A 72,089-nucleotide genomic window follows, 5' to 3' on the forward strand; every position below is an offset into this window, starting at 1 on the left:
TTTGGTGTAAGTCCACCCCAACAAAAATCCAAAAAAAAACTAGTTTTATTTATGTGTATATTTTTTCACTATTATGATTTTTCCCTTCCTACATCTATTTTGTTTTTTTTCTAAAAAAATAGAACACCAAAAATATTTATCTTTTTATGGTAGCCTCATAATGAGAGAGATTTCTTTTGACCCCTTTATATTTTCTCCACTTATATTATTTATATTTGACATGTACATATTCTTTAGACCCCTCAATATTTGATTTTCTTAGTTATACTATTCACTTATATCATGATCTCAACAATATCTTCAATTATAGACCTACCAAATAAGGTCAAGGGTAGGTGGCATGCATACATGCACTATGGAGGGTTCACTCTTGGAGGTATTCAAAAGAATCATCCAAAGAAGGACTCCACAAGGACCTTGTGCAGCGGAAAAAAACGGTCGGTTTTGCTGAATTTTTAAAGTTCACTTGCTCTCTGAATTTGAAAAGGTGATACAAACAAAAGTTGTATCTCGTGGGCTGAACTTTTGCCTCAAAAATTTTCATATTTTTTTGAGCTACGAGCTGTGAGCTATGATTTTATTAGTGGACCCCAGTTTTCCCATGCTATGCAGCCACACTCTCTCTTCCACTTTATCATTTTCCTCTTTCACACACACTTCTCCACTCATCATCCCCACATCTCTCACCACTCCTCTCTGCACCCTACTCACCTTCTCCTCAACCTTGAAGAATAAGAGAAACCATGGTGAACTCATACCTCCCACACACAATTCCATTCCAAAATTGACCACCTAGTCTCATTTTTCCTCCTCCAAATTACCCATATCTATCAAAAAAACCACAAAATTCAGCCTCTTCTCTTAAAAGACAGCATCATGGTGGTTGATTACTCAGCTTCAATTACCTTGTCTCTCAAGGAAGGTCAAGAGTGGAGAAAAAATGTACCGTCAAAGCTAGTGGACCGTCAACAAGCGTCAAAATTGGCCCTACTCAAGACACTTGGAGCATCAACCTTGTAAGAAATCCACCTTTTCTTACCTCTTAAGAGTTTTTCTTCCTTATTTGTATCCTACATGGATACTCCCATTGTAAATATCCAATTCCATTTGTAAATTAATACTAACTCTACTAACACTAACCCACTATGAAAAGTCCTATCACCTCCATTTCTCTCCTCTCTCTTTCCCCACCAACTTCTTGATAATTCCAAGAAAAAGAAATTAGATAAATTGCTGAAAATCTAACCCAACCATGGTTAGAGGAGTAACCCTAGCCTTCAAAATTGCTATAAAAGGAGGGTGTAGCTAGCACAAAAAGGGGGGAGAAGAAAGAGCACTATGCTATAGCTTGAGAAGCCAAGCTCAACCTCTTGAGAAGGAGCTCTTGAGTGGAATCTCATTGGCATTAGGCATATGTATGTGTTGTATTAGGGGTGATTAGCAAGGGAACTCTATGCCATTGTAAGAGAGAGTGATCATTAAATTGAGAGTAGGAAATCTATCATTTCTCCTACTAGTGTAAGCCCAACATTTGCTGAATCAAGGAGGGTGAATTTGGACTAAGCATGGATACCTTGTCTCCCTTCCAACGTGAAGTCATGGACAATAATGATGTGTAAGTGTCTTGGTGTTTTATTTAAGTTCTTGATAGCTTGTCTCCGGGTATTGTTATCAATTTAGCCATAAATCCCACATGTTGTAAGAGGGCGACAGGGTGGAGAGGACTCCCCTGGCCTTAAGACAGTGATTGGGGTGGATTTTTTCTTGTGATGTGTTGTGGTGTAATTTACTCAGGCTATGTTGAACAAATACTAATCTCACTTTGATTGGTCATGACAGATTTGTAAGAAGGCATTAGTGCAACAAGCACCCCCTTCCCCCTTCTCTCTCTTTCTTACATATATATATTTATGTTTGCTTGATCATTAACGATACACTCCAAAGCAGCCCGAGCACCATCTCTCTCTCTCTCTCTCTCTCTCTCTCTCTCTCTCTCTCTCTCTCTCTCTCTCTCTCTCTCTCTCTCTCTCTCTCTCTCTCGTGTTTTAGTGTGTGAGAGTGTTCCATTGGTGTTAGGGTTAGTGTAAATTCCTTGCTTGTTTGTGGGTTGCTCTAACAATTCTCCTCTCTTGCGTCCTAGTTCGCTCTTAAACTAGGTGGTGCCCCTTGTGTAGTTGGGATTTGGCTGTGGGTTTGTTGTTTTGGTTTGTGTTGTGTTGTGCCCCAGCCTCATTGAGCAGCACGGGAGCCTTGAAGGGTGTCTAGAGGTTGCTCTTCTTGTTGCCCGCCCCGGACCGCTTCAACAGAAAACGGTACCCAATTTAGGAAAACAAACTGCTATTTTTGGAAAAATCCCTAATAAGACCACGGTTCACACCTTAAAGCCCTCTTTTTAGGAGCCAAAGGTGAGAACGCCTAGAGAGAGAGAGTGGAAGAGAGACCTCCTAGGCCACCTAAGCTTTGATACCAGTGTAAGAACTAGGGAAACTAGACTAGAGATCCTCCTCCCAACCTCCCATTATATAGGCGGGCTCCTAGCCCCTTGCCCTAGACGGATCCCCTGTCCACACTGTCTAGTCCAGCCCTTGTCTGTAGTCCATGACCATCCTAGTCCTTAGGTTACAGGACCCTTGTCCTGACAACTAAAGTAGAAAACCTATTGAGTGTCTGCTTTCCTGATCAGTTTCCCCAATTCAAGGAAATTCTTGCACAGCAGGATTGTGTAAGAGATGCTAGAATCAAGATAACTGGTGGAAAGCCTGTATTTTACAAGAAGCTAAGTGAATTCTGGGAGAAAAGAGGTCAATACATTGCTACGTCCACAATTCTAGTGGATGACACACAGTACAAGCATCTGTGGAATCCTCCAGGCACTTTCTGCATTGTGAAGAATATGGAAAATTAGAATCCCACTGAGATTCAAGGATATCTTACAACAACTGTAAGATCTTGGCTCACGGATTGTCTTTGTGCAGAAGATCGCCTCAAGTATGCCGAGGATTGTGCACTACCAAGACCGATTGATAACCTGAGCATTAGGATCTCAAAGCAGTGGCGTCTAGAGTATTACGGCTAGATATATTATCCTGACATGTAACCATGATAAGCGATGTAAATAGTCAACCATTTACTGACTTATGGAGTATTTTGCTCACTTGTAATGATGACACAATGTAGTAAAGCAGCTTCCAATGCTCAATGTAGTAAAAAAACAGCTTTTGTTAACTTGTACACTTGTTTACGTTTTCGCATTGTTCATCACTGCACCTCCACAGTTGCACAATAACAAGTACTTAACACAGCTTTTGATACCAGGAAATGTTAAGGGCAGCTACCAGCATGCATAGTAGCCACCCTTGCAGCTACTTAGCTACACTTGTTTAATTTTTCTATGTCTGTTGTGGAGATGATTTATTTCTTATGGCTTAATGTACACGCGGGAGTACTAGTGGGCACTTGGTTGGTTCTAGTGGTCATGATCATTCATGCATTAGATGTATTCAGCATTTACCAGAGTCACCTGTCCATTGTCTCTTAGGACTTTCTCATGCAGCCTTGAACGTTCGAAAAGTGCCGCCACGTTTGCACGTCCCTGCGCTTATTTTGAATGGCTCCTTATTGCCCCCAACGTGATGACCCCCCCTCCAAGACGTTCAGCTATAACGGTGCCGATGGCGAAGGCGGGAGAGAAGCAGGAGCCTGCAAAAGCTGACCTTATCCTCTGTCAACACAACCGTTGAGCAACTGCCTGCTGTGCATGTGCGAGATCCGTCATCAGTTGGTTGTCCGATCAGGGGCATCAAACCCTTGAATGGCCGACTGCATGTGCGAGTCTCATCTAGAGTTTCCCTCATCTCCTTTTTTAAGGAAAGGCTTTTGACAGAGTGTTCATGCTATCTGTCTCAAGATATCACATAGGCATTTTAGACACGATTCAAGCAATTGCAAAATAGGGTGATGCTCAGCACAGAGATTACGGAGATTCCCCCAAAGGAAAAAAAAAAAAAAAGATGTTGAAGGGCCATCAAAAGCAGCACTAGGAATGTTATACATCAAAAGGAGTGCTATTGTAAATAGCCTCATATTGATAGCCGTTTTTCGGATTTCCATAATTGCCATAGTAAGCTACCTCACCCTATCAAATCACTCAAACATTTTGGTTATCCCTACCATTTCACTATACATAGGCGTGTGTGACTTAGGGGACTTTTCCCATATCTTCTTAAAAACCCTCAATTAGCTAGTCACTAGGCTAGTTGAGCCAAAAAAATAAAAAATATAAGTATATTATGGCCCATTTGTGTGTAAATATTTCATTGTATATAGGGCCTAAATATAAGTATTTTTCATAATTATTTTGGTATTTATTTAGATATTTATACTTAGGCGTGTGTTATTTATGCTATGTACATTGACTCATTATTACCATATTTTTTCTTACCATTTTGCATACTCTTTATTTCATATAAAAATAATTTCACGCAAGCTTCTCTTATTTTTGGTGTAACTCCATTCCAACAAAAATCCAAAAAAACTAGTTCTATTTATGTGTATATTTTTTCACTATTGTGATTTTTTCCTTCCTACATCTATTCTCTATTACTCTCATAAATTATACCACAAAAAATATTCATCTTTTTATGGTAGACTTATAATGAGAGAGATTTATTTTGACCCCTTTATATTTTTTCCACCTATATTATTTATATTTGACATGTACATATTTTTTTAGACCCCTCAATATTTGATTTTCTTAGTTGTACTATTCATTTATATCATGATCTCAACAATAACTTCAATTATAGTCCTACCAAATAAGGTCAAGGGTATGTGGAATGCATGCATGCACCATGGGGAGCTCACTCTTGGAGGTATTCAAAGGAATCATCCAAAGAAAGACCTCACAAGGACCTTGTGCAGTGGAAAAAACAGTCAGTTTTGCTAAATTTTTAAAGATCACATGCTCCCCGAATTTAAAAAGGTGATACAAACAAAAGTTGTAGCTCGTGAGCTGAACTTTTATCTCAAATTTTTTCATATTTTTTTGAGCTACGAGCTGTGAGCTATGATTTTATTGGTGGACCCCAATTTGCCCATGCTATGCAGCCACACTCCCTCTTCCACTTTATCATTTTCCTCTTTCACACACACTCCTCCCTCTCCTTCCCACTCCCAAACCTGCAACTCCCATGTCCTAATTCACCCTCTTCACCATTGCCACATCTCTCACACCTCCATAGCCTTCATCCTCCATTTCTACACCCTATGTGTCACCCTTTCTCTCTACATATATGTCCATATTACCATACTCTCTTCAGCTTTGTAAAGAACTTCAAAAAATGAGCAAAAATCCAAGGATAACCTCTGCAAATGAAGGCTTTTATCATGAATTTTCGAAGGTTTGAAGATAACATAGCTTCAACGACACGCGCTACCTCACCATGCTGACTGCTTCTTCTTCCGGTGTTGTAAAGAGGTGAATGTCAACTTCTCCAAAACTTCAACCTCTCTTTACAAGCTCATCCCTTCTCTAACTTTTCTCATCATATATCTCACCATTTGGTGAATGATTTTGTAAATAATTTTTAGTGATAATTACTAACTACTAACCACTAACCTTATTGTAAAATGCACCCTCTACTAGAGTAGGCACTCCCAAATTATTCACTCAATCCTCTCTCCTTTCATCCTCAATAATTCTCTTCCCTTGAGCCCACATCCATGTGACTCAAAGGACAAGAGAGACCCACCCTCATTAAAAAAAAATAAAAATATGTATAATCTTTTATTCCTTCAAATAAACTTGATTAGGCCTAATCCAAATCGGGGCTTCTAAAACCTATAAATAGAGCCCTTCTCTCCCTTGTAAATTATCACATGATCACACTACACCACACCATTCTCAACACATAACACACCACTCTTCAAGCCTAGTTGTGTAGAGTGTGTGCATTGTGAGTGTTCTATTCCATCACTACACATAGGTGCATGGAGAAGCTTGAAGTTAGTTATGCCATCTAGAGGAGTGGAGTGATACTATACTCTGCAATCACACTTGTAGCCTACTCTTGTCCATAAATAAGATTCATAGTTTTGGGTGCAATTGTATGCTGCAACTACGACTCTTCTCTCCAAATTGATTTGATAAGTTGGCTCATCAGGTGGTTGAAGGTATATTGTCCTTGAAGTTTGTTGTGCCATTTCATGCTTGGTGGTTTGAGGGATTGTTGAATTGTTTGCCAAAACTTTCAATTGTAAGAGGGTGCTCGGTGAGAGGGCTCCCGTGACCCTAAGACAATTTTTGTATTGGCAACAAGGTCAAGTTTTCTGTTGTCTCTCTATTTCTCATCAAGCTTTGTGTGCATCTAGTCTTTAAGGCTAAGACTGAGTTGCTCAAGTTGATTTGTGCGCTTTACCTCTCTCTGGCGTGGTGAATGTTTGTGTTTGGTGTGTGTGGCTATCTTGCATTCTCCTCTCTTTGTTCGTTTGAGTACAAGGAGATATCACGTGCGTCCTAGTTCGCATCTACAACTAGGTGGTGCCCCTTTTCTTGTTTGGTTTCTGGCTGTGGGTTGTTGTTGTCTCTGATTGTGCTTGCCCCAGCCCCATTTGAGCAGCACGGGAGCCTCGAAGGGTGTTTAGAGGCCGCTCTTCTTGTTGCCCGCCCCGGACCGCCTCAATATGTTTCTGAGGAAAGTAAGAATTTTCTTGTATGTCCCACTTTCTGCATTGGGAACTTAATAGCTCGTACGAGGTGGGATTGCAAGGTGGCTTCAGGCTCAGAATTTAATAGCTTGAACTGATAGGGATTTTCTTTTGCTTGTTCATACCAAACTCCTTTGACAACAAATGAGCCGGCATTGCAAACATTCCCCAATGCATCTCTTAGCAAAGCTTTATTTTGAGTATTTTCTATTGTACATTTCAAGACATAGTAATCCACAAGCTCCTTATCGTCATGAGGAGCTATAACAGCAAAATTGTCACCAACATGAAGTGCATCACTCAATACATCATGATGTCCTTCATATGCAAACTCTTCAATTTCATCATCATCTTCCACATCATCTGTAGGTTCAAGGTTAACATAATTCCATGCAGAAATGTGTGATTTGTTCGAACACCTCCTACAAGCTGCCTTGCAAACAAGCACTACAAAAGCATGAGAATTGCCAATACCTAAGAAGTTTTCCATTTGTTAAGGAGTAGCCGCTGACACAATGTAACCCACGTGCATTAGGCACAGATTTACAATCCCGACGTTGGTTTCTATCCACATCACCTACTTTGACCTCCCAGAACAGTCGAGTAACTGGTCGTACCTGCGAAGAATACGTGGCTGTAGCACCATTGGACATGGTTTCTCTCAAAAATGGCACCACATATGCTGCACATTGTAATTTCACACGATCTGGCTTTAGGTGCTCCTGAGTGAGATGCCTCTTAATAACAGCACCTGCACCATCATGTCCGCCCTTCCCATGACCTGAACCTGAAAAGTGATGTGTCATTTTCAAACTTGTTAGAGTTCCATATCGAGCAACAAAATAAAAAGGCCTCTTTGCTTTGAACTGCGAGGCTGCTCCATCTGACCAGACCCAATGTTCTTTGAGCGATATGCCTAGCTCTTTCAACCAACCATAATGGAGCATAAAGCAATGCTGAACAAAAAGAGTATCATGGCTTTTATCATCAGATATATAGAAATGATAGTATTTTTGGACACTACCTGCAATCCTCATGTATGTACTATGAACCAAGATTGTCACATGGCTAGAAAGCCAATGCATCGATTGGATCTCGTTCTGTTCTTTGAAAGTGTAATTTTTAGCGAAATCCACCACTGACACTACCACATCTTCAGGGAAGATACGTAGATAATCTTTAAACTGCTTGGCCTGCCATCTGTAAACAAAATTGTGCTTTATAAACTTACTCAGATGATCCTTGAACAGTATGAAAAGCTGCCCGCACTGCATCTCCTTGCGAGAAAGAACTTTTCTTTTTTTCTTTTTCCCTGAATCTGTTTTGCCAACTTCAAGGTCTTCAAAAATCTTAACCGTTACCATGCGTGCACCATTTAACTCTTCAATCGGGCAAACTGGAAGCTTGTTTGAAGGCCCACATTAAGAGCATTCGCCAATCAAACACTTTAGTGCAAAAAAAATTGACCCGCTAGCCTTCGAGCATAAAACTGACTCCCAAAGCTTTGTAAGGCTAGGGCACTGATTTGTCTGAGCACTACATTTCAAATCTGCACCACAAATATCAGATTGACAATGACGGGAGCAAAGCGAACCCCGAACCCCGACGGCCTCTAAATCACCGGGGACCCAATATCGCGCCTCGAGCCTGTCATGGTAAAGCAAACAGGGGGCACCACCTAGCTTCAGCGGCTAGGACGCAAACAACACACCACCATAACAAAGTTTTCATCCAAGAGAGATGGATGCTTGGGAGTAATGATGAAAAGGAAAGGGAATGAGATCAAGTGAGAGAGAGAGAGAGAGAGAGAGAGAGAGAGAGTGAGGGAGGGGGTATAGCGGCTTAGTACTTAGGCATCACAAAAGGATGGCGAATCCGCACACCCTTCACACATACACAAGCTCACTCCAAAACACAAGACTAGGTGGCGATTCCTCACACCTCACATGGGCAAAACATTGCAAGAAAACATACTCACAAAACCTAAAGCTTTATTTAGAGAATTAGGCGATGAAATGGGGAGCATAGGGTAGGGGAATGAGAAGGGAGAGAGTGGTAGAGCACATGGCGGATAGGTGGGAGTTGATGGCGAAGACTCGCACGAGGATTATGGCCATCATCCTTCATTTAGTTGCCCTTCATCTTCCATAGCCATGGGTGTAGAGGTCATGCTCAAGACAAGCATGGTGATTGCGGTGATGGTGATGGTGTGGGTGTGTGTGTGTGTGCACTAGGCACACACAGTGCATAGTGTGTTCTTTGGTGATGTTGTGTGTTTTTGTGTGATGGTGACCCCTCTTTATATAGGGGAGGAGGGGGGGGAGAAATTCTAGAATTTAGAAATGAAGAAATCATTATCTACATAGGCCATGTGACTGTGGGCTCCACTTGTCTTGCTGTGTGTATATGTGCCAGAACAGCAGTCTCATGAGAGAGAGACTAAGAGAGAGAGATGGGTTGATGAAAAAAAGTGAGAGGTGACATGGAGAATAAAGTAATTACAAGAGGGGAGAGAGAGGAGTGTGTTCAGAGGTGAATCTGTGTGCAGATGTGTGTGAACACAAGAAAAATCAAGTAACCACCGGGTGGGGATGGGTCTGTGGGCACCTTTTTTAGTGAAACTGAGTGTGTGTGAGTGTGGGGGAGGTTATTTAGCTACAAGACAAAAGACATGGCGCCCTTTAGAGAGAGGGAGGGGTATTTGTGTCATGGGATAGGATAGGAGAGAGAAAGGAGGGGTGGGGTATACTATTTTGGAAGATAGGGTAAGTTGCATGTGAGTTAGGGTGCATTATTGGTGAGTTAGAATGCATTATTGGTGAGAGGTGGGGTAGCTTGAGGGGAGAGAGAAAGGAGAAAGGACAAGGGGAAGAGAAAGGGGGTTGACCTTTTGAGTGGAGGAGAGGAAAAGGGACACACGGCGGGGCAACAGTGAAGAAAAAGGAGGCAAGGTGGGGATGGGCTACCCCGCAGGCATGAGGTGGCCTATTTTACCTTTCTTATATATTTACATAATCATACTTTATTTTTTTCTTACTTTTTCCAATGCTTTTTATCACTCCCTCCCTAAGAGGGGGTTTTCATGGGGTGGGGACGAGAGAAGAGGGGTATGGGAGCTTGGCTTGTGAAAAGCCCCCATCATTAGCCCTCCCCTTTTGGCTAGAGGCATTCATGTCTCTAGCTCATCTGTTTGATCATTATCGTCGGAGGTGGTGGCTGATGGTGTGTTCTCATCTGGAATGTCAATTGGTGGAGCCTAGTCAAATTGAAGAAAATAAGGTTTAAGTCGCCAACCATTTACCCTCGTTTTATGAAGTTTTCCATCAGCCTCCATAAGCTGGTAGCTTCCATTGGCATACTTTTTCCTGATGATGAAAGAGCCTTCCCATCGGAGTAGGAGTTTCTTATCCTTGCGCGTGTCGAAGCGATTGTCGTAGCGGAGCACCAACATTCCTTTCTTCAATTCTTTTTTTCAGAGATGCTCGTTAAAGCTAAGCCGTCTATGCTCTGCTTGTGCTGCATAATAATTTATTGCTTCTTCTCTGTCTAGCTGCAGTCTTTCCAAGTTGATGATGTGATCTCTCAAATGCATGTTGGGCCGTTGAAGCTGGCTTGCCATTACTCTGAGACTTTGTAGTTGCACTTCAATGGGCAAGATTGCTTCCTTACCAAATACTAGATGATACGGTGTGAATCCCAAGGATATACGAAATGAAGTTCTATAGGCCCATAAAGCTGGTAGTAGATACTTATCCCAGTCTCCAGGATGATTGTTTACCTGCTTGGTAATAATTTTAGAAACCATTCCATTTACCTTTTCAACTAGGCCATTACATTGAGGGTAATATGGTGAAGAGTGCCTCCTTGTAATGCCCAGTTTCTGCATTAATTCTCCTACCAAGTCTGCTCTGAAACCTGGCCCTCTATCAGAGATGATCTCTAAAGGTGTGCCAAACCTACAGCATATGTGCTCGTAGATAAATTTAGCTACCTCTACCGCTGTGATTCTAGAGGTGGCTGTAGCCTCTGCCCATCTAGTCATGTAGTCGACCCCCATGATAATGTAGAATTTTCCTGAGTTGGCCCTAGGTAATGGCCCAATGGCATCGATACCCCATTTTTCAAATGGGCCATATGAGAGAATAGGTGTCTGTGGTTCAGGCATAAGTGACCTAGTGCCGGCCTTTTGACACAACTTACACGTTTTGCACCAATGGTGTACATCACAGTTGAGGCTAGGCCATATGAAGCCTGCCTGCAAGATTTTCCTACTTGTTATGTCTAGGGCAAAGTGACCACAACAAACCCTGTCGTGACAACTAGCAATTACTCCCGTGATTTCCTGAGAGAGAGGGACCTTCCTGAGTATTTGGTCCTTACCCTTACAGTACAAACCGTCATTGATGAGTCGATACCTTGTGGCCTTCCGTGTCAGCCATTGCTTCTGTCCCTTTGTTAAATCTGATGGGCATTCCCCTGTTTCCAAAAAATGCATGATGTCAGGCAAGGCATCACTTCCTTGAAATAGAGGGAGCTTTAGTTTTATTGCTCCAACCACCACTTCCTGTAGTCTTTCACTTGCTAGGGCATCTGCTTCTTGGTTTTGAGCCCTTGGGATATGGTGTATTTGAACTTCTTCAAACTTACCCAACAAGGTTTTTACACCACTTAAGTGAGTCCTTAAACTAGGATTCTTGCATGTCCATGCTCCATTTACTTGCCTTACCAGAAGTAGAGCATCCCCAAATACATTAAGGCGTTGTACACCTTGCGAGACCCACCATTGTAGACCCTTGGTTAGTGCTCCATACTCAGCTTCATTGTTAGAATGTGAATCTAACAATTGGCCCAACAAAAATACCTTTGTCCCTTTGTCATCAAAGACCACTATGCCTGCAGCTGCTTTGTCGGACACTCGCTTGTAGGCTCCATCAAAGTAGAGAGAGTATGCTCCTTCTACCATCGGTGGTACTGGAGGTAATCGGACTTCTCCTTCCTTAGATTGCTTCTCCTTACTTTCAAAGACTTCGTAGGTCATGAGTCCCCCCAAACTTGCCCTTGTCGTGCTTTCTACCTGTACCGTGTAGTCAAACTCTTGCAGACGAACTAGCCATTTAGTAATTCTAGCAGACACATCCATGTGTTGTACAACATAGGGAAATATTTCATCCGTGGTTAGAATCACAAATTGCTTAGGCAGCAAATATGACCTAAACTTTGTAGTTGCAAATCTAAGATCTAGGACTAAGTGTTCCACATGGGTGAAACCTTTCTCTCCTGCTGTCATCATTCGACTAGAGAAGTAGATTGGCCTCATGAAAGATGTCTTCGTATTCTTTTGGAGTAGCACAGCCCCCAATGAGTCATCACCAACACTTGAGGTGACATAGAATTTTTCATCCCACTTAGGTGGTGAGATAGTTAGCAGAGTGGCTAAGACCTCCTTTACCTTGTTGTAGTGATGTTCGCTTTCCTCGTCCCAAGTGAAAGTTGATCTTTGAGTGAGTTGTTGCAGTGGTAGAACAAGTTGTGATAGTAGATGTATGAATCTACTTAAGTACCTCACCTTCTGTAGAAAAGAGACCAGTTGACGTGCGGTCGTTGGTGAAGGTAGGGCTATGAGTGCGGACACCTTACTTGGGTCGGCGTTGATACCTTTTGCTGAAATTTCATGGCCTAGTAGAATGACTTTACTCTCCCCAATGTGGCATTTATCCACATTTAATTGCCCACCTAGGCTCTGCAACGTGGCCAAACCTTCAGTTACCTTTTCTAAATGTGAAATACGGGAGCTATATATACAAAAACCATCAATGAACACTCTTATGGATGTTCCAAAGAACGGTTGAAAAACATATGTGACATATCTTTGGAATGTGGCAGGTGCATTTGTGAGACCAAATGGCATAACCCTGTATGCAAAACAACCCCATGGCGTGATAAAAGTGGTTTTTAGCTGATCTTCCAAGGCTATGCGTATTTGAAAGTATCCAGAATAACCATCACAGACGGTATAGCATTCAAAACCCGCTACTTCATTCAGAATTTCATCCAAGAAAGGGAGAGGAAAGTGGTCTCTCTTTGTAGCTGCATTTAGTGGTTTGTAGTCAACACAGACCCTCCACTTACCATTCTTTTTAGGCATCACCACTACGAGAGACACACATTCTGAGTTTTCTACAGGATAGATGAATCCCGCCTCCAGCAGTTTCCTTACCTCGTCCAAGAGTGCCTTTTCTTGTATGACCCCCAGTCGTCGTAGCTTTTGCACAACTGGTTTTACCCCTTCCTTCAGCTTAATATGATGTTCCACCACTGTAATGCCTGTGATTCTTTCATAGTTGTCAATGAACAGGTTAGGAAATCCCATCAACATTTGCAAAAAACTATCTTTCTCCTCAAGTGTTAATTCCGTAGACAACATACCCTTCAACCTACTTCCTCCTAGGCCAGGTGATTTGCTCTCCTCTTCATTGGGTTGGCCTTTTGGTGATGGATCACCAGTTATGCTTACCCTTTGTGGATCCTTCATAATGATACCCATCACATCAATGGAACTGTCACTTTCGTCGGTGGATGTGGTCTCCTCCTCAGAACTGGAAGATTTGCTAGTGGTTTCATCTGCCGATGTTTCCAGATTCATTTGCTTCTGCTTGCCAATCCTCATGTCGTAGTAGATTGTCTCCCCTTTCTTATCGGTCATGCATAGAAGGCCAGTACCCCAGTCTTGTTTTGCCTTCATGGCCATCAACCATGGCCTTCCCAAAATTAGTGGATAGCCCTCCCCCTTAGTAGGCATTACAAAAACATCTACCTCTACCTCAGTGTTGAAAGCTTTTATTTTCACGGCACATACCACACCCACACACTTTACTTTTGCGTTGTTTGCCATCTTTGCCTTGCATGGAGAAGGCCTGTCAACCTCGAGCCCTAATCGAAGCATCATAGCTTCACTTATTACACAGATTTGTGCACCTCCATCAATGTAGGTGTTTCCTTACTTTTGGTGCAAGATGTAGCAGCTGTGGCCATGTAATATTCGGTCCTTGCTCTGTCACATCCAATGTTAGATCATAGGGCTTAGAACTTTCCCCTAGCTGGAAGTCGGTGATGCCCAATTTCCGTCGTGGCCTGGCTGGCCTCTTGCTAGTTTCTCCTCTCATGCTTCTCTCATCATCTGATTGTGTAGCTTTCTCCCTCCTAGCTCTTTTCACAGTCATGGCTTCAGGTGGTTCTAAAAAGGTTACCTTCTCCTTACCCTTGTCCCTCTCCTTTGCTCTGGGTGGATCCACTACTATGGCTTTTCCTTTCTCTTCTAGCCTTATGATGTTTACAGGGCGATCAGGTGGTGGGCCTGGTGGAAGAGGTGGGATGGATGCTTGTAGTGGTGTCTGGGGTGGACGTAGAATTTGTGTTGGTGGGGGTGGTGCTCGGGGTGGGGGTGTTCTTTCTCTAGGGGGTGACAATTGATTCCTCCTACCTCCTCTATTATAGTTTTGTCATGGTTTGGGACAGTAGTACATACCCTGACCGTCTTCTCCGCAGTTGTAGCAATGATACTACCTGTTTTGTCGTCGTGCTCTTCCAGGGTCTTGATCTCTTTCTTGACTCCTCCCTTGTTGTATTAAGTGGACACACAAATTCTGCAGTTGGTCAGTAATATGGGCCAACATATCTTGTTGGTCATCTCTTACCCCAAGAGCCGGTGGTGATGGTGGAAATGTGGTTGTCGTAGTTGCTGGTCGACGCGATGTTCCTGATTCTGTTGACTCGGTTTCTTTGGCTTTCATTCGCAGCTTCTTGTCTTTAAGGCGAGCAATCTCAACGGCTAACTCGTACGTAGCCGGGAATCTACCTTTCACCTTCTCCTTGAGAAGCGGCCATAAGCCATGCGTGAACCGATCTTTTTTTAGGAAATCGGGTGCAGCTTCCCCCCTAGCCAGTGACTCAACCCACCATTCCCACAAATCCACAAATTTGGACTCATAGGTGGCATATTCTAAAAGACCCTCCTGCTTCAAGTCTCTCAACTTGTCCCACAACTTTTCTGAAGTGGTACCTCCCCCAAAGCGCCTCTTAAAAGCGGCTTTTAAGGGTTCCCAGTCATCCTTGGTTGCTTGTGGAAGTGCATTGTACCATGATCTAGCTTCTAGCTTCATGAGATGCTTAAAGATTCTAACACGGGATTCATCCGTATCTTTGTTGCTCACTACACATGCTACTTCAAAGTCATCTAGAAAGTCTGTTACCAAATCCTCCCCCTTCTTTCCTTTAAATGTTGGAAATGCTACACTTGCCATGATTACTGAGAGAGAGCTAGAAAGACACACTTCTTAACTTGCAAAGGTTTTTTCTTCTTTACAAGGAGGCGTGTATACCCTCTTATACTAGGACATAGATTAAAACTTCAAACGGTACATTGCCTTGTACCAAAGGTAAGACAAATGGTTGATCTGATGCCAGAACCTCCAAAAACCGCTCCCCACCCAGCATGGTGTCAATGACGTGCTGGTAGTGAGCCTTCAAATCCAGTATTACCTTGATTGAGCGTACACGTGTTGGTATGTGTGATCTGTCTTGAGGTAGGTTGTACTGATTCATGTGAAGCTTAGAGGTGCTTAGTCACTGTCGAAGCTTGTGGGAGAGGGTGGTGTTCTTTCCTGAAACAAACTCAGAAGATCCCTAGTTTCTCTAGTGAGAGTGTGAGCCAATGATTCCCTTATCTGTGCTGCAGCATCAGGTGCGACTTGAAAACTGACTGTGATAATTACCTCGGTGACTTGAGTTACCCGATTCTCAAAGTAGAATAGTGTTGATTCTCTATTGTGTAGAGCTCCTTCCATTTTGTTGTTGTGGGTTGGTTGTAGGTTGCGGACATGGTTTCGACCTTCTCCTTCTTCTTATTGGCACTTGGCCTATGTATATCCATTGGGTTTGGCATGTTGGTTGACTCTCCCACTGCAAATCGATTACCGTTACGCCTGGCACTCGAGCTTCGATGGAGATGCGGAGTTCGTCTAGTTGTGCTTGGAGCTCTTCTTCTTCTGTCGTCCAATTAGCAAATCCTGCTAGCCATTCATCCATTCACAACAGTTTAAGGGTTTCAGTCTTGTAAACTGAAGGGTTTCATGAAAAGATCCTCCGTGGGGGCACCAAATGACGGGAGCAAAGCGAACCCCGAACCCCGACGGCCTCTAAATCACCGGGGACCCAATATCGCGCCTCGAGCCTGTCATGGTAAAGCAAACAGGGGGCACCACCTAGCTTCAGCGGCTAGGACGCAAACAACACACCACCATAACAAAGTTTTCATCCAAGAGAGATGGATGCTTGGGAGTAATGATGAAAAGGAAAGGGAATGAGATCAAGTGAGAGAGAGAGAGAGAGAGAGAGAGAGAGTGAGGGAGGGGGTATAGCGGCTTAGTAGTTAGGCATCACAAAAGGATGGCGAATCCGCACACCCTTCACACATACACAAGCTCACTCCAAAACACAAGACTAGGTGGCGATTCCCCACACCTCACATGGGCAAAACATTGCAAGAAAACATACTCACAAAACCTAAAGCTTTATTTAGAGAATTAGGCGATGAAATGGGGAGCATAGGGTAGGGGAATGAGAAGGGAGAGAGTGGTAGAGCACATGGCGGATAGGTGGGAGTTGATGGCGAAGACTCGCACGAGGATTATGGCCATCATCCTTCATTTAGTTGCCCTTCATCTTCCATAGCCAAGGGTGTAGAGGTCATGCTCAAGACAAGCATGGTGATTGCGGTGATGGTGATGGTGTGGGTGTGTGTGTGTGTGCACTAGGCACACATAGTGCATAGTGTGTTCTTTGGTGATGTTGTGTGTTTTTGTGTGATGGTGACCCTCTTTATATAGGGGAGGAGGGGGGGGAGAAATTCTAGAATTTAGAAATGAAGAAATCATTATCTACATAGGCCATGTGACTGTGGGCTCCACTTGTCTGGCTGTGTGTATATGTGCCAGAACAGCAGTCTCATGAGAGAGAGACTAAGAGAGAGAGATGGGTTGATGAAAAAAAGTGAGAGGTGACATGGAGAATAAAGTAATTACAAGAGGGGAGAGAGAGGAGTGTGTTCAGAGGTGAATCTGTGTGCAGATGTGTGTGAACACAAGAAAAATCAAGTAACCACCGGGTGGGGATGGGTCTGTGGGCACCTTTTTTAGTGAAACTGAGTGTGTGTGAGTGTGGGGGAGGTTATTTAGCTACAAGACAAAAGACATGGCGCCCTTTAGAGAGAGGGGGGGGTATTTGGGTCATGGGATAGGATAGGAGAGAGAAAGGAGGGGTGGGGTATACTATTTTGGAAGATAGGGTAAGTTGCATGTGAGTTAGGGTGCATTATTGGTGAGTTAGAATGCATTATTGGTGAGAGGTGGGGTAGCTTGAGGGGAGAGAGAAAGGAGAAAGGACAAGGGGAAGAGAAAGGGGGTTGACCTTTTGAGTGGAGGAGAGGAAAAGGGACACACGGCGGGGCAACAGTGAAGAAAAAGGAGGCAAGGTGGGGATGGGCTACCCCGCAGGCATGAGGTGGCCTATTTTACCTTTCTTATATATTGACATAATCATACTTTTTTTTCTTACTTTTTCCAATGCTTTTTATCACTCCCTCCCTAAGAGGGGGTTTTCATGGGGTGGGGACGAGAGAAGAGGGGTATGGGAGCTTGGCTTGTGAAAAGCCCCCATCAACAACTACACTCTTTTCCATGCACACCATAAGAAATCTGGCTTATATGGTTTACAGCATCCCTCAAGAATGACATTTGAATATGAGTGATGCAACAGCAGCTGTAGCGATCTCGAAGCTTTCATACAAAATAAGGTTTCAACTTTTCAAATGTACTTTGGTTGATTTGTACCTCTGGGTGACTCTATTTGAAGGGAAGAAAGAATTCTACCTGCATTAAATAATGATATTCAGTACACTTATTGGCGAAATCATAACTTATTGTTGACATGCAAAACTGAGATCAATCTGGTGGGAGCTAGTATAAGAATTGTAACTAATACTTTTGTGATTCGTGGAAGGAGAAAAGTTACAAGAGCTTGAGTCTAATAGTAGAAATCACTCTAAGACCTGGTTGTTATGAGACTACCTAAGGGTAGCTAACAGGTTAACAGTGGTAGCTACCAGGTTGACAGTGACAGCTACCAGGTTGACAAAGATAGCTAGCAATCCACCAGTATTGCCATGGAAAACTAGTAGCTTCCACCAAGGTTGCCATGGCAAACTAGTAGCTTTCACCAGGATTGCATGGCAGAGTGGAAGCTATTACTCTCAGAATGGTAACTAATATTTTGTGATGAGTGGAAGGAGAAAAGTTACAAGAGCCTGAGTCTAATAGTAGGAAGCACTCTAAGACTTGTGGCTACCTTTACCATGAGTAGCACTGTAAGGCTGATTGTTATCAGACTACCTAAGGGTAGCTACCAGGTTAACATTGATAGCTACCATGTTGATAGAGCTACCAATCCACCAAGATTTCCATGGAAAACTGGTAACTTCCACCAAGATTTCCATGACAGACTGGTAGCTTCCACCAGGATGGCATGGCAGAATGGAAGCTATTACTCTCAAAGTGATAGCTCCAGCTAGGACTAGGATACTGATAGCTACCAAGTTGACAATAATAGCTACCAGTACACCAATACTACCATGGAAATCTGGTAGAAAGCACTATCAGACTGGTGGCTACCTTATCATGACTATGAGACTGTAAACTAGCAGGTTGAACGTGGTAGCCAGTAAATTTACCAAGAACACCATGGCAGATTGGTAGCAACTCCTATCAGACTAGTAGCTACCTTTACCGAGGACAACATGGACGCTACCAAGCTACCAGTCATGTATAGTAAGCTACCTATTTGGAAGTGGTAGTTACTAGGTCTAAAGCAATGTGCGACAATAAGAAAACTGTACAACAATCAATTTAAGTACAACCAAACCAGTGCCATAATTGTCAATGAAAATAAGCTTGTAGTTACTCAAGAAGTTAAAACAAACCTGGGGTTGCTTAAGAAGATGCACTGGGTGTTAATCAAATACTTTGTGTGCAATACGCTTTCGACACACATCCTTTTTGTTGGGTGATACGTGAGTATTGTGAGTCCAGAAGCTCACCATTGTGGCCTTCACTTCCTCTGTAATTACACTATTTGTGTATGGTTGTCGCCCACACAAATGCAATGGCAGTTCTATATGATTATGTTTCAATCAAGATCTAACTGCATAGAAGTTCCTTCGATGGATACCAAGAAGCCTTGATGCAACTGCTATATTTGGTTTTATGCTTGTGGAATTCATAACCATCATGATACTCGCCCATTTAATAAAAAACTCTGCCAAGCTTTTTGGTCTCTTGATTACCTTGAGAGTGTTGTGCATTCCATTAATCAATACCCTCTGCTCATCATTCGAAACCTCACCTCCCGTAGATTGAATTTTCAGCTCTCTCAATGCTCGATGCTTGAGAATACACCTCACTCATGATTTCCTCCTTTGCCTTGTTGTCAAGACCCTCTGTGCACTTCTTGAAAAACTTGATCACCTCTGCAGTAATTTTGCAGTGCTAAAATTCATTAATATCGACCTATTCAAGTCTAGCTTCCCTTTCTTTGATTCTCTCGCGATATGCGCGCTTTCAGTTTGCTTCATGATCCTTGATTACACTCTGTTTGCATGAGCTGCACTTGACTGAGTCACAACAAAGGCATGTATTACTTGTTAAACTCACAACATCCTCAATTGGAATGATTTCCACCATCTTGTGAGTCTTTGAGAGGTGGAAAGAGGATGCCAAAGTGGGTACCCTGTCCAAAGCTAAGCCCTAAACACCAGCTAGGGATTCACATGCAATGTGTGTGTGTGTGTGTGTGTGTGTGTGTGTGTGTGTGTGTGTGTGTGTGTGTGTGTGTGTGTGTGTGTGTGTGTGTGTGTGTGTGTGTTAAACTAGATAAATGACACACCAATTGAACAAGATTTTCAAAAAGACAACTGGCTAAAGATGTCAAGGCAAAGATCTGTACAGAAACAATTCAGTCTTTGAATCAAAATTGTACAATATAATAAGAATGAAGTATCATTCAAAGGAATTTGTACAAAGGTATCAAAAATTATCCCAATTGTAGCATCAAATGCTTCCAAAGTCGGACTGCAGCAAGCTAAACTTCTTTAAGCCAAGATAGAATTCTCACCTGCATCCATATAGTCAAGACAACAGATATGTTAGACTTGGCTACGTATGGCAGGCTTCAAAGAATCTATCAGTTGTTATCCATGTCGAATTAAAAAAATTTTAACTAGCTATTGTCCTGCACATTTAAAATCTCAAAGATTTTGCATCCTCATTTTTTTGCTAGAGTTATTCCTATATTTCAATGTACGCTATTCCTCACAATAGCCCCGGACTTCAGAAGATGAAGTATCCTCCAAATAGTAAAAAGGAGATCACAGTATGTAAAATTTGCAACACATCCAAGTACCATTAGCGAGAGCATCAGTATTAAAGTGGTGAACACAACCTGAAGATCAGGCCTCATAAAGGTTAGATTTCTAACGTTTTTATTAGAAGTGTTCCAGGCCAATCCACTTCTAATTATCTACACTCAACACAAGCTGTTAGTAGGATGGCCAAACCTCACGTCGATTAAGCGAGTCCTACCCAAACGAACCTATTCATGAATGTAGAAAGTAATCTTAAAATCATGTAGAAAAGACCAGCAGGTACATAGCATCAGATATTCTGCCGACCATTATCTGAGTATCAAGTTAGTTAGCATGAATGCCTTCCTCAACCAACCAGATGGAGAATCAAAAAATCAGGGCCAGATAGTGACTAGCCATACCATGCATCGAATTCAATGAAACCTAACCCCGGAAAGTCAAATTCAAGTCTTCGTACATTTTAAGGTAGTATCTCTAAGAGCCAGATGAGTATGCATGAAAATGACCAGATCCTTAGCCACATAGCCAATGCCAACAATCATACCATAGAGAAAATCTTATTTTGTGCTTCTAATCACAAGTGAGCAAATAGTTTACCAAGCCGTACTGCAATGCGAGCAAAATATCAGTAGCAAAAATATATTATTTCTTTGCCTTTAGCAACCAAAAAGGGCATAGAGCATTCCCCTTTGCAATCAAATTTCCAAGGTAAAATCAAGAAGAAATCTGTGTAGAACCAGCTCGACCATGCCAGATCCTCAACTAAAAACTCCCTCCTTTTTTTGGTGAATGTATCATAACCAATTGCAACCATCAGAATATGGCAGCATAACCAGAACTTGCATGTGTATCCAGCATCCCCGCTAGGCATTCAACCATTATACTTAGCATTAGTGTCAAAAACCAGAATAATAACCATATGCATGAAATATTTGACGTCAGCATGCAATTCAACATCAGTCAAGAAGCCAACCAAAAAAAAATCCCTTATTAATGTGAACAGCCAGTATCCAGTTTCTCAAAAGAATCCCAAAAAGACCAGTATCCGAATATGGCAGTATTCTAGTAATCAGAGATTTTTTTGCATAGTCAGCACCATCACCAGGTTTTTAGCAGAGGATCAGTCAATACCATATAAAGAAGCCCAAACCAGTACCATCACCAGAGTTAATGCATAACCAGCAACATTACCATCTTTACTGTCATTTTTTATGCATTCAGTTCCAGTCAAGCAGCCAAAAAAGAGATCTTTTGCTAATGTGAAAAGACAAAAGAATCCCAAAAAATCATTTCTTCAAAAAAGGTTTTTTTTACAACCTGTTTTATAGTCAGAGATCAGAGCATGAGATTAACGAAAACTTGTGAGCAGTCACCATGCCAAGCAATTTTCCAAGCAGCTAAGGAAGATCAAGCCTAAGTGAGGGGAAAACACCCTCACCTTTAATAGTGGAGGAAGCAGGGATGCAATCCAACCGATATTCATTAGTGGTGGTGCGCTGTCGTGCTGTGACATGTACATAGTGGGAACACATGCTACAAGAGTGATCTTGTAACTTTTTAGATACATAATTATATTTCCTATAATGTACATATGCATATGTAAGTAAAAAAATAAGCTTTCTATCTCATCTTATTATTTATCTCAAGGGTAATGTATTCTTACTTTACCATCAAAAAATACTATGGGAAAAGTGTCAATAGCTCCGCCTCTTTAACTTGGGGCAAAAAGCATTGATTTTTTATTTCTACTATTTCATTATTATCTCACACCCTATCTAGATCCTATATCTAGGGTAATTTCCGATCTATATATATTCTATGTATTTTTCATATTTTTCTTATATTTCTTTTTAAATAGCTACTAGGAGGGAATCAAATCCTAGTGGGACACTAGGTGGCATGATTTCAAAGATACACTTATTTTAATGCATTATTGCAAGCATGGTTACAAAACTTTGTCAAGGAGAAATGTCATGCTTTCATATGGCATGAGGTGTCCTTGGGAATTAAATGAAAGTCAAGGCTAAGGAGACCACATGAAGACTTTTGCTGCCATAAATGGACCCTATTTTGATGAATTTTTTACACAAGGTTCCAATCCGAATTGGAGAATGATTTTAAAATGAAAATCGTAGCCAATGAGCTGAAGTTTTTGCCCATATTTTTACTTTTTTATTTGGAGCTACGGTTGAGGAGATATGATTAAAATACTGGACCCCAGTCTGCCCACATCATGCAGGGACAGCTCATTTCCAACTTTTCCAATTCCTGTTCACACTGGCTCCTCTCTTCTTGTGTAAACCCTTGTGGGTTCCCTTCACCTATAAAAGGGGACCTCTTCTTCCTTGGAAGGAACTCAAGCATTCAAGCCATAAATGAGAGGAATTCTTGAGGGAGTGAGTAGTAATGCCTAATTGTACTTAGCCCCATTAACATAAGCCCAAGCCTACACTTTCTCCTAGAGAAAAACTAGCCATTCTTGTACGCCATCCTTGGAGGATCAACTCTAATCAAAGAAGGTGTTGTACTTGGCGTATCAATCAAAGTGGAATTATCCACTCTTCTTCTCTCTCCATCAATAATGGTGCCGAAGGGTTTCAAGTAAGATGTGTTCTACATTGATGTTTTCTTGATTTCTTGTTGTTTTCATTTTCATCTCTAATCCAACATATATATATGTATCTAATCTCATCTTCTTAACCAAACCTATCTCTCTCATTCTTAGTAATTCATCCTCTCTAGGTTCTCTTGCTACAGGTACATCTCTCCCCGCAGTATCCTTATTGCCTACGGGCAAGAATAGGGCTTGGGAGGGAAACTTCTCATCTCTTCACTTCTCTCATATCTACATTTCTCACATACTATCCTAGATGAATAACCCACATGATGATCATTTCTATCGCTTTCACTCTGTACAATCTATTAGAATTAACGTATGGATTAGCCGTAAAATACACTTTCAACAACGTATGGTGTTTCTCTTTGGCCCTGAAAGGCTCAATGAAATACTTCTATCGCCGGATCCCATCATACTACCTCTCATAGACTATAATTTTTCTTTTGATGTAAGCGTAGTTATCTTGCTATGAACCAAGAGGATTTGTACACACAATTAATCCCAATCACTAGACAAAATATATATATTATGGTAAGCACAAAACTACAATTCCAAAGAACAATTCGTAGCCTATTTGGTCAGCCAAGATTGAATGCCATTAACTCATCCATTAACCCTTTCATATTACCCATGATACGATATGACCATAGCCTTGATGTTTTCATCTTCGTATTGTTTTGACATTCTCTTTTGCGTTCTTTCTTTGTGTGTGTGTGAGTGCAAGAGAGAAAGGGTGAGTCTTCTTTGATTGCACTTCTTTCCAAACCCTAGTCTTCATGGCATCTATGGTTTAACTCCTTCATATAGTTTTTGTTGAGTTCTCTCACAAACTCTCACAGCCATAAGCCCGGTGCTTTCCTAGCAAGACCGCAAATTTCTCGACAGTGCGGCCACCTAGAATCGAAGAATGTAAGAGATAATCCGGGTAGGATTCCATCAATGAGTGGGAGGTAGGGAAGTTGAGGCCGGCACCTTTCCATTATGCGAGTTTGTCTGCGCGGGATAGTGATGTAGTATGACTGTCGCGAGGACAGCACGATGAAAACCTAAGTAGGAATAGTGAATTTGAATCCCCCTAGGTTTTTTTTTGAGGGGCGAAAGAGTAAGTTTTAGTTGAAAACTAAAACTCGTAGGAGGTAGATTAGGGGATAGTACCCATAGGGTAGCCAGAACAAAATGCTAGGAAAGCTTTAGCTTTATGGTAACTAGCTCGAATTTTAACCAATGTGATCCACATAACAAATTAAGCATTTGTTTAGCACAGGGTAATCCCTTACTCAATTTGAGCTCAGACAGTGATTCGGAGTGTAGTCTACAATCCCCTCCAGATGAGGTGCTAGAGCAGCCATAGCCCCAAGGCAACATGTAAAACATAAGGTAAAATCTCCTAAAGTCACAACTCAAAAAAAGATTTGAGTATTTGGAGGTCATATACTGTGGCCAAGAATGGCAATTTAGAACATTAACCGAGCCCCATAGATACTATCCAGGTCAGAAGTCATGACCAAGTGTGTGTGTGTGTGTGTGTGTGTGTGTGTGTGTGTGTGTGTGTGTAGCTATGGTTAGCTGCTGTGACAAAGTGTGTGTGTGTGTGTGTACCCGCCCTTACCCAAGTACCATACACAATGCGTCTTGGCAGTAGGCCCATTATGTATGGTCCTACTGCCTCACCAGAAAGATGAGATTTTTTAGTTTCATAAGCATTAAAAAGTAAGAGTGGCCCTCAAAAAGGGAAGATTTGTATGTAGATAAAGTCCTCAAGGAAGACATTACTCCTGTAGGAGTTTTAAGGCTTTGTCAGCCAGTTTGAAGTAAGTATGGTTGTCATTGAGTAGCAGTTGGAAGAGAAACATAAGGCAAGTCATCTTGTTCCAAAAAGTCATCTTGTTCAACATATGAGTAGCAAGTACCTGTAATAGTCAAGAAACCAATTTGTCAAAGCATAGGTAAGTAGAATTGGATTAACCTGCTACTTAAAGATGCCTGAGCCATAAAGACTATAATAGTCATGAGAGGGAATCCGGTCTATGGTCAAGGAGAGACCACCTAACACCTGTCGACCAGTTAAGGAATTACAGACAGTGGGTCACTCAAAGCCTGTAGACAAAAACATGTATAAAGCCAGCATCCTAGTCCTCCCAATTTCTTGGGAGGACTTGGTGTTTAACGGTGTGTGTGTAGCTGTTAAACTAAATAAATAACACACCAATTGAAGAAGATGTTCAAAAAGACGACTGGCTAAAGATGTCAAGGCAAAGATCTGTACAGAAACAATTCAGTCTTTGAATCAAAATTGTACAAGATACTAAGAATTAAATATCATTCCAAAGGAATTTGTACAAAGGTATCAAAAATTATCCCAATTGCAGCATCAAATGCTTCCAAAGTCGGACTGCAGCAAGCTAAACTTCTTTAAGCCAAGATAGAATTCTGTGCATCCATATAGTCCAGACAACAGATATGTTAGACTTGGCTACGTATGGCAGGCTTCAAAGAATCTATCAGTTGTTATCCATGTTGAACTTAAAAAATTTTAACTAGCGCTATTGTTCTGCACATTTAAAATCTCAAAGATTTTGCATCCTCATTTTTTTGCTAGAGTTATTCCTATATTTCAATGTACGCTACTCCTCACAATAGCCCCGGACTTCAGAAGATGAAGTACCTCCAAATAGTAAAAAGGAGATCACAGTATGTAAAATTTGCAACACATCCAAGTACCATTAGCGAGAGCATCAGTATTAAAGTGGTGAACACAACCTGAAGATCAGGCCTCATAAAGGTTAGATTTCTAACGTTTTTATTAGAAGTGTTCCACGCCAATCCACTTCTAATTATCTACACTCAACACAAGCTGTTAGTAGGATGGCCAAACCTCACGTCGGTTAAGCGAGTCCTACCCAAACGAACCTATTCATGAATGTAGAAAGTAATCTTAAAATCATGTAGAAAAGACCAGCAGGTACATAGCATCAGATATTCTGCCGACCATTATCTGAGTATCAAGTTAGTTAGCATGAATGCCTTCCTCAACCAACCAGATGGAGAATCAAAAAATCAGGGCCAGATAGTGACTAGCCATACCATGCATCGAATTCAATGAAACCTAACCCCGGAAAGTCAAATTCAAGCCTTCGTACATTTTAAGGTAGTATCTCTAAGAGCCAGATGAGTATGCATGAAAATGGTCAGATCCTTAGCCACATAGCCAATGCCAACCAATCCTTGTTTGTAGATAAAACAAAGCCAACAATCATACCATAGAGAAAATCTTATTTTGTGCTTCTAATCACAAGTGAGCAAATAGTTTACCAAGTCCTACTGCAATGCCAGCAAAATATCAGTAGCAAAAATATATATTATTTCTTTGCCTTTAGCAACCAAAAAGGACATGTTGGGTTAAAGGCCCGTGTGCCCGGCTGCCCGTTGTTCAGCCGCCCATGTACAGCGATTCATTTACTCATTCATAATAACTATACTCATAACTACACATTGTAGTGTGAGTACCGCCCCGCCACACACTGTGTCTATCTCCTTCTTCGTGTTGGCTCTGTGTGTGTGTGCTCTCCGATCCCAACAAGTGGTATCAGAGCTTGGTAGTGAGAGCATTGAGAGCTTCATCATCATTATTGAGTGTGTTGAAACTTGCTGCTGTTTCATTGCCGTTTTTCGGTTTTGCGCACGCGCGCATTTCTAAAGAGCAGAAGGTTTTTCTGAGCTTGGCATTGGAAGGTTCAGCACTCCGCGAGTATTTTCATCAGGGGTCCTGGGGTTTAACCCCCCTTTCGGAGCCATTCGTGCCATCAGAAATCCCATCCGAGCTACAGACTAGGAGCTGCGTTTTTCAGCTCTCTTTGGTAGTTTTCTGCTGCCAGAGCTTCCATAGCCATTACAGGTGCCATTGTTGTAGTGTCTTCCACTTACGTGAGCCCACAGCTCATTTGAGAGTGTGTAGCCTCTTCTTGGAGTGGCCTCATACACACAGAAAGAGTGGGAGTTTTGGCGACATTGTCTTCTTCGACTACAGGTACAGGTACAGGTACAGGTACAGGTACAGGTTACAGGTTACAGGGAGCTTTGGATACAGGTCTCTTCTGTGGTTACAAAACATGTATTTTGACTGTGGGACAGCCATGTATATGGTTGTGGTTTGAGTGGGAGCTTCTACTCTTCTCGGCAGTCTGTTTATGCGTGTTCTTGAGCTACAGGTTTACATCATCTATGTATGTTGATGGATGTGGATATGGCAGTTTGACAGACACTCTTTATGCATGATATTGTGGAGATTTGGTTCACTTATACATAGAGCGGGTTTGCTCTTGCTTGCAGTGTTGCGGTTTGAGTACGGATAGGTACTTGGTTGACAGTAGAGATTGGACTTCGTTGAGCTTGTGCATTGGTTATATGCTCACTTGGATCCATTTATGCTCACGGATTTGTGTAAGCTTGGTCAGCTTATGTCTCTATTGTGGTTATTCAGACATGGAGTATGTTTATGCCTCTATGACAGCTCATTGTTGATGCATTTTGTGGCACAGTTTGCCTAGGCCGGTTGAGTTACAGGTGTCACGGGTTTATGCATTTGTTTGTGGATTTCTACGTACGTTTTTTGACCATATTATGGGCTGATTTATACTCTATGCGTTTGCTCTTTGATTGAGCAGTAGGTGTTGTCAGATTTGCAACACTACTTTGTTGTGGCAGTTTGTTGGTTGGTTACAGGTTTCTCATTGTTGCATTCTTGTTGTAATGGGCACTAAAGAGGACACAGTTTTCAATATTGAGAAGTTGGATGGTGCTAACTTCTCATATTGGAAAGATCAGATTTGGGATGTCTTGGTGCAGAAGAAACAGATTCGACCTCTAAAGTTGCAGGGAGTTAAGCCAGAGAACATGGAGAGGGATGATTGGGAGGAGTTGGATGAGATGTGCAGGTCTACCATTAGGCTTTCCCTTTCAAAGTCTGTTTATTACAATGTGAAAGATGCACAAGGTGGAGCTTATGAGCTATGGCAGCGGATTTGCGATATGTATGATAAGCATTCGGCTGCTTCTATGGTGTATTGGATTAAAAAGCTTATTGATTTGCAAATGGAGGAAGGTGCTTCCATGAATGCGCATTTGAATGAGTTCAATACAATTTTCAGCCAACTTGCTACGCAGGAAATTACGTTTGAGGAAAATGTAAAAGCTATGTTTTTACTTGTCACGTTGCCTGAGTCATGGGACACATTTAGGACAGCCATAAGTAACTCGGTTCCTGCGAATGAGTTGACAAGTACTAATGTGGAGTCTAGTCTTCTCACGGAAGAGATTAATCGAAAGAATAATGCAGGTAGTAAGTCTTCTAGTGCAATGGTTGTCAGAGGCAGGACTATGGACAAGTATAAGTCCAACAGGGGTAAATCTAGAAGCAAGTCCCGTGCAGGCACAAGTAAAAAGGATGTGGAATGTTTTCATTGTGGTAGAAAAGGCCATTTCAAAAAGGATTGTTACAAGTGGAAAAGGGAAAATGGAGATGGTAAGAAGAAAGACCATGATGCTAAAGACAAGCCTAAATCCAATGTCAAGATTGAGGAGTTAAATGCAACACAGGGAGAGTGTAGCGCTCAAGATGACCATGTATGTGCTCCGACTAGTGCTACTAGTGAAGAGCTTGGTGATGTGTTGCTTGCATCCTATTTTGATGACGCTTTTCTTCTCACTCATGAGCGTAGTATGCCTATGGATTGGGTCATTGACAGTGGTGCTTCTTTTCACGTTACGCCTCATAGGTCGTGGTTTCATGACTACGATGCTTCGAGCACAGGTACTGTCAGGATTGCCGATGGGCGTTCTATGCAGATTCATGGCATTGGGGATATTCATTTGGCTATGCCAAACTCTACTACGTTTGTCTTGCAGCGTGTGCGTCATGTGCCGGCTCTTGCAAAAAGCTTGATTAGTGTGGGTCAGTTGGATTCACTTGGTTTCAATGTATCTTTTGGTGATGGAGGTTGGAAGATCACTAAGGGCAGCCTTGTTTTGGTTAAAGGTGCTAAGAGGAATACGTTGTATTCCCTTTGTGTAGCTAGTGTGGCTGATCACATTGTGGGGATCACTGAGCAACCTCCTGCTTCTTTATGGCATCAGCGTTTGGGGCATATGTCACTAAAAGGTTTGAAGTTGTTGGCACGTGCGGATTACATTCCCGTTTCAGATTTTGGTGGTTTTGAGTTTTGTGAGCATTGCCTTTATGGTCGACATGCTCGGTCTTCTCATAAGAAAAGTGTTCCACACAGATCTTTGGAAAAGCTAGCTTTGGTGCATAGTGATGTATGTGGGCCGATGCCCAATGCTTCTCTTGGAGGTGCTATGTACTTTGTTACGTTCATTGATGATGCTAGCAGGAAGGTATGGGCATACCCCATTCGTAAGAAGGATATGGTGTTTGATATATTTAAGCAATGGTTGGCTCTTGTTGAGAACCAATCAGGTTGTAAGTTGAAGTGCTTACGTACGGACAATGGGGGTGAATTTATGTCTCATGCTTTCACAACATTATGTGTTGAGAAGGGTATACAGCGCGAGCTTAGTGCTCCCTATACACCTCCTCAAAATGGTGTGGCAGAGCGCATGAACAGGACTATACAGGAAAAAGTCCGTAGTATGCTTTCTATGGCTGGTTTGTCAAATGGATTTTGGACTGAAGCTGTTGCCACTTCTGTGCATTTGATAAATCGTTCACCTAGTGTTCCTTTGGGCTTCAAAGTGCCTGAAGAGGTATGGACAGGTTTGCCACCTTCGTATGGACACCTTCGTGTTTTTGGCTGTGAAGCTTATGTACATGTACCTAAGGCAAAACGCAGCAAATTGGATCCAAAGAGCAAGAGATGTATCTTCTTGGGTTATGGTAGCTCTGGTGAGATGGGTTATCGATTGTGGGATCCTATTGACAGGAAGATTGTGCGCAGCCATGATGTTGTTTTTCATGAGGACTCTATGTATAGAGCATCACCGCGAACGGTTGAGGTTCGGCGTGTGATATTTGAGGAGGATGGTCATCGGTATGATGGTCCCATGGCTACTCGTGGGCAGCCCATTGACCCTCAAGTGGGAGATCAGCCCTTGTTGGGAGATCATGTAGATGTGGGACAGCCAGATCAGCCCTTGTTGGGAGATCATGTAGATGTCGGACAGCCAGATGCACCTCCTGCACAGTCTTTGAGGCGTTCAGAGCGGCGTGCAAGACAACCTCAACGTTTTGTGCCTTCTATGGATTATGTATTGTTGACTGATTGCGGGGAGCCATCATGTTATGATGAGGCCATGTCTAGTGTTGACAAGCTCAAGTGGGAGCAGGCTATGCAGTCAGAGATGGATTCGTTGATCCAAAATAAAACGTGGGAGCTTACTCCTTTGCCAAAGGGTAAGAAGGCACTACCATGCAAGTGGGTTTACAAGATAAAATTGTGTTCAATGGATGCAAAGCCTAGGTACAAAGCAAGGCTTGTGGCTAAAGGATTCAAGCATCAGAAGGGCATTGATTTTGACGAGATCTTCTCCCCAGTGGTGAAGATGTCTACTTTGCGTATGTTGTTTGCCTTGGTAGCTACAGAAGACATGGAGTTGAAGCAAATGGATGTAAAGACAGCTTTCTTACATCCAGACTTGCACGAGGATTTGTACATGGAGCAACCAAGTGGGTTTGTTATTCATGGTTCAAAGAAGATGGTATGCCGGCTTCTTAAGACCTTGTATGGGCTGAAGAAATCATCTCGTGAATGGTATCGTAAGTTTGATGCATTCATGAGTTCATTGGGTTATGTACGTAGTTATGAGGACCCATGCCTCTATACTCGCAAGGCTGCAGATGGTAGTCTTATTGTTTTGGTTTTGTATGTGGATGACATGCTGATCGCAAGGAAGTGTATTTCTAATGTGGATGCCTTGAAACATAGGCTACATGAGACCTTTTCCATGAAGGATCTTGGGGATGCCAGTCATATTTTGGGTATGCGGATCACTCGTGATCGTTCTCGCAAGATGCTCTTTCTTAGTCAGAAAGAGTACATTGACAGGGTGCTTGAGCGTTTTCATATGGAAGGGGGGAAGGCCATTAGTACCCCGTTGCCTCCATATGTAAAACTCAGCCATGATGACTGCCCTCAGACAGATTTGGAGACTACAGAGATGTCTCAGATTCCCTATGCGTCAGCTGTTGGTTCCTTGATGTATGCCATGGTGGCTACGCGTCCAGATCTTGCTCATGCAGTTGGTGTGGTTAGCAGGTACATGTCTAACCCGGGCAAGCGTCATTGGGATGCAGTGAGAGGTATTCTTAGATACTTGAGAGGGACTTCAGAGTTGTCCCTATGTTATGGTGAGAAGGATATGTCTGTTTGCGGATATACAGATTCAGACTATGCAGGGTCAGTGGACTCGAGGAAGTCTACTAGCGGCTATGTGTTCACAGTTGCAGGTGGACCGGTTTCGTGGGCATCACGTTTACAGCCATGCGTTGCTTTGAGCACTACAGAGGCTGAATATATGGCTGCCACTGAGGCTGCCAAGGAGGCCGTATGGCTCTCACGACTAGTGGGAGATCTTGGTATGGCTTGTGATGCTCTGATTCTACATTGTGATAGCCAGAGTGCCATAGCATTGGCACGGAATTCTGTCTTCCATGCGAAGACAAAGCACATTGAGGTGAGGTATCACTTCATACGAGAGGTGCTAGAGGACAAGCGCATAGAGCTTGTCAAGGTACACACTGACGATAACCCTGCTGATCTACTCACGAAGTCGTTAGCCTCACAGCGGTTTGCACACTGCAGATCGCTGATGGGTATGGCTTGACTTCTTTTGCTGTACTTTGGCCACTTTAAAGGCACACTGCCTTTAAGTGGGAGATTGTTGGGTTAAAGGCCCGTGTGCCCGGCTGCCCGTTGTTCAGCCGCCCATGTACAGCCATTCATTTACTCATTCATAATAACTATACTCATAACTACACATTGTAGTGTGAGTACCGCCCCGCCACACACTGTGTCTATCTCCTTCTTCGTGTTGGCTCTCTGTGTGTGTGCTCTCCGATCCCAACAGGACATAGAGCATTCCCCTTTGCAATCAAATTTCCAAGGTAAAAGCAAGAAGAAATCTGTGTAGAACCAGCTCGACCAGGCCAGATCCTCAACTAAAAACTCCCTCCTTTTTTTGGTGAATGTATCATAACCAATTGCAACCATCAGAATATGGCAGCATAACCAGAACTTGCATGTGTATCCAGTATCCCCGCTAGGCATTCAACCATTATACTTAGCATTAGTGTCAAAAACCAGAATAATAACCATATGCATGAAATATTTGACGTCAGCATGCAATTCAACATCAATCAAGAAGCCAATAAAAAAAAAATCCCTTATTAATGTGAACAGCCAGTATCCAGTTTCTCAAAAGAATCCCAAAAAGACCAGTATCCGAATATGGCAGTATTCTAGTAATCAGAGATTTTTTTGCATAGTCAGCACCATCACCAGGTTTTTAGCAGAGGATCAGTCAATACCATATAAAGAAGCCCAAACCAGTACCATCACCAGAGTCAATGCATAACCAGCAACATTACCATCTTTACTGTCATTTTTTATGCATTCAGTACCAGTCAAGCAGCCAAAAAAGAGATCTTTTGCTAATGTGAAAAGACAAAAGAATCCCAAAAGATCATTTCTTCAAAAAAGGTTATTTTTACAACCTGTTTTATAGTCAGATATCAGAGCATGAGATTAATGAAAACCTGTGAGTAGTCGCCATGCCAAGCAATTTTCCAAGTAGCTAAGGAAGACCAAGCCTAAGTGAGGGGAAAACACCCTTACTTTTTATAGTGGAGGAAGCAGGGATGCAATCCGACCGATATGCATTAGTGGTGGTTCCGCGGCCGCCTAGAATCGAAGAATGTAAGAGGTAATCCGAGTAGGATTCCATCAATGAGTGGGAGGTAGGGAAGTTAAGGCCGGCACCTTTCCATTATGCGAGTTTGTCTGCGCGGGATAGTGATGTAGTATGACTGTCGCGAGGACAGCACGATGAAAACCTAAGTAGGAATAGTGAATTTGAAATCCCTCTAGGTTTTTTTTTGAGGGGCGAAAGAGTAATTTTTAGTTGAAAACTAAAACTGGTAGGAGGTAGATTAGGGGATAGTACCCATAGGGTAGCCAGAACAAAATGCTAGGAAAGCTTTAGCTTTATGGTAACTAGCTCGAATTTTAACCAATGTGATCCACATAACAAATTAAGCATTTGTTTAGCACAGGGTAATCCCTCACTCAATTTGAGCTCAGACAGTGATTCGGAGTGTAGTCTACAATCCCCTCTAGATGAGGTGCTAGAGGAGCCATAGCCCCAAGGCAGCATGTAAAACATATGGTAAAATCTCCTAAAGTCACAACTCAAAAAAAGATTTGAGTATTTGGAGGTCATATATTGTGGCCAAAAATGGCAATTTAGAACATTAACCGAGCCCCATAGATACTATCCAGGTCAGAAGTCATGACCAAGTGTGTGTGTGTGTGTGTGTGTGTGTGTGTGTGTGTGTAGCTATGGTCAGCTGTTGTGACAAAGTGTGTGTGTGTGTGTGTGTGTGTGTGTGTGTGTGTGTGTGTGTGTGTGTGTGTGTGTGTGTGTGTGTGTGTGTGTGTGTGAGAGAGAGAGAGAGAGAGAGTACTAATCAAGGAAGGCAAGCTACTCTGAGAGAGAGTGTGTGTGCTCAGCTATGGAAATGGGAACTGTAGCAACACACACACACACAGAGAGAGAGAGAGAGAGAGAGAGAGAGAGAGAGAGTAGCTATGGAGGCTTTCAGCTTCAACACAGAGGGGGGGGGGACACAGAGAGAGAGAGAGTAACGAAGAGGCGTAACAACCTTCGATCATGGTCTCTGTCACGTTTTTAAAAATATCATTATTAAATTCACTCAAAAGTTTCCCTCCACCTTTAGATTTGGGAGGTAGCTACCAACGTGCTAGTGTGTCCGGGACACAAGTAGTAAGTCCACCTATTCATGCATCCACCCTTCAGTAATCAACACTCCATTCCTCTTTGCCTATGAGATTGTTGCATCTAGCCACCACCCAGTTAGAAAGTTAGGGAATTTTTGAAGATGACCTAGAAAAGGAAGGTTTCTAGTGGCACGGTTGCGCTTAAATTTCAAGCGATTTATCAAGCGTTATTGATTTTCCCCTTCATGCCTCTCTAGCCACTTTTGCATGATTTCTGAGTTGAGAAGGTAGAATCTCATAACCTTTTCTCGCATTGTAATATCCATCTTCCTAATGATTCCTTGTTCCTGCGGGTCATCCCCTGTCACCTTGATATTGATCGACTAAGTCAAGCTTGAAAAATTATAAAATTAAAATATAAAAGCGTTGGCATAGCCAAGAATAGCATATATGTGAGGGTTTCAAAGATACTTACATGAACACTCATTGAAGGCTGGCCAATCGTGCATGGTCCACATGAGAATGCCTTGCACATATACATTTCATCATCTAATTGGTTGGGACATGTCAACCACATCGATCCCTATCCACAAGATTTGGAGCTCTTCTATAAGTGGTGCCAGATAGACGTCCATGTTCTTTGCTTTGTACTTTGCTGGGATTATAAGTGACAACAACAAATGGCCCTTCCTGACAGTTAGCCATGGTAAAAGATTATAATTAACCAAGAAAATAGGCCACATGCTCCATGACAAACTCCGTAATCCAAATGGGTTTACTCACCCATTGCTAGACCAAAACGGATACATCGAGGCTCATCCCCAAATGTAGGCCATCTTTCCTCTATGTGCTTCCATGTAGGAGAGTCAGCAGGTACCCGCATCACATCATCTTTTGATCTACTATTTGAGTTCCAGGTCATCAAAGTGGCTATAGACTTGCACCTGAACATGCTCTTTATTCTTGGAATGATAGGTAAGTGTCGAAGGACCTTTGCAGGGATAAATTTTCTTTGTATGTCCTCTCTATACATGTTTGATCCACAATTGGGACATTGTTTCAAATTTGCATACTCATTGCAAAAAAAATTGGGGAAGTACCAGGGGAGAAAAGGCTAGAATATTGGTTAAGCTGGAAGACCGGCCACAATAGGGTTCCAAAGGAGGGAAAATAGGGCTCCAAAGGGGTGCCATCTGTAAAAGAGCAATGTGCAACAATGGGCTTTAAAGACCCTATCAGCCCATTAAGACTTCCAAAATGCTAAGGTTCCAAAAATCAAAGGTTGTGTCCAATGGTCAAGCTTTAAAAAAATGGATGCTTTGTGTGAGTGCAAAAAAGTCTTCATGATTCCTACATAGGAGGGGGCAGGCCCTGTAAGTAGGGGATGAGAGAGAAACACACACACACACACTCACAAGCTTCCTTTACACAAAGGGAATGAGGGACACATGTCAGGTCCCTAGCCCAGATGCCCACAAGGTGCACTCAAATCCTATTGGATTTCCATGGAGGTGTGAACCAATGAGAATTATGCTAGAGTAAATCTAGTTTAATTAATTGAAAAACACTTAATAAAAGAAACAATAAGAATTAAGCTCTCTAGAAGACTATTGGACAGTCTCCCAAGGGGTTCAATGAGCATTCAGTAGCCCAATGGCTTGCCTGATTCCTATTGGCCAGAAGACAAAGGGGTCCAATGAGAGTTTAGTTGCATTAATTAATTACCTAAAGCTCTCACAAAAGGGGAAAGGGGAACACATGTTAGAAATCAAGTATGCTACTTAATTCTCATTGGCTAATCTTGGAGAGGTCCAATGGGCGGTCAGCATGAGTAATTTGCATGAGGGATCAACCAAGAGAGAGAGGGGGCTGAATTTCTCAAGGAATTATTCCACACACACTGATACTAGCTCATGTGTGAAGAAAGAAGACTCTCTCTCTCCTTCTCAAGCTTTAATGGAAAGCTTATCACCTACTCCAAGCTTGTGAGAAGGGAGGCCTACACCAACAACTCTTGGCTTTGTGATGCAAATCCAACCAAGATCCAAGCTTCATTGAATGCTCATCTCCTCTACCATGTTAATTACTAAGCTATGCTATGCTAATATGAGTGATTATGTGAGGAGATGTACTTCTTTCTTGTAAGACTACTCCTTCTTCCTCTGAATCTACTCTCATACCCCGCTAGCTCTCACCATCTTCGAAGGTGTGTGAGGTCTTGCCTCTGAGACTGTGAGTGATGTGTTTGCTTAGAGCTTGAAGATTCCATCTTCATTGCACTACCTATTTATTAATGGAACACAAAGAAGGGTATTGTAAATTGTCTCCCTTGATGGGGAAACCTATAATACATGGCCTTTTGGAGGGGGGACCGGCTCCATGTAAATACGGTCCTCAACTATTGTCAATAGCTTAATTTCTCTCTCTTTTGAAGTATTGTTCATGCCTATCTAACTAGGTGTTATGTTTTTTTTTGCTCTCTCCACCCAAGCACTCTTGTTATGCTCATTAGGAATCTATTCTAATGAAATTCTCACTATGTTCATGCTATTTTCCGCTACACACAAGTTACTAGGCCATTAAAGGTTACACTGCTATTAGAGCACAAGGTTTCTCTTTTCTTGCTCAAGAAGGGAGTTCCTCAAGCTAGCTATAAATGGTTGTTATTATTAATTGCAATTGAGTATGTAAAATAGGGATTTTTCAGCCTTGCAGTGTGCCTGCCTTTGTGCAGCTAACGGGGCATCACCATCGAGAGCTATGGTCTTAATAGTGGAGTCCTATGGGGCTTGCCTATGGCTTACTATTTCCGGTGTTGTTTTGGTGTTGAAAGACCCTCTCTTCTATTCCTTGCAATTAATGGTATTCAAGCCACGGGTACAGTAGCTTGTGTGCTTTTCTAAAGGGGTAAAGAGGAGTAGCAACTAGGGCTTGAAGTGCCAAAGTATACCTAAAAACGTTTACACCTAAAAATTGTTAAAATGGCTGACAATAGTAAAGAGAGTGAAATTAAAGTTGATAGCTTTGATTTTGCTAATGATCAGGCTACTAATGACGCCCCTATGCTTGTCAACTACCTTGTTTCTAGGCTTCAACAAGCCATGGGAAATCCATCCCTCCAAAGTGAAGTGCAATGGAAGCTTCGTGCTCATGGGATTCTCCAAGCTCCCCACCATGACGAGAGAGTACCTAGGAAGCCTCCTTGTGAGACTTCCAAAAGAGGCCTCTCTCCGATTCGGGAAGAAGAAGAGGATCCATACCAAGGGCTCAAAAATTTGCTTCTTGATGACGCATCTCCTTCTCAAAGGAGAAATGAAGAGCCCCCACTGAAGGAACGAGAAAGAAGTGAGTCTCGTGCCACCTCGATGGATATGGATCCATGAAGATGGCGGGCAAAACACTCTCCATCACCTCCTAAATAGAGAAGACCATCGCACAATTCTCCACACCATAATTCAAAGAGGGATGACAGAAATCAAGAGAAGAAAAAGGCAAGAAAGAGGTCACTAGCTTCTTGATCCTCTTCCTCTTATGAAGAAAGTGATGGTGCAGACAAAGAGAACCAAGGCAAGAAAGAGGCCACCCTCTTCTCCATCTTCCTCAAATTCTTCATTTCTAAAGAAAGCGATGGTGCAACTTTTGAACCATCAAGAAGAAGAGGCCATAGTAAATCCTATGCCGCATGGAAGAGATCGTCCAAGCTCAAGAAGTTCAAAGAGGGAGGAAAGAGAATCTCTTTCCTTACCTACGATGGCACATTTGATACTACCGACAAAGTCTTGGCCTTTCTCCAACAATTCGATGCAGCGTTTGGAGATGAGCGCTTCACAGAGTCCTCTAAGCTATGCCATCTAGCCACTTTCAAAAGTCCACCAGGCAATGGTGGTCTAGCCTACGGGCCAATGATGAAGCTGCACAAACATGGAAAGCTTTAAGATCTTCCATCATGAAGCAGTTTTTGGCCATCGATGCCAAAGACAAAGTACTCACCGAATGGCGAAGCCTGAAGCTATCTCCCTACGAATCCATTCATAAATATGTAGACAAGTTTTGGGACCTATATCTCAAAGCCGTCGTCTTCAAAAAGATGGATTTTGGAGAGCAAAAGTAACAATTTTGTGCAGGCTTAACTGAAGAAATGGCGGGATTATGTCAATTCCCAAAGGCCACGCACCATATCTGCGGTTATACACCATACTATGGTGGCTTCTCAAATCAATTTGAAACAAGGGCTAAGAGAAATCCTAAGGCCACGGAAAACAAGGGTTCCAATGAGCCTAAGGGAAAGGACAATGTCCAAAAGTCTCCTAAGAGCAATTCCAATAACAACAAAGGTAAGGTTAAGGGAGTTTACAAAGGCAAAAATAAACTCTCTCCTGAAGAGCTTGAGCGTTATCAAAAGGATAACCGATGTTTCAAGTGCGGCAAGCAAGGGCATGCGTACCGTGCTTGTCCCCAAAAGAACACTTGCCATGAGCCTCCTAGAGCTACCTTGGTCAAAATCCAAGAAGAGGAAGCTCATCACAAAGGATCTCCTCTATACCATGTTTGGCAAAAGGTAAGAGAACATGATGCTTTTATTCTCTTTGACCCTAGTTCTACTCACAATTTCATATCCACAGAGTTCACCACCAAGCTAGGCATCCAAGCCTATGAGATGGGAGATGTCCTACCTGCAGATGGTGCTTTCAAGGGGCAAGAGGCTTCAGTCACTCCCTTAATCGGGAAATTGAGGCTCCATGTCCAAAGCTATGTGTACAAAGAGGGATTCTTTATCTCTCCTCTCAAGCATGAAGATGTAATCCTAGGGGCACCATGGTTTGATTGCATGGCTGCCAATGTTAAATCCTGAAAAGAAAATCTATTTTTAAGTACAGGAAAAAAGATATGTACATAGATGCTAAGGAAATGGGTAACACCATACCCATTGTACATACGCAAGCTTTTAATAAGCTCTATTTCCGTGTACATGATCTTTGTAAAAGATTCTCAAAATGAACCTAATGCTTTAGCAAAAGAAAATATAAACAATCACAAGGAATTAGAGTTATCCAATTTTCTCAAGGGGTTTCAAGATGTTTTTATTGCCGACACCCCTTATGAACTACCTACTAAATGAGGCAGTGATGACTATGCAATTGAACTTCTTCTAGGAAGTTCACCGCCTAATAAACCTCCTTATAGAGTTTCTCAAGATCAACAAGAGGAAATTATGCGGCAAGTGCATGAGTTAGTTGAGAAGGGCATGGTTAGGCCTAGCTCATCTCCATTTTGCTCACCCTTGTTATTAGTGCAAAAGAAAGACGGCACATATTGTATGTGTGTCGACTGTAGAGCACTAAGTAGGTGATTCAATTTATTTAAAGGAAAGTAAGAGGAGAATCAATGGCGATTCTCCTGCAGCTTTGCCGTCGCTAGATCAAGTCAGAACCTGAGTTCGCCCCGGCAGATAAGCTGGGCGTATGGCAGAGGAGAGAGAACGAGAGCGTATGGCAGCACTCAGCGGAGAGAGAAGGGGAGCCGACATGGCGCAATTTTTCTTTTTTTTTAATTATACGTCGGGCCACATGAAGCAACGTCACATAGGCTTTGAAGTGGTTACGAGAGCATTGATAGAGTGTTTGCTGAGCTGGTGGGGGTTCGAATCTGAAGAACTCTTTTATAAGGGTAGTGGCACATTGAGGAGAGAGAAGGAATCTCAGAGAGCATCTTAGGAACTAATGAATAAAATAAAAGTAGAGCCAGTAGTAGTGGGATGTAGAAGGCCTATTTGATAGGATCACTATCAAAAATAGGTTTCCCATTCCACAGGTAGAAGGCCTATTTGATAGGATCACTATCAAAAATAGGTTTCCCATTCCACAGGTAGAAGGCCTATTTGATAAGCTACAAGGGTTGACCTACTTATGGTAGAATTGACCTAAAAAGTGGCCATCAAATAAGAATAATTGATCAAGACATTCTAAAGACCGCATTTTGCACTACGTTTGGTCTTTACAAATACATTGTCATGCCTTTTGACTTGACCAATGCACCAGTCACATTCAACCGCTTGATGGAGAATCTATTTAGGCCTCACCGAACCTTTACTAGAGTGTTCTTTGATGATATTATCATCTACTTTAATTCACTAGACGAACACAAGCAACACCTCCAGGTAATATTTTAAGTCTTAAGAGGGAATAAACTTTATGTTAATCTAAAGAAAAGTGAGAGAGATTCAGTATTTAGGTCACATTATCGCTCAAGATGGCATCCAAATGGATCCATCAAAGTTAGAGGTAATAAAAGGATCGCCTAAACCAAGGAATCTTCATTAAATAAGAAGCTTTTATAGGTATGTGTGCATACTATAGATGCTTCATAGAAAAGTCTATGAAATACGGGAATATGGATGATAGTAGACAGGTTCAGCAAACAAGCTCATTTTATACCTATCAAAAAGACTATCAAGCCCATCAAAGGGCAACCCTCTTCATTTCACAAATCTTCAAATACCATGGCTTGCCAATGTCCATAGTGTCGGATAGAGATCCTAGAATAACCAATAATTTTTGGAAGGGTCTCTTTAAGAATTTAGGGACAAGGCTAAATTTCTCTTCGGCCTATCACCCGCAAACGGATGGCCAAAGTGAAATAGCTAACCTAACAACTCTTGATCTACTAAAAGCCTATGTAAGGGAAGTAGATCAAAGGTCCCAATGGGAGAAGTACTTACCCTTAGTGGAGTATGCTTACAATAACATTGTACATACTTCCACGAGAAAAGCACCTTTCGAGGTAATTGACGGAAGATCCCAAAATCTCCTGCTACTTAAAGTACAGGGGAAGATCTTTGTTGTAGATGAGTATAGCCGAGACCTACAAGAATCTTTCCAAAAGTTTAAGGATGCTATCTCTATCAAACAGCAAAGGCAAAAGGCTGTTGTGCTGATAAGCATAGAAGAGCCAAGCCTTTAAAGAAAATGATTGGGTCCTACTTAAATTTTCCAAGGCTCGATTAAGGCACACGATGGGCAAGAATCCTATGGGACACCAAGAGTACTATGCTAAGTTAGCAAAAAGGTAATATGGTCCCTTCCAGATTCTTAGACCAATCAATCATATGGCCTACCAACTCAAGTTTCCCAGCCATTGGCTCATACACAATGCTTTTCATGTGAGCCTACTAAAGCCTTACAAAGGAGATCCACCGCAAGAACCAACCATTGAAGACCCACCGGAGATCAAGGACCAAGAAGAGGTGTTGCAGCTCGGGTCCATTCTCCGACATGAAGACAAGGTCTTAAGAGGTGGTAAGACTATCTGAAGATATCTTATTAAGTTTAAGAATTATCCTTTGGAAGATGCTAGATGGATGCAAGGCATATAATTAAAGGTTAACCTAAACCTTGTCAATGTTTACAATGCTTCCCTAGAGTAAGCAAATGTACAAATGTTTAAAATGAACAAAGTTTTTGTCTTCTAAGACTCTCTTTTTCTTTATTGTGCACAAATGTGAAGTAGTATGCATGCTTAGAATCAATTTTGCGAAGAAGACGTCTCTTAAACACCAAGTAGAGCTTGCCACTCTACTATGGAAGATTGGTAGGACTAATGTGCAGACATGCTTGCGGTAGCTTAGGCTCTCAAGCGCCAAATGGACTAGTCATCCATTTTGGAACGCTGTCGTAGGGTAAGATAGGGATCCTCTACCCGCCAGAAAAAGGACTAATGAATAGGCTTTATCTTCTTTATCCTAGAGTCAAGGACGACTATGATTTGAAGAGAGAGGTAATGTCATAATAACTAATATCTAATTCTCCTAAATGATTTTCTCATGTTAAACTGATCATATAATTTGGGTAAGTACCAGGGGAGAAAAAGCTAAAATATTGGTTAAGCTGGTGATAACGGAAAAAAGAGCAGTGCAATCGGGTGGCCTCTGTACTCGTGCACACTCCACAAACCACGCCTCATGCAAACAAGCAAAGAACAAAACAAAGGGGGAACCACCCTAAATTAAGAGGTTTAGGGACCTCACACATAGTGCACATAGGCAAGTGAGACTTCTGGCATTATGATGGCATCAAAACATATGGCAAAACACATAGAAACGAAGCTTAGGGACCTTATGTAGCATATATATACACAAGACATCAGCTTAACAATACAACGGCATCTGATCATACATAACAAGGATATAGAGAAGCAAGCCAAGGATGGCATAATCCCTTGTCAAAAACAATCAACCCAGCAAGTAGGTATGATCCTACTAGCAACACATCAATACCTTAGAGAATGATGGCGAGGATGGTGGCCATGGAGCATGAGAGAAGACTCCTTATTTAGGTTTTAGGGCTAGTAATGTAGCATACTAGAGGGAGAGAGAGAGAGGGAGAGAGAGTAGAGCTCCATCCATAGCTCCTCGTTGTGAGCAATGTCGTCATAGCTTCGTTGCTTGGTGAAGTGGGTGAAGTGTTGGTTTTGAGTGAGAGAAGGCCTCCTTATATAGGTTTCTGAGAGGGTTTAGGATTAGGGATGAACATGCTTAAATCCGTTGATTGGGGTTACTTTTTGCTTAGGGTGGTCAACAGATTGAGGTCACCTGATATGTCACCATCAAGATATTCTCTAGAGTGATGTGAGAGGGGAGGGTAAATGCTGATTTTTTTGATTGTGACACATGGGGATAAGGCCTTGACCAGCATTTAAGAGCAGGTAAGGTGGCTGTTGAAACTGGAGGTTCTGCACATGTCAGGGGGGGACCTGCGGGGGGGAGGTGGCAGCTGGGTCCTCCTGAATATCAAATTCTCAAAAAATCCTAAACCATGGCTTCTTTTGACATGTGTTCTTTGAAAAAATCAGCATGTCTCTTTTCAACTCAAAAGTCTTTATCCCTGTTGACTCACCTTTACCATAAGATTTTCCCCTTTTCTCCTCCTGTAACTGCATTGTTGATGCCCAATCACTGCTTCTAGTAACAGTGAACTGTTACCTACCAAATACTTATGGTGCAGTAAAAAATATTTACCATGGGTAAAAAAGTTATTGTAGGTAAAAAGTGATTTGTATTTACCATGTAGGTGAAAAATATTTACTGTAGGTAAAAAATATTTACTGTCGGTAAAAAAGTGAAAACGGAGTATGCTGTGCTGCGAGTCCACACGAACATCCTCATGTAAATTTCACTAGAAATTCACATCTAGAATGGGCTATTCTGTAAGATATAGGTTGTAGGCATGCATAAGAGCTCGTTCCCACGTATCTTTTGTCCATGGCACTTTTTACTCGTTGGTGCTTGTGAAGTAGATTTTTCTTCTCTTTCGAGATCCCTTGGACTAGAGTATCCTCATCTCCCCAACAACTGACTGTGCCTTTATTGCATCTTCAGAAGGGGTCCTAAAAACCATGCATCATATAGCCCTTCCCCTTAAGCTAGAGCTATTTGATGCCTCTAGCTGTAGGTTGTGCTACAATAGGGTTCTCTTGAATACTTACCCACCTGGTACCAATTGAATTTGCCATGTTACTGCTTTCTTTGCTGATGCACCCTGTTTAGTCCTTTCTGATGAATAATTGTATCCATCCATGACTAACAACTGGTCTCCTAGACCCTTGAAAGCCATACCCCATCCATTGTCAATATCCGCTTTCACTGGTAGCATTCTCTTTTTTTCTTCTCTTTTTTCTTTTTTTTTTTTTTTTTTTAACGACTATGTACATGATTGTTACCTTAGTTGGAGCTCGAATATGATGAGCTCTCCTCTGAACCATCCTTAGCATTGATTTCACCAGCATATGGCTGTGAAAGACGACATTGGTAGGCCTTCAATCGCCAACCATTTACCGGGGTCTGATGTACCTTACCATTTAGGTCACCTAGTTGGTAACTACCATTTGAGAACCTCTGTATCACTACAAAAGGGCCTTCCCACTTAAGCAAGAACTTACCATCCTTCCTGCGATCAAAGCGATTGTCGTATCTGAGCACTAAAGAACCTTCCTTGATACCTTTCTTGACAAGGTTGCGATTGAACTTCTTTCGTTTCTTCTCTGCCTGGGCTGCATAGTACTTCACTGCTGACTCTCGATCTAGCCCTAACCTCTCCAAATCGATGATTCTTCCTTCCACCTGCTTCTCTTGACTATCCTCTTGATGTGCTTTTAGAACTCGGAGGCTCGCTAGCTCCACTTCTATAGGCAATAGTACCTCTTTCCCGTAAACCAAGTGAAAAGGTGTATACCCCAAGGATGTTTTAAAGGATGTTCTGTAGGCCCAAAGTGCTACATCTAGGTGTTTGTCCCATACCTTAGGATGTAAATGCACTTGCTTAGTGATGATTTTACATATAAGACCGTTTACCTTTTCCACAAGACCATTGCACTGAGGGTAGTATGGTGTAGAGTGCCTGCGCTTGATTTTTAACTTGCTCATCAATTGCCCGACTAAATCAGCTCGAAATCCCGGTCCCCTATCCGAGAGAATCTCCAAAGGTGTGCCAAAACGGCAACAAAGGCATTCAAAAATGAAATCACTCACGTCCTTGGCTGTGATGCGCTTTGTGGGACGAGCTTCTGCCCATTTGGTCATGTACTCCACCCCCATAATGATGTATTCCTTCCCTGATTGAGTGCAAGGTAGTGGCCCTATTGCATCTATCCCCCATTTTTCAAATGGCCCATAGGTTTTGATTGGATGCTGATTTTCATGGGTAAGACGCCTTGGTCCAGCTTTTTGGCAAACCTCACATGTGCGGCACCAATGTTGTACATCTCGATGGAGGCTTGGCCACGTGAACCCTACTTGTAAAATCTTTCTACTAGTAATCTCTTGTGCAAAGTGGCCACCACACACACCTTCATGACAACTAAACAAAATATCCTTTATCTCTTGGGATGCAGGAACTCTCCTTAAGACAGCATCTTTCCCTCTACAATACAAGTCCTCATTCACTAGGCTATAGCTGGTAGCCTTTTTTGCCAACCACCTACATTCACTTTTACTCATACCAGAGGGTGCTTCACAATGCTCAAGAAAGTAAAGTAAATCATGCAGCTCCTCCTTTCCCTGGTATAAAGGACTTTTCACAAGGATAGCACCTACTATGAGAGTTTGTAGTTCTTCACCTGCTAAGGCATCTGCTTCTCGATTTTGATCTCTAGGTACAAAGTGCACTCGAACTTCTTTAAAACCCTTCAACAAGGCCTTTGCTTCCCTCATCTTAACAGACAATTTGTCATTTTTACAGGCCCATACACCAACCATTTGCTTAACAATCAACATGGAGTCACCAAAAACATTTAGCTTTGTGATGCCCTGAGAAAGACAACATTGCAACCCTAAAACAAGGGCATGGTACTCTGCCTCATTGTTAGAATGAACCTCTTTTAGATGAAACCCTTTTGAAAAGATCTTCTCCTTCTCTGGACCTAATATTACTATGCCTGCTGATGCCTTGTCTTTGGTCCTCTTGTAAGCCCCATCAAAATACAGACTCTGTGCTCCCAGTAGAACTTCAGGCTCCGGGATAGGCGGTACCTTACTAGGTGCCTCTTTCTTGGCCTTCTCATAACACCTTTGTGTGAGGACATCTGCCAAACAAGCACGGGTGGAATCCTCTACTTGTAGTGTGTAGTCAAACTCTTGAAGCTGCACCACCCACTTTGCTATTCTTTGAGACAATTCCATGTGTTGTAGGGCATATGGAAAAACCTCCTCAGTTGTGATCACCACAAATTGTCTCGGAAGTAGGTAAGCCCGAAACTTCTCCACTGCAAACTTAAGAGCTAGCACCAATTGCTCAGTTGCGCTGAAACCCTCTTGTAAGCCCCATCAAACACTACTAGCTGTCATCACTCTACTAGAGAAGTAGACTGGTCTCATGAGAGATGTCTTTGGGTCTTTTTGCATCAAGACAGCTCCTAGAGCTTCTGGACCTACACTAGGATTTACATAGAATAATTCACCCCATGTGGGTTGTAGGACGACAGGCAATGAGCTCAAAATGGTTTTAACTTCTTGAAAGCACCTTTCACCCTCCTCACTCCATGTCAATGTAGTGTGTTTAGTGAGCTGCTGCAAAGGATAGATTGCCTGAGAAAGGAGATGTATGAATCGTCCCATGTAGCGAACCTTTTGAATGAAGGAGACTAGTTGCTTCACGTTTGAAGGAGTAGGTAAAGCTAACAATGTCTTTACCTTTTCAGGGTCAGCCTCAATACCATCTTGAGACACAACATGGCCTAGTAGAGTGACCTTGCTCTCACCTATGTGGCACTTGTCTTTATTCAATTGCCCACCCAATTGGGCCAGACGGGTGAAACCTTCATCAACCTTGGACAGATGTACTTCCCTAGAGCTGTAAATGCAAAAATCATCAATTAAGACTCGTATGGACTTACCAAAGTAAGGTTGAAACACCAAGTTCATAAACCTCTGGAAAGTAGTTGGGGCATTAGTTAAACCAAAAGGCATAACTCTATAAGCAAAACACCCCCAAGGTGTTATGAAGGTAGTCTTTCTTTGGTCTTCATCTGCAATTCTGATTTGGAAGTAGCCTGAGTACCTATCACACACTGTGTACCTTTCATGACCAGCCACTTCATTTAGTATTTCATCTTGAAAAGGCAAAGGAAAATGGTCCCTTTTTGTGGCTGTGTTTAGAGGCTTGTAATCCACACATACCCTCCACTTCCCATTTTTCTTTGGTGCTACCACAACTGGAGACACCCACTCAGAATCTTCCACTGGGTAGATAAATCCTGCCTTGAGTAATCTTTTTACTTCTTTTAAGAGTGCATCTCGTTGCACTAGCCCTAATCTCCTTAGCCTTTGCACCACTGGTTTGGCACCTTCCTTTAATTGGATATGGTGTTGGGTTACCGTCACTCCTTTAATGTGCTCGTAATCAGTTATAAAGAGGCCAACATGCTTCTTTAGTACCTGCAAATAGGGTTCTCTCTCTTCTTCTAGTAGGTCCTTAGCTAGCATTTCCTCTAAGCATGTGGCTTCTTCCTTGTTTAGAGAGTCGTGACCACCTTCTCCTTCTGGGTTTCGCAGTATTATACTCATGACTTCCAAAGAGCTAGCATCCTCCTCAGATGACTCATCCTCAAATGAAGAGCAGCTGCTTATGCTCCATTCATCCATAGAAGTCTCCATCTCTAGGTCTTGTTGTCTACCCTGTTTCATGTCATACACAATTTTTTGTTGCTTGCCACCTACCTTATGATTTGGTTGCAACTCAAGGGAACCTGTCTCCCAATCTTTCCTAGCTTTCATAGCCATAAGCCAAGGTCTTCCAAGGATTAGCGGATAGCCCTCCCCCTTAGTTGGGATCACATAAGCATCAATTGAGATTGCCACACCAAAAGCTGAAACCTTCACTCCATTAACCTTTCCCACACAAGCCACCCTTACATTATTTGCCATCTTAGCTTGTAAGGAAGTTTGCTCGTTTACTTCCAAACCCAACCTGTGCATTAATTTCTCTGTCATAACACAAATCTTGGCTCCACCATCTACGTACACATTGGAGACTCGCTGACTCTTAATCTCTGCATCAATGACTGGCACGATATCCTTCATGCCTCTTGCACTATAGACCCAACTGACTTTGCCTTAGCCCTCCTGGTGCTGACCATCTTAGACCAAGTTCTACGCATCTTTTGGGGAAAGGTGGAGGAGTTGCTGCCATGAAATCTTTGGTCCTTGCTTACTCACATCTGCTACCAGGTCGTAAGGTATGGATCCTACCCCAAGTGGAAAGTCTTCTACTCCTATGTGCCTCCTTGACCTACTCTTCCTTTTCTTGTCTCCTATCACTTGGGAGGAACCCTCATTCCCTTTATCCGGCTCTAAAGCTTCCATTTCATCAGTTCTTTGTCTCCTAACTCTCTTTATTGGCATGGCAACAGCTTCCTCCATTTTTTCTTTCCCTTTATCCTTACCATTGTCAAGACTTATGACAGAGACAGCCCTGTCCTCCCCTCCCGATGGTAGTGGAGGGATCTCTGCTGGTGCTTGTGGTGGTGGAGGAGGTGGTCTCAATATTTGGATTGGTGGAGCCACGTGTGCATTTTGTCCATTTAGTGGCCTAGCTCGAGGAGGAGTGACTTGCTGGCGAGGAGGCCGTCTTTGATTACCATTTCCTTGATAGCGTCGTGGATGGGGGCAATAATACATGCCGTGACCTACCTCTCCACAGTTGTAGCAAATGTACTCACGTGCTTGCCTTTGTCCTTCTTGTCTATTTCGTTCATTTCCTGGCTGGGGAGCCCTTACACCTTGAACCAGATTGATGGACAGGCTCTCTAGTTGATTGGTGATTTGTTGAAGTAATTCTTGTTGAGAGGACTCTTGGTCTGTTGCTCCTGTCCCTGCTACTACCCTTGCCGTAGGTTGAGCTAGCGGTGGAGGCTCCATTCCCCCTTGTAGTTGAGCTTGGAATTTTAACTTCCTATCCTTCTCCCTTGCATAAGTCATAGCTTTATCAAAGGTATCTGGGAATTTACCTTTTACCTTTTCTCGAAGGATGGGGTAAAGCCCTGCCAGGAAACAGTCCTTCTTTAGGCATTCTGGCGCCCTTTCTCCTTCACCTAGTGATGCACACCATTTCTCCCACAGGTTGGAAAACTTTCCTTCATAGCTTCTATAGTCATTGGGTGATGTTTGGCGTAGCTCTAAGAGCTGTCTCCATATCTCCTCTGGAGGCTCATGGCGGCGAAATTCTTCGATGAAGGCCATCTTTAAGGACTCCCAGTCTCTTCTTTCTTCATGTGCCAAAGTTTGATACCATAATTTTGCACCTTCCCTCAAGACCAAAGGAAAGGCCCTTAACTTAGTAGCTTCGTCATCCCTTCCCGATACCAGAAAGGCCATTTCCAAATTATCCAAAAAGTCTGGAGCAACCTCCCCAGGCTTACCATAAAAATTAGGGAAGGCCATAAGTAAGAGAGTAAACAATTACACAAACAACTCTAATTTATTTTAAAATAGAGTATGGTAATTACAATTTGGAGCTTTAGCACAACTTAGCTCAAAATAGGATGAAGATCGACACATCAAAGGAATGGTAATAGTCTAGTAAGGGTAGAATGATAGGATGAGGAGAGCGCAAGATTTCCCCAAGTCTCTCGGCTCCAAACAACAGGGCTATTCTTTGCTGATAAAAGATTTTTCTATCAATACAAATATTCACACGGATATGACGCACAAAATGGAAAGGAAACATGCGGGGATCATCATTCTCATTATTGGCATGCATACTTACACACAAGAGCCTAGCTTAGTTGCACCACCTTGGGACCAATGAGCCTGATCAGCCACAGAAGGTCAGCACCTCGGATCACTTCGACTCTTCCTGATGCATCTGTGAAGACGTAAGGCGTGATGGCAACACTTTGTACGATGCTGAGCCTTTTAGCAAGCAACAATTGGATGCTATTACCATAATCAGCATGACGAATGAAAGTGACACCATTAATGTGCAGCACATCATCAACTAAGATAGTTTCCTTAGATTGAAATAACTTCTTGAAAATTAGCAGCAAAGGTAGGGCAGGGAGGCTTTTCACCCGGTCTCCAAAGCACTTTGGACAATATCCAAAGTGATCTTCACGCGGACAGGAGGTTGGCTTGGGATTGGTGGTGTCTGGATTCACAAAGTGCACTGGGAGCACTCGCAGACGGGCGGCAATCTTGTAGGCAAGCCTTCATCTCTTTGCTTCAGGAGGATTTAGGGGTGAGAGTCGTGGTTGCAAGTTGGAGATTGAAGTTGGTTGCTCACTAGCCTTTTTCTTGCCTATAGTGGTCATGTAATCCCTTATTAATGAGATTAAGCCAAATGTTACCTTACGCTTGAGCACGCACTGCGGCCTTGGGCCACTTAGGTGTAGAGGTGATCTTCCTCCTCTTAGTCGGCTCCTCAGGAAAGAGAGGTCTGGTGATGCTTTCTCTTCCCTTAATGTGTGTCACAGTACCTTCGTGTATGTTGATGTAGAATATTTCAAGCTCGTGTGCGTTGGAGGTTTCTGGAGCACTCATAGGTTGAGAGGAGAGGTATATCAAGCTCTTCTTCTTATAGGAATCAGGCAAGCCATTGGGCTGAATCCTCATTGGAACCCTTGGGAGACTGTCCAATAGTCTTCTAGAGAGCTTAATTCTTATTGGTTCTTTTATTGAGTGTTTATAAAAAAATTAAACTAGATTTACTCTAGCCTAATTCTCATTGGTCCACCTCCATGGCGATCCAATAAGATTTGAGTGCACCTTGTGGGCATCTGGGCTAGGGAGCTGACATGTGTCCCTCATTCCCTTTGTGTAAAGGAAGCTTGTGAGTGTGTGTGTATGGGTGTGTGTGTTTCTCTGTCATACCATACTTACAGGGCTAGCCCCCTCCTCATTGGAACCCTTGGGAGACTGTCCAATAGTCTTCTAGAGAGCTTAATTCTTATTGGTTCTTTTATTGAGTGTTTATAAAAAAATTAAACTAGATTTACTCTAGCCTAATTCTCATTGGTCCACCTCCATGGCGATCCAATAAGATTTGAGTGCACCTTGTGGGCATCTGGGCTAGGGAGCTGACATGTGTCCCTCATTCCCTTTGTGTAAAGGAAGCTTGTGAGTGTGTGTGTATGTGTGTGTGTGTTTCTCTGTCATACCATACTTACAGGGCTAGCCCCCTCCTATGTTGGAATCATGAAGACTTTTTTGTACACATACAAAGCATCCAATTTTTATAAGCTTGATGACCATTGGACAAAACCTTTGATTTTTGGAACCTTAGCATTTTGGAAGTCATAATGGGCTAAACCTTAGGGTCTTTAAAGCCCATTGTTACACATTGCTCTTTTGCAGATGTCCCCCCCTTTGGATCCCTATTTTCCCTCCTTTGGATCCCTAATGTGTCCGATCTGCCAGCTGATGCATGGTTTTTAGGACCCCTTCTGAAGATGCAATAAAGGCATAGTCAGTTGTTGGGGAGATGAGGATACTCTAGTCCAAGGGATCTCGAAAGAGAAGAAAAATCTACTTCACAAGCACCAAAGAGTAAAAAGTGCCATGGACAGAAGATACATGGGAACGAGCTCTTATGCATGCCTACAACCTATATCTTACAGAATAGCCCATTCTAGGTGTGAATTTCTAGTGAAATTTACACAAGATGTTCGTGTGGACTCACAGCACAGCATACTCCGTTTTCACTTTTTTACCGACAGTAAATATTTTTTACCACAGTAAATATTTTTCACCTACATGGTAAATACAAATCACTTTTTACCTACAGTAACTTTTTTACCCATGGTAAATATTTTTTACTGCACCATAAGTATTTGGTAGGTAACAGTTCACTGTTACTAGAAGCAGTGATTGGGCATCAACAATGCAGTTACAAGAGGAGAAAAGGGAAAAATCTTATGGTAAAGGTGAGTCAATAGGAATAAAGACTTTTGAGTTGAAAAGAGACATGCTGATTTTTTCAAAGAACACATGTCAAAAGAAGCCATGGTTGAGGATTTTTTGAGAATTTGATATTCAGGAGGACCCAACTGCCACCTCCCCCTCGTAGGTCCCCCCCTGACATGTGCAGAACCTCCAGTTTCAACAGCCACCTTACCTGCTCTTAAATGCTGGTCAAGGCCTTATCCCCATGTGTCACAATCAAAAAAATCAGCATTTACCCTCCCCTCTCACATCACTCTAGAGAATATCTTGATGGTGACATATCAGGTGACCTCAATCTGTTGACCACCCTAAGCAAAAAGTAACCCCAATCAACGGATTTAAGCATGTTCATCCCTAATCCTAAACCCTCTCAGAAACCTATATAAGGAGGCCTTCTCTCACTCAAAACCAACACTTCACCCACTTCACCAAGCAACGAAGCTATGACGACATTGCTCACAACGAGGAGCTATGGATGGAGCTCTACTCTCTCTCCCTCTCTCTCTCTCTCCCCCTCTAGTATGCTACATTACTAGCCCTAAAACCTAAATAAGGAGTCTTCTCTCATGCTCCATGGCCACCATCCTCGCCATCATTCTCTAAGGTATTGATGTGTTGCTAGTAGGATTATACCTACTTGCTGGGATGATTGTTTTTGACAAGGGATTATGCCATCCTTGGCTTGCTTCTCTATATCCTTGTTATGTATGATCAGATGCCGTTGTATTGTTAAGCTGATGTCTTGTGTATATATATGCTACATAAGGTCCCTAAGCTTCGTTTCTATGTGTTTTGCCATATGTTTTGATGCCATCATAATGCCAGAAGTCTCACTTGCCTATGTGCACTATGTGTGAGGTCCCTAAACCTCTTAATTTAGGGTGGTGCCCCCTTTGTTTTGTTCTTTGCTTGTTTGCATGAGGCATGGTTTGTGGAGTGTGCACGAGTACAGAGGCCACCCGATTGCACTGCTCTTTTTCCCGCTATCATTTTGGTGCCCCCACTGAGGAGGGCTACACAGACCTTCAGTCCACAAGCAATGAAGATGTGCAATCTACAACATGGACGAATGGCGTGAGGAGTTTGCATATTGGAGAACAGAAGAGGAGGAGGCTTTAGAGGCCTTAAAAGCTTTCATCGAGGTCTTGTTACCAGGTTGCAGTGTCATTGAAATTCGAGAAGTAAGTTCTTCTACATGCCTTGTTCGTGATCGTCGCCAACAAAGGAGAGGTCATTATTACATTTGCCAATCAATTCATTTTGCCTATGATGTGTACAATTGTCAATTTTGCAAACAATGCGTCTTGTGGGTGACTATTTTGGGTCTATTATCTACCCTTGCACTTTTTTTAAAAAGTGAATCAAGTACAATATGGTTGATGGGTGGCAGGGCATTCAATGCCCTGCCACCAAAAAAAAATTCTCTCGGGCGTCGCTATAACCGTCGCTATTTATGGCTCTGTAGCGTCGCTATGAGCGTCGCTATAGTCTTCAGTGTAAACGTCGCTATAACCGTCGCTATGAGCGTCGCTATTAGCGTCGCTATATAGCGACGCTCATAGCGACGCTCATAGCGACGCTTATAGCGACGCTCTCGTAGCGACGGTTTTAGCGACGTCGGGGGTTATAAAAACCCAGTGTATTTCCGTCGCTAACAGCGTCACAAGAGCACACAACCTCTTGTAGTGTTTGCATATCCACACATATTGAGCAACATACTCAAGAGACAATAGCCCTCTTGGTATTTATGTTGATCAAAGCAATTTGAAAAACTATATTTTCTCAAAAGCCCCTAACCAACAACCTCATAAAACATGCACATCAAGATCTTGCAGATTACTTCATACATTCAAGATGTAAACATGGGTATTTGCATTTACAGAGAGACGGTCACTTTGCATTTTAGGAGAACAACATAAAGCGTGTAGTGACACTCACTTGCATTTCACTGCATTGGACTTTCAGCATACTCGACCGATGAAAGCTCATGGAGAATTGCAAATGGAGTGTTTCAAATGAAGGCACTAGCCGTTGTGACGGACGGTTCCAAAAGATCTTTGTATGCCATCATCAAAGTAGGTGTGAGGGTACAGGAGGCGATTTTAGCAGTAGTACCTCATTGAGTGCTTATCTAATCAATCAAAATGTTTCCCCACTTATCTATCCTCGCTTCTTGTTAATAGATAGTATGAATATGAATATCCCACGTGAATAATAAAAATTCCATGTGAAGTCAAGGGGAGTTGGCTTAGCACTAAAGGCGAGGGGCTTTAAGCGCACTCGCTATGGTCTAACGACTATGACATGTAGTTGTGGATGTGTGGGCGCAATCCCATAAAATTAATTGATGTAAATCATTGGATTGAAAAAACCAAAAAAAAAATTATATGTGAAATATTGTGTCTGTTTATGCTTCCACTTTTCTCAAGGCGAATGACCTATTTATGATTAGAGATAACTCTCAAGAAGATCTTATTACTAACTCTAGTTTGGTACCAAAACAAGACAAGTGTCCTTTCTATAAGTTTTGAATAAAATCCTATGTGCATCTATAAAAGAATCTCAAAAACACCCTTTTATGTACTAGCCATGGTGTTTTCAATGTAGGTATCATGCACTTGAATATAAGCCTGGGAAATAGATATAAATTTCTTCTTTAGACTAAAATTATATATTTTTATAAGTTTTAAGCAATGGAAAATGTTGTATTAAATTACATTAAGTTGTGTCGATCAAACACGCAGGGTTCCATGGATCAAGTCACATACAAAGGAAAGCATGTTTTTTTTTTCCGCAGAACTCACAATAGTTTGTGGTAATGTATTAGAAAAATCCACAAACAATTACAAGCCCGACCCTACTCATACAGCGAGCAATGGGATCATGTTATACATACATGTATGCAAGTTATTTATGCAATTTCAAGTTGGATCATGTTATACATACATGTATGCTATCTCAAGAATACTTAAGACAAAAATTACTGATGTTTATGCAAACTACAAATAGGATATTCTCTTACATTGCAAAACTGCACACGCAAAATTTTCATTCTTAATACGAGGGATGTTACCTATAAAATTGGACATGACGTTTTGTCAAAACCAACCAATCATAGCCAGTTCCTTGGGAAAAACATAATTAGAGCACGATACCTTGATTTGCACTTGCCAGCCCATGTTGTCGTCATGGCCAGCTCCACTGCTGCAACGTCTCACCGTCTATGCTTGCACCCGCCATAGCATCCCCCCTCCCTCTTCGACACTTTAGAGCCGCGCCCCCATCCCCCTTCTATCAGACCATCCCAACCGCCTCATTGCATGCCAGTTTGCCTCACACACACATGCGCCGTCCTAGTTATTTTGTAGCATCCTTCAACTAGTGACTCCTCTATGTGCACCGTCCACCCACCTGCCTCTGTCGCCTAGTCTTTCACATCTGCCGCTTCGCTGGCCATCGCACATGCACATGCTGGCCATGGGTAGCCGTAGATTGGGACCAACTCGACATTGGCCTGCACGCACCACTGGGAGAGGAGGAAACCCTTCTCACATGTATTCCCCGTCAATCTTGCCTCTGCAACACCTCTCATAGAGAAAGCAGGTCCACTGAATACAACACCAAGATATGCATACAAGTTTACACAGTCCACTCTCCCCTGTCATATGTAAAAATCCCCAAGTTTAGATCTCTTGACTCGCTGCGTTGTAGTACGGAGACAATTAAGGAGCTAAATCTTGACTGAGCAAGAAGGCTTTTCTCAAAAAAAAAAAAACAACACACAAAGACATCGTGATGGATGGATACCAACGAGAGGGAGGGAGGGAGGGAGGGAGGGAGGGAGGGGCCGGAGGGAGGGAGGGGCCGGGGGGAGGAAGAAGAAGAAGAAGAGAGTTTTAACGTCGTAGGAAACTATCCCAAGAGACCTTAAAGATCTAGGCGACGAGGAGAGTTGAACTCAAGACTTTTGCAAGCCAATTGGGCTGCCCCTCTCGCGTGGGCTTGTGCAGCCAAATCCTCCGCAGTCTCCATTTTTGACGATGCTCTTAGAGAGAGAGAGAGAGAGAGAGAGAGAGAGAGAGAATTATCTCCAACCGAATACAAGTGGCATGCATTTTTGTTACATCAGTAGCTTCTCAACTTCACTTTCCTTTTCCTTTTCTTAACACAACATTTTCTTAACACAACAGAACCTACCTAGATTCCCGTTAAAGAAAAATGTGTGCCACCCTACCTACCTGCTGACAAGAACTTACTACAATCTTTTTTTTACCTACTGGCTCTACTCTTTTGTTTTTCATTACATAGAATCTCCCCAAGATCCTTCAGCATCTCCAATTAGCATGTCCATGCACGTCACCATTTAAAACCAACACTAACGAGTAGCATTTGAACTCGTCACATACATACTATCAAACTCAACCTAAACCACTAGGCTATTCGCCTTGGCTGCCTTTAGGGCTCCCTTAAGCACTAAAAAAAACAATACCCCAAACAAACCCCCCCCCCCCCCCCCCCCCCCCCCCAAAAAAAACTAATTAATTAATGGTTTGTGAAAAGTCGTTTGGCTGCCTACTGACAAGAACTTATAAATATGAGAAATGCTCTTCCTTTGAGAAGTTATAGGCATTTTGAGAAAAAAGCATAAAAGTTTGTCAAAATTTTAATTTAGAACTTATGACTCTATTGATACAAGATTCATCGTCAGATGGAAAAAAATCCTCAATTTTTATCATCTCATAACCTAACCATGTTATGAGAGTAACCCAAAAAAGTTGTTGTTAGCTTCACAAAATAAAATTTAATAGGAAACATGAAAATCAGAGGACATTTTACAGTCCAATTATGGAACTAGTGTTCAGGAAACATATGCTGCCATTGTTCAAAGAGACTTTGAGCAACAACTTATTAAATCCAATATTCTTAGAGTTTGGCATAATTTTAGAATCCAGACGCACTTGCTAGTAGGGCCGCATGACTTTGGATTCATTTGTTTGAGTGGAATCTATAAAGGTGTTGTGAGGGGCCTTGTGAATGAAAAAACAGGGGGGGGGGGGGGGGGGGGGGGGGGGGGGGGGGGGGGGGGGGGGGGCGTCGATAGTGAAATACATGTGGGGAGGCTCGACACACATAGCTTCAGAGCAGCAAGCAATACAGAGTAGGGCAAGGATTGGATATTTCTTTTGTTTGTGCATCGCTTAGGGGCAGTGAAGCCTTCACGACACACTGGCTTAGGTCAATTGATGCGTTCGCAAGTGGATGTCGCAAGCTCCACCACCACGGTCAGCTAAGGATGGTTTTTTTTTAAACCATAACAAGGCGCGAGAGTTTGTATTTTAAGAGAGACACAAAGTTACAAAATAATATATGGTGGCCATCACCAGGGGACGGTGTCATAATAACTAATATCTAATCCTCTTAAATGATTTTCTCATGTTAAACTGATCATTTAATATGGAGAAGTGCCAGGGGAGAAAAAGCTAGAATATTGGTTAAGCTAGCAGACCACCGGCCACACTAGGGATCCACAAGAGGGAAAATAGGGATCCAAAGGGGGGGCAATCTACAAAAGAGCAATGTGCAACAATGGGCTTTAAAGACCCCAAGGTTCAGTCCATTAAGACTTCCAAAATGCTAAGGTTCCAAAATTCAAAGGTTGTGTTCAAAGGTCAAACACTAGGGAAATTGGATGCTTTGTGTGTGTACCATAAAGTCTTCAAAACTCCTACAAAGGAGGGGGCGAGCCTTGCAAGTAGGGGATGAGAGAGAAACACGCACACACACTCACAAGCTTCCTTTACACAAAGGGAATGAGGGACACATGTCAGGTCCCTAGCCCAGATGCCCACAAGGTGCACTTAAATCCTATTGGATGGCCATGGAGGTGGACCAATGAGAATTAGGCTAGAGTAACCTAGTTTAATTCATTTAAAAACACTTAATAAAAGAACTAATAATAATTAAGCTCTCTAGAAGACTATTGGACAGTCTCCCAAGGGGTCCAATGAGCATTCAGCAGCCCAATGGCTTGCCTGATTCCTATTGGCCAGAAGACAAAGGGGTCCAATGAGAGTTTAGTTGCATTATTTAATTACCAAAAGCTCTAACAAAAGGGGAAAGGGGGACATATGTCAGAAGGCTATCACTTATGCTACTTAATTCTTATTGGCTAAGCCTGGCATGGACCAATGGGATGCCAGCAAGAGTAATTTGCAAGAGGGGGCGACCAAGGGAGAGAGAGAGAGGGGGTTGAATTTCTCAAGGCATTATTCCACACACACTCACACTAGCTCATGTGTGAAGAAAGAAGACTCTCTCTCTCTCCTTCTCAAGCTTTAATGGAAATCTTATCACCTACTCCAAGCTTGTCAGAAGGGAGGCCTACACCGACAACTCCTGGCTTTGTGATGCAAATCCAACCAAGAGCCAAGCTTCAATGCATGATCATCTCCTCTACCATGCTAATTACTAAGCTATGCTATGCTAATATGAGTGATTATGTGAGGAGATGTTCATCTTTCTCGTAAGACTACTCCTTCTTCCTCTCAATCTACTCTCATACCCCGTTAGCTCTCACCATCTTCAAATTAGGTGTGTGAGGTCTTGGGTCTGAGAGAGTGAGGGAATTGATGTTGTTTTTTATAAGTGTTTTGCTTAGTGCTTGAAGCTTCCATCTTCATTGCACTAGCTAGTTATCGAAGGAACACAAAGAATTGTATTGTAAAATGTCTCTCTTGATGAAGGAAACCTATAATACAAAGCCTTTTGGAGGGGGACCGTTGGAGGGGGACCGGCTCCATGTAAATCAGGTCCTCAACTGTTGTCAATAGCTTAATTTCTCTCTCTTTTGAAGTATTGTTCATTCCTATCTAACTAGGTATTATGCTTTTTGTTGCTCTCTCTACTCAACCACTCTTGTTATGCTCATTAGGAACCTATTCTAATGAAATGCTCACTATGTTCATGTTATTTTTCGCTACACACAAGTTACTAGGCCATTAAATGTTACATTGGTATCAGAGCACAGGGTTTCTCTTTTCTTGCTCAAGAAGGGAGGTCCTCAAGCTAGCTATAAATGGTTGGTATTATTAATTGCAATTGAGTAAGAAGAATAGGGATTTTTCAGCCTTGCAGTGCACTTGCATTCGTGCAAATGACGGGGCATCACCGTCAAGAGCTATGGTCTTAATAGTGGAAGCCTACGGGGCTTGCCTATGGCTTAACCACTATTGAGCTATTAGAAGCTTGACAGGAGCCGAAGTTTTGGTGTTGAAAGACCCTCTCTTCTATTTCTTGCAATTAATGATATTCGAGCCACGGGTACAGTAGCTTGAGTGCTTTTCTAAAGGGGTAAAGAGGAGTAGCAACTAGGGCTTGCAGTGCCAAAGTACACCTAAAAAAGTTTACACCTAAAAGTTGCTAGAATGGCTGACAATAGTAAAGAGAGTGAAATTAATGTTGATAGCTTTGACTTTTCTAATGAGCAGGCTACTAATGATGCCCCTATGCTTTTTAACTACCTTGTTTCTAGGCTTCAACAAGCCATGGGCAATCCATTCCTCCAAAGTGAAGGGCAACGGCAGCTTCGTGCTCATGGGATTCTCCAAGCTCCCCACCATGACGCGAGAGTACCTAGGAAGCCTCCTTGTGAGACTTCCAAAAGAGGCCTCTCTCCAATTCTAGAAGAAGAAGAGATCCATACGAAGGGCTCAAAAATTTTCTTCTTGATGACGCATCTTCTTCTCAAAGGAGAACTCAAGAGCCCCCACCGAAGGAACGAGAAATAAATGAGTCTCCTGCCACCTCGACGGAGATGGATCCACGAAGACGGCGGGCTAAAGGCTCTCCATCACCTCCTAAACGGAGAAGACCATCGCACACTTCTCCACACCATAATTCAAAGAGGGATGACAAAAAGCAAAAGAGAAGAAAAAAGCGAGAAAGAGGTCACCCTCTTCTCCATCTTCTTCATCCTCTTCCTCTTATGAAGAGAGTGATGGTGCCGACAAGGAGGAAAAAGGCAAGAAAAAGGCGAGAAAGAGGTCACCCTCTTCTCCATCTTTCTCAAATTCTTCATCTTTTGAAGAAAGCGATGGTGCAACTTTTGAACCATCAAAAAGAAGAGACCATAGGAAATCCTATGCCGCGTGGAAGAGGTCGTCCAAGCTCAAGAAGTCCAAAGAGGGAGGAAAGAGCATCTCTTTCCTTACCTACGATGGCACCTTTGGTGCTACGGACAAAGTCTTGGCCTTTATCCAACAATTCCATGCGGCGTTTGGAGATGAGGGCTTCACGGAGTCCTCTAAGCTATGCCATGTATCTATGCATTTTAAAAATTCCGTCAGGCAATGGTGGTCTAGCCTACAGGCCAACGGTGAAGCTCCACAAACATGGAAAGCTTTAAGAGCTTCCATCATGAAGCAATTTTTGGCCACCGATACCAAAGACACAGTACTCACCGAATGGCGAAGGTTGAAGCTCTCTCCTTACGAATCCATTCACAAATATGTAGACAAGTTTTGGGATTTACATCTCAAAGCCACTATCTTCAAAAAGATGGATTTTGGCGAGCAAAAACAACACTTTTGTGCGTGCTTAACTGAAGAAATGGCGGAGTATGTCAACTCCCAAAGGCCACGCACCATATCTACGGTTATACACCATACTATGGTGGCTTCTCGAATCAATTTCCAAACAGGGGCTAGGAGAAATTATAAGCCCACGGAAAACAAGGGTTCCAATGAGCCTAAGGGGAAGGACAATATCCAAAAATCTCCTAAGGACAATTTCAATCACAACAAAGCTAAAGAGAAGGGAGTTTACAAAGGCAAAAATAAACTCTCTCCAGAAGAGCTTGAGCGTTATCGCAAGGATAACCGTTGTTTCAAGTGCGGCGAGCAAGCACATACGTACCACACTTGTCCCCAAAAGAAAACCTGCCATGAGCCTCCTAGAGCTACCTAGGTTGAAATCCAAGAAGCGGAAGCTCACCACAAAGGATCTCCTCTATGCCATGCTTGGGGAAAGGTAAGATACATAATGCTTTTATTCTATTTGACCTTGGTTCTACTCACAATTTCATATCCACAGAGTTGGCCACCAAGCTAGGCATCCAAGCCTATGAGATGGGAGATGTCCTACGCGCAGATGGTGCCTTCAAGGGGCAAGAAGCTTCAGTCACTCCCTTAATTGGAAAATTGAGGCTCCATGTCTAAAGCTATGTGGACAAAGAGGACTTCTTTATCTCTCCTCTCAAGCACGAGGATGTAATCCTAGGGGCACCATGGTTTGGTCACATGGCTGCCAATGTTAAATTCCATGAAAGGAGAATCTACTTTAGGTTCAAGGAAAACGATATGTACATAGATGCTAAGGAAATGGGTAACATCATACCCATTGTACATACGCAAGCTTTCAATAAGAGTGCTCTATCTCCGTGTACATGATTTTTGTTAAAGATTCTCAAAATGAACCTAATGCTTAAGCAAAAGAAAATAAAAACAACCACAAGGAATTAGAGTTATCCAATTTTCTCAAGGGGTTTCAAGATGTCTTTATTAACGACATCCCTTGTGAACTACCTCCTAAACCAGGCAATGATGACCATGCAATTGAACTCCTTCCATGAAGTTCACCGCCTAATAAACCTCCTTATAGAGTTTCTCAAGGTCAACAAAAGGAGATTCAGTGGCAAGTGCATGAGTTAGTTGAGAAGGGCATGGTTAGGCCTAGCTCATCTCCATTTTGCTCACCTGTATTATTAGTGCAAAATAAAGACGGCACATATCGTATGTGTGTCGACTATAGAGCACTAAATAGGATCACTATCAAGAATAGGTTCCACAGGTAGAAGACCTATTTGATAAGCTACGACCTACTTCAGTAGGATTGACCTAAAAAGTGGCTACCATCAAATAAGGATAGTCGATCAAGACATTGTAAAGACCGCATTTCGCACTACGTTTGGTCTTTACGAATACATTGTCATGCCTTTTGGCTTGATCGATGCACCTGCCACATTCAACCGCTTGGTGGAGAAGCTATTCAGACCTCACTGAACCTTTACTGGAGTGTTCTTTGATGATATTATCATCTACTCTAATTCACTAGATGAACACAAGCACCACCTCCAGGTAATATTTCAAGTCTTAAGAGACAATAAACTTTATGTCAATCGAAAGAAAAGTGAGTTTTTCTTACAAGGGATTCAGTATTTAGGTCACATTATTTCTCAAGATGGCATCCAAATGGATCCATCAAAGTTAGAGGTAATAAAAGGATGGCCTAAACCAAGGAATTCTCATGAACTAAGAAGCTTTATAGGTATGTGTGCATACTATAGACGCTTCATAAAAAAGTTATCACAAATTGTAGGACCATTACATGACCTAACAAAGAAAAACGTTAGGTATACATGGTCTGCCAAGGAGAACAATGCTTTTGAAAAACTTAAAGAAAATTTTATCTCTCAACCTGTGCTTACACTGTTGGATCTCTCAAAGCCATTTGAGGTCCAATGTGACGCTTGTGGTGATTGCCTTGGAGCTGTTTTGCTCCAAGAAGGGCACACCATACCATAGCCTACGATATTTGAAGGCTCAACCCTGTTGAGCAATCTCTAGGCATATATGAAAAGGAACTCCTTGCAGTTCTACATGCCTCAGACTCATGGAAGCACTATTTATTGGGGACTCCTATCATTTTGCGTAGGGATCACCAAAGCCTTAAGTACTTCATGGTGCAGACCAAGCTCTCCGACAAACAAATGAGGTGGGCGAATTTCCTTTCGCAATTTCATTTTCATATTGCTCACATTGCTGGCAAGCATAATCAAGTAGCCGATGCACTTTCAAGACGACCGAGAGTGAATGCGGTTTCCATAGCAACTCACAATGATCTATCTTCTAGGATAGATGAGTGCTATTGATCCCGATTTTAGAGATGTGATTTCAGCCCTTACACTAGGGAAGAAAGAGGAACCATTTACTTTACAAGATGGTTATCTTCTCTATGGCAATAGACTATGTGTTACTAACTCACTACGTGAGAAAGTAATGTACGAATCTCATGCTCCTCCTTATGCGGGGCATAGAGGGATTCAGTCTACCCTAAAAGGGATTGAAACATATTTCTATTGGCCTACCATGAAAGCAAACATACAAGAGTATGTTTCTAAATGTGTGGTATGCCAAAAGAAGAAGTTTGTAGAGGGAAGCAACCTGGGTTGCTTCTACCTTTTCCAATCCCTAACTCACCATGGGAGAGCATATCCATGGATTTTATCTTTGGATTGACTAACTCTATCCAAGGAAATACGGGAATATGGACGATAGTAGACAGGTTCAGCACAAACAAGCTCATTTTATACCTATGAAAAAGACTATCAAAGCCCATCAAATGGCAACCCTCTTCATTTCACAAATCTTCAAGTACCATGGCTTGCCAATGTCCATAGTGTCGGATAAAAATCCTAGAATGACCAGTAATTTCTGGGAGGGTCTCTTTGAGAATTTAGGGACAAGGCTAAATTTATCTTTGGCCTATGACCCCAAAACAGGTGCCCAAAGTGAAATAGCTAACCTAACAATTCTTGATCTACTAAAAGCCTATGTAACAGAAGTGGATCAAAGGTTCCAATGGGAGAAGTACTTACCCTTAGTAGAGTATGCCTACAACAACACTATACATACTTCCACGAGAAAGGCACCTTTCGAGGTAATTGACGGACGATCAAAAAGTTCCCCGCTACTTAAGGTACACGGGAAGATCTTTGTTGCAGATGAGTATAGCCGAGACCTACAAGAATCTTTCCAAAAGATTAAGGATGCTATCTCTATCTCACAACAAAGGCAAAAGACTGCTGCTGATACGCACAGAAGAGCCCAAGTCTTTAAAGAAAATGATTGGGTCTTACTGAAATTTCCCAAGGCTCGACTAAGACACACGACTGGCAAGAATCCTAACGGGACACCAAAAGTACTATGCTAAGTTAGAAAAAAGGTACTATGGTCCCTTCCAGATTCTTAGACCAATCAATAAGATGGCCTATCAACTCAAGTTGCCCAGCCATTGGATCATACACAATGCTTTTCATGTGAGCCTACTAAGGCCTTACAAAGGAGAGCCACCTCAAGAACCAACGATTGAAGACCCATCGGAGATCGAGGACCAAGAAGAGGTGTTGCAGCCCGAGTCCATTCTCCGACATGAAGACAAGGTATTAAGAGGCGGTAAGACTATCCGACAATATCTTATTAAGTTTAATAATTATCCTTTTGAAGATGCTAGATGGATGCAATGCATAGAATTAAAGGATAACCTAAACCTTGTCAATGCTTACAATGCTTCCCTAGAGAAGAGAACTTGTAGGTCAACAAATCAGCTAGGGTAGCCCTTGTACAATCTTCCACTAGAAAAGAGAACTCAAACTCCTGCAGCTCAATTACCCATTTCTTCACCACATTTGACATGTTAGTGCCATTAATTAACTGTGGCAAAAAGGCATAACTCGTCAAGAAAACAAAAGGTCGTGGTAGCAAGTAATGACGAAATCGTCGACAAGCAAATATTACACTAGCCATCACTAGCTCTACTTCCGAGAATTTTCTCTCTGCTACCAGCTTCACACGGCTTGCACAATACACTGGCCTCATATAATGGCTGCCCTTTCCCTTTTGCAATAGCATGGCTCCAATGGCATCCTCCCCTACTGATGGATTTACATAAAACACTTGCTCCCAATCAGGAGCCTGCATGGCTGACAACCCCCCTAACACCTCTTTCACCTCTTGAAACACTTCTTCACAGTTTTCATCCCATTGCAATGGATCATGCTTTGCCACTTGTTGTAATGGATAAAGAATCTAAGAAGACAATGGAATAAACCTTGCCATGTACTTCACTTTGTGTATAAAGGTTGCCAATTGCTTCGTACTCGTAGGTGATGGAAGAAGAATAATAGACTTAACCTTGTCTGGATCAGCCTCAATGCCATTTTCTGACACCATGTGGCCCAATAACTTCACCCTTGGCTGTGCTAGATGACATTTCTTTGGATTTAGTTGTCCTCCACATTCATCATATCGAGCCAATACCATTTGCAGCTTCTCATGGTGTTCAGCCCTACTGCTATAAACACAGAAGTCATCCATAAAAGCTTTAACACAACTACCAATGAATGGTTCCAACACCCAATTTTCTCTCTCTTGATAGAAGGAAGGTCCATTTGACAACCCAAATGGCAATATTGTGTAGCAATAGCAGCCCCATGGCGTAATAAAAGTTGTCTTTGTGCGGTCTTTAAGAGCAATCTTCAATTGAAAATAGCCTGAAAAACCATCACACACATTGTACCTCTCATAACCTGCCACTGAATCCAAGATCTGATCAATGAATGGAAGAGGATATGGGTTCTTCTTAGTGGCTGCGTTTAAGGGTTTAAAATCTATACAAATTCTCCACTTCCCATCCTTCTTTGGACTGACTACAATTGGACTCACCCATTCTGTGGTCTCCACAGGGACTATGAACCCTGCCTTCAATAACTTGTCCACCTCTTCTCGCAAGGCTTCCATTTGCTCTTGACCCATCCTTCTTAGCCTTTTTCGCACTGGCTTAGCACCTTCTTTCAGCTCTATATGCATCTCTTCTCCCTTGAACCCTCTGATCTCTTCATATGAAGTAATGAACAAATCAGGAAAACTAGCCAGCATGTGAAAATATATATCCTTCTCCATAGTTGAGAGGTCTCCACTGATAATTTGTGTCATCAATTCCTGCTTCTTTGACAACTCAACCTTGGTTTGCATCAGCCCTTCAATCACTTCATAAGGCCCTTCACTTTCATCTTCAACCTCATTCGCAAATGCAACTAAACCAAACTCCTGGATTTCTTTGTCCATCAAAAGAAATGCAACATCAGCATCCTTATCACTGCTGGTAGTGCTATCACTTTCCTCATCTGTCACCGTGGAAGAGCCTTTATCACTAGACTCATCCTCATCTTCATAAAGCTCCTCTAATTGCTTCCTTGTGTCCATATTATAAAGCTTCTTGGTACCTGTCTTTCCATAGAGGCTAATCGTACCATGTCACCAATCTTGAACAGCTCCCACTGCACGTAACCATGGTCTGCCCAGTATAATAGGATATGCTCCCAACCCTGCTGGCATCACATGAAAATCAACCACTGCCTTTGCATCATATGCCTCCACTTCTAAGCTCTTTACAACACCCAAGCATTTTACTTTTTGATGGTTTGCCAATCTGATCCGAAACCCTGACACCCCAGCCACTATGAGACCCATCTTCTCAACGCATGAGTGTGTTATGACGCATATTTGGGCTCTGCCATCCACATAACCTTGTCCCAAATTTTTCCTTTTATGCCACACATCTACTATTGGACAAATGTCTGGTAGCTCATCCATTGCCAACACCTTTACTGAACCTCTCTCTGGCTCTTTCTCCATTGGGTTAACCATCCTCTTCCACTGTCGCTTTAGCTTAGGCACCATCTCTATAAGCTGCCAAAAAGTAACATCTGCAAGTTCGTGGAAGATTACCAAAGGTTCTTTAGTGGTAGCACATGGTTCAAAGTCTGGGACTTTGTACATGCTACATGTATCCAATGTTAAAAACCATGTAATTTGTGTAACCAAGCAGCCAAGTATTTCTTTGTGACATTGCCGGTTAGGAAATATGTCTCAAAAGGGAATGAAAATCTTATCTCGTTTTGGTTATGTGTCTGGCTTCAATTTCTCATACTTTTCAATTTGTGAGCATTGTCTTTATGGTAAACAAACACAGTCACCACACAAAAGGGAAAGCACTCGAAAAAGTGAGCCATTAGAGTTAGTGCATAGTGATGTATGTGGACCTATGCCTAGCGTATCCATGGGAGGTTCATTGTACTTTGTTACATTCATTAATGACTTCTCAAGGAAAATGTGGGTATATCTCTTAGGAAGAAGGATGAAGTTCTTTCAAAATTTTGAAATTTTGTGGCATTAGTGGAGAATCAATCTGACAAGAAAGTAAAGTGTTTGAGGTCAGACAATGTGGTGAGTATGTCACTAAAGCCTTTCAAAATTTTTGTGATTCCAAAGACATAAAAAGAGAGTTGACTGCTCCATATAACCCTCCACAAAATGGTGTTGCTGAGAGGATGAATCGTACCATCCAAGAGAAGTTACATAGCATGTTGTCTAATGCAGAGTTGCCTAATAGATTTTGGGCGAAAGTGTTAGCAACTGCTGTCCATCTTATTAATAGATCTCCTAACAAGGCTTTAGATGAGAAGGTACCTGAAGAGCTTTGGTATGGGAAGCCACCTTCTTACAAGCATCTTAGAGTCTTTGGCTCTGAAGCGTATTGCCATGTTCCAAAGGAGTTTCGAAGCAAGTTGGCTCCTAAGTCAAAGAAATGCATATTTCTTGGCTATGGCAATCTTGGTGGGATGGGATTTCGGTTATGGGATCCTGAAGCTAAAAAGATAGTTCGTAGTAATGACGTATACTTCAATGAAGAAAAGATGCATAAGAAGCCTGTGCATACAGTGGAGGTCAGGAGAGTTATCTTCCAGCCTTCCTATTTAAGGAAACCATGTCAATGGATGACAAGGCAAAGTGGGAGAAAGCTATGCAATCAGAAATGGACTCGTTGCATAAGAATCAAACTTGGAAGTTGGTTCGGTTGCCTAAAGGTAAAAAGGCATTACCATGCAAATGGGTGTACAAGAAAAAAATTACACCTCATGATAATAAACCCAAGTACAAGGCATGACTTGTTGCTAAACGATTTAAGCAACAACAGGGTATTGACTTTGATGAGATCTTTTCTCCAGTAGTCAAGATGACTACTCTGCAGTGTGTACTTGCGTTGGTTGCTAAAGACGACATGGAACTTGACCAGATGGATGTCAAGACGATGTTCTTGCATGGTGATCTTCAAGAAGAAGTTTATATGCAACAGCCAGAAGGTTTTGTTGATAAGGGCAATGAAGACTTGGTGTGTCAGTTAGAAAAGACTCTTTATAGTCTAAAACAGTTATCAAGGGAGTGGTATCGTAAATTGTACTCATTCATGCTCTCTCAAGGCTACAAACGTAGAAATATGGACCATTGCCTCTACACTAAGCGAGCTAACGATGGTAGTTTGCTGATTTTGGTCCTTTATGTGGATAATATGTTAATTGTCGGGAAATGCAGGGATGAGATTTCAGCCTTGAAGTCAGAGTTACATGCAAACTTTGAAATGAAAGACATGGGTGAAGCAAGCCATATCCTTGGCATGCGCATTAAGTGAGACAGATGCAAGAAATTGGTATATTTGTCTCAATCTGAGTACATTGCTAAAGTGCTCAAGCGTTTCAATATGGAGAAGGGGAAGGCATTGAGTACTCCATTGCCTCCATATGTGAAACTGTCTAAAAATGATTGCCCTAAGTCTGAAGAGGAAAAGGCTGAAATGGCACAAGTGCCTTATTCATCTGCAGTTGGGAGTTTGATGTATGCTATGATTGCTACACATCCTGATATTGCTTCTGCAGTGGGAGTTGTTAGCAGATATATGTCAAATCCAGGCAAGAAACATTGGGAGGCAGTGAAAGGGGTTATGCGATATTTAAATGGTACAAAAGACATGTGCATTTGATTTGGAAGAAAGGAAGCATGTGTAATTGTTTACACGAATGCAGATTATGCAGGAGACTTGAACAAGAGAAGGTCCACTTCAGGCTATGTTTTTGAATTCACAAGAGGTGCAATTTCATGGCGATCTCGTTTGCAAGATTGTGTTACCTTGTCTACTATAGAGGCTAAATATGTTGCAGCTTCACAAGCTTGCAAGGAAGCTATATGGCTTGGTCAGCTGGTGTGAGACTTGGGAATCAATGTTGAGATGCCTGTGTTACATTGTGATAGCCAAAGTGCTATAAAACTGGCAAAGAATCCAGTGTTTCATTCAAAGACAAAGCATGTGGATGTGAAGTATCACTTCATTCATGAGGTGCTTGAGGACAAGCGATTGCAGCTTGCCAAGATTCACACCACTGAAAACCCTGCTGATCTTCTAACAAAGGGCTTACCTTCAGAGCGGTTTGCACATTGTCGGACACTCATGGGCATTGGGTAGATGATCATGGTCATTGTCTACCTGTATTGTGTGTGTGTGTGTGTGTGTGTGTATATATATATATATATATATATATATACATTGTCACCTCAGCTTAAAGGCACATTGTCCTTTAAGTGGGAGGTTGTTGGGGTGGTAAAGCCCAATGTGCCACGCCTAAGTGTTGGGCGGCCGGAGACTACCGGGAACTAACACTTACCATTTATTCTACATAAAAGAATAAGGACTCATAACCCTAACACTATTGTGTTTGGAGTCCACCCAAACCTGTGTCTCCTCTCTTCTCCATTGCTACACACACACACATGCTCTAGCACGCGCTCTTCACAAAGCATCGAGGAGAAGGAAGGCATAGTGAGGATCTCTCTCTCTCTCTCTCTCTCTCTCTCTCTCTCTCTCTCTCTCTCTCTCTCTCTCTCTCTCTCTCTCTCTCTCTCTCTCTCGGTGAATGAGCAACGGATAGGAGGATATACTCTACGAGAGGGAAAGAGGGCATTAACGAAAAGAAGAAAGGCGGGAAGAGCTCGGAGGCATGAAGAAGAAGAAGAGGGTTACTCTCGCTCTCTCTGTCATCCTCGGCTAGCAAATTCAAGGGAGTCTCTCTCTCTCTCTCAACCATGATGCAACAAAGGGTAAAAAGAAGGAAGCAAAGGCTCTCTCTCGCTCTCGTGTTGGAGAAGCAAAGCAAGGGCTCTCTCCCGCTCTCTCTCTTGTTCCCCAACCAAAGCATCAAGGAGAAGGAAGGCATAGCGAGACTCTATCTCTCTCTCTCTCTCTCTCTCTCTCTCTCTCTCTCTCTCTCTCTCTCTCTCTCTCTCTCTCTCTCTCTCTCTCTCTTGTGGTGCATGAGCAAAGGATAGGAGGATATACTCTAGAAGAGGGAAAGAGGGCATTAACAAAAAGAAGAAAGGCGAGAAGAGCTCGAAGGCATGAAGAAGAAGAAGAGGGTTACTCTCTCTCTCTCTCTCTCTCTCTCTCTCTCTCTCTCTCTCTCTCTCTCTCTCTCTCTCTCTCTCTCTCTCTATCTATCTATCTATCTATCTCTCTCTCTCTCTCTCTCTCTCTCTCTCTCTCTCTCTCTCTCTCTCTCTCTCTCTCTCTCTCTCTCTCTCTCTCTCTCATCCTTGGTTAGCAAAAGAAGAGCGGCAATTAAGGCAAGGCAAAGCACAGAAAGCAGGACAGTTGTAAATAATTGAAGCATGATGACTGACACCGTGAACTTAAATTAAAGTTTGCAGAATCCAAGGGGCAGTTGAAGCAGGTAAAGTGACAGTCAACAGTTTCCATCACTGTCATTAGTGTGAAGATTAATTAATCGTTTTAATAAGCCCCGATGGTGTCGTTAGTGGCCCGGTTAATCTGTAAAGGGAGCTTAAACTCCTATTTACCAATTAATCCAAGTGTTGGTGCTGCTAAGTGTCCGCCTTGGCTACCGATTACATTGTACTTAGAGCTTGAGCTGATTAATTGAAGATTCAATGATTGCTAGAGCCATTTACTTTTGTTGTTCTTGTTCTCTCTCACACCTCCCACAACCAGGCCCGGTGCCTGTCCGCGGCTCACGTTTCGATCACATCCCCCGACATCTTTGGTGAACCCAACGCAAAATGAGCCGGGGTGGGAGGTAAAGATGGAGAAATTAGAGTAGATGATGAAGATGATTGCAGAGTTAAGTGCAAACGGTTTTGATGATAATTCAACAATTCCAAATTTTTGGAAGATGCTTCAATGGGTTCAAGGATCTCTGCTTGAAATGAGACCGTAAAAAGAAAAATCAAATGGATGCAGATTTAAATGCGGTATACGATGAGGGGCGAGTCTTTGATAAATGTGATCCAGAAGGCTACCTACAGTGTTATGAGTGTGAAACCAAGGTAAGAGGGATACCAGAAGAGTTAATGATTAGATCTTTTGAGCAGTTAGTGAGTTCAGATTTGAAGGAGCAGATTCAAGAGGTTACCAAAGCCTGCAATGACGATTGGGATATTTCAAAGAAGCTATGGTACAAGTAAGTTATGAGCATTATGAAAGCTATCAAGACCAGAGTCCAAGTCTACCAAACTACGCAGATATTTGAGGATAAGTACGATCAAAATTAGAAGCTGTGATTGATGAGTGTATTGTACAAAATGCTACCTTCTTACAGGCTAATGATGAAGACATAGTTAAAGCTGTGTATGAAAATTTGGGTTTTGTAGATGCCTTGCATGAGGTAGAAGTCTTTGAGGGTGAGGCTTTACAACTTCAAGATACACATGGTGAATTTTGCAAAGAACCTATACATGCAATACAAAAGGGAAAGAGATCAAGGAATCAAAACAATGAAATGGATAAAGCTCAAGACGAAACTGTGCAGGTGAATGAGTGCAGCCATATTCAAGTAGACATGCGTGAAGATTCGATTCCAACTGAAATTTTTGCTACTAACTCAGAATTAGAGCAAAATTTTTATGTACACGTTCTACCATAGAGTTGATTGATGATACAGATGTTATAGATCAAAGCAAGGCTGCTACTATTGAGAGCAGCATGATCATGGATTTGGGTATACCAGATTTGCCGAATTTGGATATACCAAATTTTGAGGACTTGGTTAAGCAAGAGTATGTGTTTGAAGATCTTCAAAATGTTGATTCAGAGGGGGTGCAGACTCCTTCATTGAGAAATTGTGATGTCGAGCTACAAAAGTGAAAAAATGATTTTGAATGTGATGATGATGATTCAGAGGGGGTGCAGACTTCTTCTTTGAAAAGTTTATGTGACCCAAAGCTACCGATGTGGCAGACTGATCTTGAATTTTGCTGATGATTTAGAAGGGGCGCAAACTTCTTCTTTATCAAGATTTTGTGACACAGGGCTCAGCTTATGGCTGAATGATCATGAACTTGATGATGTTGATTCATAGGGGTTGCATAGTGAAGTGCAATCTCTTGGTGTTGAATATGATTGGTTTCATTGTGCCGATGATACAGACAAGGCAGTAGATGAAATTTTCAATGTGCATGCTAAACTTTGTGCTACAAAAGTACAAAGATATTTGGATGAGGGTGAAAGACTTGAAGAGCAGTTTACAGCAGATGTGCTTAGTATGCATGTCATATGTGGAAATTTTAGTTTAGAGCAGCTTGAGATGTACAGGATGGAGGAACCTTCTGAAGCGGTGGACCTAGATCTTATGTGCTTATTGGATGAAGCTTTGGAAGGATTCTCAAATATAGATGCTAAGGATACCAATCAATCTAGATTCATGCGTGAGCAAGTTTGTTCAGATGCAGCTGATGATGACCTTATGCAGTTGTTGGATGATGCTCTACTTAATTTTGAGCCTCTACAAGATAGAGAATTGTTTTCTGATGCATTTTGCGAGCCTGATGAAGAGGATTTTTCCAGAGACTTGATGTATTCAGGTATGCATGATCGGAATTCCAATACTAGTGAGAGTGAAGGTGCACTACCAATGCTTTTGTGATTGATGATCGACAATTGGATGAGCCACTTGCACAGGGGATATGGCAGTATCTAGTGATACCTAATGCTATATGGGACTTGATATTACCCTATGATGTAGGAGATTTTGAGCTAGCTTTTGACCCAGGAGGTGACACAGATATGCATGGTCCGGGGCAATTAACTTATATGCCATATCATCCAGGCGGTTTTCATGAAGATTTGTGGGTTAATTTATGTTTATATCATATTGATTGAAAATTCTTGTATTTTACCTATGATCCTGGAGGATGGTGCAATTTTTAAAGAAATGCTAAC

The sequence above is a fragment of the Adiantum capillus-veneris genome, chromosome 28 (assembly GCF_014529385.1).
Source record: "Adiantum capillus-veneris isolate H3 chromosome 28, ASM1452938v2, whole genome shotgun sequence".
Lineage (NCBI taxonomy): Eukaryota > Viridiplantae > Streptophyta > Polypodiopsida > Polypodiales > Pteridaceae > Adiantum > Adiantum capillus-veneris.